Raw genomic sequence first — 70,442 nt, 5'->3', positions numbered from 1 at the left:
GCTTGGGCTGATTATTGGAAAAGTAGCAATGCTGTACCAGCCAGTTTTGGCTTGGTACATTGGGATCAAATCTTCAAAATATGTTTGTAAAAGGCAGAGGCATACTGTCTAGTATCTTTACAATGGTTTCAAGGTATTTCAATTCTTCCTTTCAAACTCAAAACTCTGGTTAACACACTAAAAAACATGTTTCCTTCGAGAACAGAATTTTCAAGTTGTCATTGTTGCTCACAAATTAGTCATCCAACCTTTAAACAAGCTTTTGTCAACATGGATCTCCGAGTCCTCTATTTTCTTTGTATTTGGTTTTTGTTGTCCTGCAAGGGTTCCATAAATCTGTTCAAACGGAAACTAGAAAGGTGGCCGTATTCTGTTCTGTAATGGCCTTGCAATCAACCCATCAGTGACCCAGCCACTTTGCAGGCCATCAGATTTTACATGTCCATACTCCCTTTGAACGTAATCTAAGGATATATGCAACCTTCCTCCTGGCCTGCAATCATCAGCAATACTTCTTGATTCGATGTCCACATTTTTTTCCAGCCAGTACAAGTAATTAACATGAAAAATTGACTTCAGCATGTCGTCTGGCGAACAACTTTCCTTGAGAATTATCTGCAGTGGTTAAAATTATTGCTTAACCTGATGGATCAATGCATCAAATAAAAATACTCTTGTTTTACTCACATAAAATTTTCCTTTGTTTTCTGTAAGCAGATAGCCTTCGTTTCTGAATAGATCAAAAAGCGCAAAGGCATCTTCTTTACTGTTTACCAATTCACTAAGTTTAAATCCCATCTGCAACCTGTGGCCAATCTCAGCTGCTGCATCTTTAGCCTCCGACGATAGTACCTGCCAACATTTTGGAATACTTGAGCTCCAAATGGAACATGAAATCATAAGGGTAGATTTATTGTAAAAAAAGAGCGTATTGACAACTTCATAGACGATATTTCATATAAATAACTTCCAGTCCAACTATCTGAAATTAGGTATTTCATTTACAATGAGTCGGATGATTGGAAAAATGTACACTTCTTTGGTTGTAGAGAGGTTAGGGAAATGCGGAAGTTGGTTTGGTTACACCTAATTAGAAATTTCAGTTTTACCAGGACTAATTTAATGCTGTGTTATTGCTCATTGGCTGAATGAAGATATATAAGAAAGGAAGTTGCTGCTTGTACTTGTAATTGTTGTGTTTAAGTAATGCCTCTGAAAGTAAAGAAACAATATTGTTTAACATTGGTCTTTAGAGATGAAGCAAGTGGTTTTTTTAGAAGCATCCTTTAGAGGAAAAAATGGTTGGCTGTGAGTCAATGTGTCTATAAAGCCCCTCAATCATAGAGTTAACTGGAGCTGGCTTTGCAGCTTTTTGGTCCCAGGGGAAGTAATAGTAGCAATTGCATGCTTGGAGACATCTAAAGTCTGTGAAGGTATTAGATATGCCGTAGAAAACAGATTTGACAACTTCAAACTGTTTTTGATTCACTACTTCCCATTTACTTCTTTGATTGCATTTCCCTCTGTTTTTATATAATCTAGCAAACGATGTTGTTGGAATATGGGCTGATGATAATGCATCTTTAAAATAAAATAAACTTACTCTTTGAATTTTTCTGTCAGGAAATTGCATGCTTGGGAAAAATGGTTCTACATCATTAACCTCTTTTACAGGAGGAATTTGCCCACTTAATAGATATTCGCTAAAAACCAGACCTGTTGAAAGTTCAAATGAAATTTGAAGGAGTTGCAATATAAGGTAACTTAATCAAAAGAACTAAAGGAAGAATGTGGATAAGTTACCAAATAAGTCACTAGAACAAGAAAACTCCAGCCAACATGAAATAACACTAAAAGTTTAAAAAGGACAAAACAAAATTCATAAATAATAACTTTAGCAGCTAATTTATGTTCAAGAAAGAAAAAGTTGCAGAAATGAAACATTAACTGAGGTGTGTTTGCTTATGAAAACTGGGAACAACTTGCTATAGTATTTTTTTTTCTAGTAGATCAAGCATCTTTTGTGTGAGTGAGAAAAAAATACTACCTGGAGAAGTCAAAAAAATTGATGACAAACGAGTTTCTTTATTGTACTTTTCAATTACAAATACAAAACCAAACAAACTAGAGAATGGGAATACAAATACAAACCCTTTAATGTGATTTGACAATGAGCTTCTGATCAACACATTATCTCACAACAACAACAATAATAATAATAATAAATGTATCAAAATAGAAGCCTTGAAGCCAAATGTGCACTTTCAATGTTTGAGATGCTTCGTTTAGTTTAAGTACACTAAAAACTATTACAATGGAAAAGTTAGACAAGCAAAAAAAAATGAAAATTCTACAATATGCCACAAATGGAAAATGAATCACATTGACCGTCAAGAACTTACATGCCCGATAAGGATTAAAAGTTCTTATCTGAATTGATTGATAAGACTTGATGTTGCAGTACATATGGAGTCCCGTCACTGCAGTGAAAGAAGCAAGAGCTAATGGAGTTGATGAACCAATATAGTTACCCAGGGCTATTCCAAGCATTATCCCAATAAATTTGCTCACCATTCCTTGAGCTTCTCCTTTTGCAATAACCTAAAATCAAGATTAAAAGTACCAAGTGAATATGCATACGCACAGATGATAATGCACACATCAAATTTTAAAATCTCAAACACACATGTGATATGATATTCTCACCTATGGATAAACATATCCTCCTTATTGTAACCTAGTTACAATTTACATTTTTTGTATAGATCATAGGAGCTTAAACAATATAAAAAATCCATAAAAGTATGTTTGCAAATACTATAATGATAAACAACAAAATCCAAAACAAGATAGATTTTTTTCACTGGAATTATGAGAAAGTAGAATGTAGAGCCCATGCATAAAAGCCTAAGCTTTAAATATTTAATATTCTTTAGGAATGGATTTTTCAAAGTAATGCCATCTAGTCATCAAATTCTTACTCTCTCCATATATGAAAAGTTGTGGTTCATTAATCTCTACTATAAGTGTTGATTTACAAATCTAGATCTTCAGAAAAAAAAAAAAAAGTGTGATTTTTACCACTAAATCTATGCTCAGCTGAATCCAAGCATAACTTCTTGGTGTTACAAACCATTAGTCAACGTTGTTAAAGACAGTAGGTGAGTTAAGATGCCTGCATATTGATTACAGGTGCTTCCCCAAGCAAAGCAATGCGTCTACATTTGAAGAATTAGGAAAATTTTCCTAAGCTCATAAAAAAATCAACTAAAAATTATCAAATATGTACTTGTACTAAACAATTATAATTATTCATGAAAATAAAACTGCACAAGGCCTCTGAAATGATATAAGCATATTATTAAAAAAAACATTACTAATTCTGATTAATAAAACATTTGTGTGAACTGATTAGTGATTAGCCAAATGACTAATATTGAGCTAAATAAAAAGAAATCATTTTAGTTAATGCATGTTCTTGAAAAATGACCTTAGTTTTACTATATATATATATATATATTGGGATAATGTAAAAATAGATGATTCATATGCTCCATGTGTAGAACACATGGACAATATTTCCAAAGAAGTGTTGCATTAGTACATACACTTATAAGGAAAGCATTTCCATATTGTACATGAAAAACATGATTCTTATGATAGCGACAAAAAGGTCAGTTATTACAATTAATTTATCACCCACAAAGAGGAAAGTGAATGATAATTGTGTACCACTCACAAACTTACGTAATTTAATCAATTTAAGTTCACAGCAATGATGTGAAAATTTTAAGCTGGTTTTTTCTAGTTTTAGTCTACTGTCTTAGAAAGTGCAGACCCGGAATAGTTGTGACTCAGCTTACTGATACAATTTATGTATCATAAATTATACTAGGGCTAACCATAGATTAGATTCGCTAATCATAAACATGAAGAAAGAACTAAGTCGTTGTACTAGTGTTAGTATTATATACTAACTATTCTAAGCAATATGGAGACAATCGAAAAAATGATGAATCCTACACAATATCTTGTGGAATGCGTCAAGTGATAAAGTGATACAAGATAGATGACACTAACAAACTAGACATTCTGATAATGTATGCCTTGTTCGGTCCCTGCCTACCAAAATGTGAACCCCCATGCTTAAACTAAATTTTGAATCAAGTGGCAGCTACTTTAAGTTGGATGCAAAATCTGCTATCCAAAATTTGCTTAATAAACTTGATAAAAAGGAATAGAGAAAAAATTCTTGTGAAGAAAAAATTGATGTTCATTTCAATACAAGTATCAACAAGCATGACTTGTATAAGGATGGAGTGGAGTATAGAACATCGAGATCCATCATACCTCAGCAAAATTTCTTTGCACAGCAAAACCAGCATAGAAACAGCTTCTGGTAGCAGCCTGTCAATCGCAACCACTGCTTCAGTGAGAAGATAAATTACAAAAATGCAATGTAAACCTAGACTAACATTATCTATTTAAATGGAAATCTCCAGCACATTGATACTACGTAGGAAACTGAATTTAATGAAATGCATTTCAAGAGTATAGAAAGGGATCATTATTACATGAATAAATTTTAAACAATTAATGGCGGTTGATTGGAGACATCTGAGGTGTAGATACTTGATCAGAGGAGGAAAAATTAAAAAAGATGGTTTCTACAATGCAAGGATTAGGTTATGGAGCTTGCAATCAAACCCCTAGGCATTCTTGCACACAATACAGTGATGAACAACAAACATGATCCCTTCATTTTGATTACCATGGTTAGAACAACAAACATTATGTCCCTTCATTTTGGCATAAGCTATACATACACGACTTCACAGATTATTTTGTGGTAACAACCAAAATTAATCACTCCCTCCCCTCTCTTCTCCAGTTTTGTGACGTAGATGCATGATCAAACATAGTATTGTTTAATAATTCATCTTGATTGCATCAATGATCAATCCTACCTGATAAGAAATATAATTATGAATTGTTTATTTTCCTTGGTTCATCTTGAGTACTATGCAAGAGTGGATCTAGAATACAACATTTAATTGTAGAATAGCATAACCAGATGCATAGCCAAATGGAATAGTCAACAGATACACAGTTTAGAACATTAGGAAAAAAAAACAAAATTGGATGTGCAGAAGTACCTGGATCAGAGAAGCTGCAGAACGGCCAGCCCCAGCTGTGGCACCTATCAAAACGAAAAATTGAGGAAATGCAGGAGTAATGATTTCCAACCCATATGCTAGATTTTCCAAAAGATCAGCAAACAGCCTCCATCCCTTTGGATTAACATCAAAGTGGCGACCAAATTTCGACAATAATATTTTGCTAAGATAGCCTATTCCATCCTTGAGCACCCAATTTACAGCAGCTGCAGTTGGAATTGCACCTTTTCCCAATCCAATTGCATAAAGTAAAGCCTTAACGGATAAAGATGTAGTAAGTATTAATCTACAATATGAATTTTAAGCGAAGTGTAAATGCAAGATCACCAAATCAAAAAAAAAATGCATCTGATTCAAAAAAAAAAAAAAAAAGGGAAATATAAGTTATATAAGTCATGGAGTATGATGTTTTTTTTACACTGAATTGTGCTTTGAGACAAATAGGACAAATATGGAAAAACTTATGCAAGATGGAATATGGAAATACTGTTAAAACTAGATATGCATAGTCTATAAGCTGGACTGCTGGACAATTTGCAGGGCAAAGGACTATGGTTAATCTAACCAAATTTATAATAGGAGATAATGGAATATGCAAATTATTAGCAACATCGCTAAATTGTGCACATTCAAAACACAGTACCGTGGTGCATGTTGTTTACAGATGATATTATTTTGGTAGATGAGACACGTGAAGGAGTAAATGCTAAGCTAGAATCTTGGAGGGAAACACTAGAAGGGAAAGGTTTTAAACTTAGTAGATTAAAGACAGAATATATGGAATTTAAGTTTAGCAATATTAGAAGTAATGAAACAATTGTTAAGATAGGAGAGGACGAGTTGCCCAGAACCGAGAGATTTAAATATTTAGAATCATTTTTCAAAATGATAAAGGAATTGAGAGAGATGTCTTACATAGAATACAAGCAGGATGGGTGAAATGGAGGGGAGCGTCGGGTGTTTTATGTGACCGTAAAGTACCTCTTAAACTTAAAGGTAAGTTCTATAAAACCACAGTTAGACCTACTATGTTATATGGAGCTGAATCTTGGGCTATGACTCGAGCACATGAGCATAAGATGAGAGTTGCAGAGATGAGGATGTTAAGGTGGATTGTGGACATACGAAGATGGACAAAATAAGGAATGAGAGCATTAGAGAGAAAGTCGGAGTTGCATCTATTGAGGACAAACTCCGAGAGACACGTTTAAGATGGTACGGACATGTACTTAGACGACCAATAAATGCTCCAATTAGGCGATGTGAAATTATGATAAACGTGCATATCAAACGAGGAAGAGGACGACCAAAAAAGACTTGGTTAGCAACAATAAAACAAGATAAAATTTGTTTAAATATAGATGATGATATAATAGGAGATAGGGCTCAATGGCGTAAAAGGATTCATACAGCCGACCCCACCTAATGAGAAAAGGCTTGGTTGTTGTTGTTGTTGTTGTTGTAGGTCTTATCTTTGAACAATGATCTTAAAATAGAAGATAAGCTAATCCATTGCTAGTATTTACCAGTTTGAATTTACAAGCAAAAGGAAAACAAAAGTATGAATAAGAGAATCCATGATTCCTAACTATTTGGAGTTAGAAAAATAAATTTTATCTTGTCAATGAATTCTAAGGCTATTGAAATACAAACATCTTCTATTACCAACTTTAACTTTCATTGACCTCTATCTAGCCCTCATAACATGATTGTTTCATTCAACGTGTCTAATTGACTAATCTTTAAGTCATCCTTTAGAAGTTCATAAACACCAAATCAGGAAGGCAAGAGTTCCTAGAATGATCATCATCAATCTATGTGAGTTTCAACCATTTTAAATCAGCTGAATGAAACACATCTTTCTATTAAACTCTATGCAAGACTATTATTAATAATATCTAGATTCCTTAACTCACTTTTGATTATGTTAACTAGAATTTTCTTTGAACTCCTTGTAACCTTGCATCTTCAAATCTAATAGATTCAACTTGTCTAACTATAAACCTATTCATTGTCTGTGAACATGTTCATACCATTTGTTCAATTGATATACACTATAAACTAAAACATTTCATGTTGTTGGATTGTGAAGAATTAACCAAAAGCGAGACAAGTGGAAACCTGAGTTGAAAGGACCCCGCTGATCTGGCTAGCAACACCCTGGACCCCTCTCCAGAGAGAGTATTCAAGGTAATCGCCGCTGACGCTGTGGGGATAACCTTCAGGCAGCAAAAGCCTCAGGATGAGATCTCTAAACACATGCCAAGAGGAATCAAGACCCAGGTGAAAAGAGTGCTGGCCGTCTCCATAGCGGTGCTTCGCATCTCGCTCGGTCACTAAAGAATCACTGTATGGTTCAAACAAGAGCTTCTTACGCCGGCCACCGGTCACTTCCCACACGAAAGAAATAGCACCTCCAGCAGTGGCAGCTATGCCCCGTGCAAGAGATGGGAAGAGGGCAAATGGGAGCAAGGACAGAAGCAAAACGCCAATAACCCTAACGGAGTACGAAAAAGAATCGAAGTCGTTGGGTGCGCTCCCAAGAAAGAAGAGTTGCAACTGAGACCACCAGTCATCTGGGCCAAAAGAAAAGTTTCGGTCATCCGACCACCACCACCCATGATTGTTCCCATTGTTGTTGTTATTGCTCCCATTGTTTCCATTGCTGTTGCTTCCGTCAACGAGCGGTGAAGCCGAAGGATCTGAGGAGCGAAGCAGAGATGGTCGGCGCAGATAACAGGAATTAGGACTGAAGAAAGACAACTGCAGACGGCTACGACCGAGATGAAGAGAAGAGGGGCGAGAGAGATGGCAGTGGCCGACTCTTCCAGAGAGATCCGAGCCGGAAGCTGGAGGAAGAACGAGGGCAAGAGAGTTGCAAGACGAGAATTGGGGCTGAAGCCCCGCGCATACGCCGCCGGTCATGGAAGAAGTGCGCCCCCTCGACGCCTTTGCCGCCGCCGCCGGAGTGGAAGAGCAGGAGCCAAAGCGAAGAGGAGCATAGGGTTTAAACAGAAGCCTCTCGGAGAGAGAGAGAGAGAGAGAGAGAGAGATTGGATCGGGACGCAATAAGAAGACTGCAAACACCGGGCTACTGACGGCTCTTCATTTTGACCGAACTTCTATTTAAGGGAAATTTTGATTTATTTTTCTTCAAGTCTTCGGCGATAACCTAATCCTCCCAACGGCCCATCGGTAGTTAGGAGTTGCATCAGTGGAAATAGAAATGTTTCACGTCCCAATTTGCAAAAAAACGAAAAAATTGTTTCAAAATATTTTAAATGGAATTATAAAATTTAAAAAGTTTTTACGAAAAAGCTAGAAAATATCAAAACAAAGGGTAGCTTTCAAGAAGAATTTAGTATATCACAACAGTGAATCAAAGAGACCAATTACAGGACTTCAGCCGCAATAGGATACATGCAATATCAAATATCAATACAATACTATCAGCCAACTCTATGCAAACTGACACAAAGTATCATCGATTCTTTTATTGTAGAAGCAGTGAAGCAAAGAATCAGAGACTCCAGATGCAGTGAAAGTGACCAAAAGGTTGGTTTGTTTATGGAGTTTCACAAATCTTTACTGCAGAAATGTATCGAGCTTTTCCTGTACATTGTTGGGTAAGTTCTCAGGCTTGGATTTTCTCTACCTTGGCTTTGATCTTCTGCTCCAAGATTGCTTTCTCCGTGTCCAGACTGAACATCCTGTTGAGAGCATGCATATTTTCGAGGGTCTCGTCGAGAGTCCTGCTATCACTGCCATCACATCTCAGGTGCTGTAATGGACCATGAAGAAGCTTGTTAACTATACCTGTGCTAAGATCATCAATGGCCTTTCTCGTTTTTTTTGTCAGTGCATCTTCACCGACCTTTTGTAGGCATTTATCAAGCTCCAAGGACCTAATTCTATCGGCATAAGTTCTTAGCTTCTTGATCGTAGGGACGGTCTCCAGAGAATCTCTCCATGCTTCAAATCTCTTGAGCTCCTGAGTGATTATTGTCTGGGCTTCCATTGCCTTCCTCAACCTGTCTTCCTTGTTAGCTTCAACAACCTCCTTAAGGTCATCAACATTGTAGACTCTTGTATTCTTAATGTTTGAAACACAAGAACCGACATTCCTAGGGACCGAAATGTCAACAAAAAGCCTTATGCCCCCCACATCCTCACTCGCAGGAGGAAGGACTTCAACATCTTCTTTCAGGAATAATGGCACGTCTGATGCTGTGCTTGTAAACACCACATCAGCTTCAGCAACAGATGAGTGCATTTCACTGAAAGGTCTGTAAATTATTTCGATATCGTTGAGCTCCTCACGAATGGCTTCCACTCGTTCCGCTGACCGGTTCACAACCACAGCCTTTTTGCACCCTTTAGCAGCCAAATGTTTGATGACAAGCTTCCCCATCTTGCCAGCCCCTACTACCAGCATTCGTGCTGATTCCCCATGGGGTTTCGGGAGCTTCATGAGGGCCAATTCTACAGCCGCTGAGCTTACTGATACTGCTCCAGACGCTATGTTTGTCTCACAGCGTACCCTCTTTCCGGCTGTTATGGCATCCTTAAACATTCTGTCAATGTTTTTCCCTAGTCCTCCGCTGACTTGACCGACCCTCACAACTTGTTTAACTTGTGCAAGGATTTGTCCTTCTCCTAGTACTAGAGAATCGAGTCCAGCTGATACCTCAAACAAATGCCTACTGGCATCGCTATCATGAAGCAAAAAAAGATGTTCTCTTAGCTCTGAAACTGGAATTCCACTTGTCTACAAACAAAATTTGAAGACATATAAGAAGTGCAAAGTTGTTTTTTTCAGGTTATGCAAAAAAAAACCTGAATTCATTCTATAGTGAACTCTTATATTCAAATTACAAGGCAAGAAAATATACCTTGGACATCCATTCTGTTACTTCTCTTATTCCACGGTGCCAAGAAAGAGCAACCACATAGATTTCCATTCTGTTACAGGTGCTGAGAACTGCAGCTTCTTCTATATGATTCAACTTGCAGAGCTCACCAACAGCATGAGACCATTGTGCCTCTGGAATGGCAAGTTTTTCTCGCATCTCCACAGGAGCAGTATGAACGCTTAGACCAATAACAGCTATGCTGCTTCTTTCCTTCATATAACCTGAAAAGAGCCAGAACAAAACATAGTAATCCAGCAAAATTTACCACTTCGTGCAGATGATGATAGTCTGGTTTCAGAAGGGCAAGCAAACATGAAACTAAAATCTTAATTACTCATCACACGCATAAACATTTATTTATTTTCAGCTTCTTTATCTATATGTTGTAATAGACTCGAAGTAGGGCAAAATGATGTATAATCATCACAGTCATCACAACTAGTTTGGATAATTATATTGGTGGAACGTGGTCAATATCCTGCCGTTATAATGTTTCCTGGAAAAGAAAATTTTCAAATTGCCAATACAAAGCTGGATAACTAATGGCTGAAAGCTTGTGTGGACAACTATATGGAATTCAATTGACCATCTAAGGATGTCTACTTATGAAATTTAATCTAACAACTTGCTCTATCTCACACTAATCTGGTCTGAGAAAACTCATAAATGCACATCTAATGCATCATGTGTTGCTATCTGTAAGATCATATACTTCTGTATTATTTTGTTATTTCTTCTGTTCCCTTTGTGCTTTACTTTTTTGTTTGACACCAAAGCCCGATAACTAGAGATTGATTGGCAATCATGTGGGCTAATACATATATAATTTATGTCTTCTCTCCACAGCTTAAGCTTTATAACTCCTTGAGACAGTGAAAGAATTAATGAAAGTTGAATGAGATGCATTTCACATCATGGCTTCATTGAGAATAATAGTTTAAATAAGAGACATTGTCTTGATTTGCTGCACAATAATTATTATTCATCAGTAAGCTAATCATATTTACTTCTCAATCAAAGGTAGGAAGTTAAACAAATAAAGGCGGTCACCAGTATTATTTTCAAAAAATAGATAGATAGAGACAAACACAAATGTAAAGAAAATCTGCGGCGAGAGTAATTTTTGCAAGATCAGGACTTGGTTCTTGAGATCTCAGAAAATCATTTTCCAATAAAAAGTTGCTCTTTTTTGCCCTAAAACTTACGGTCGGTAGACAATTTCAACTGCTCAAGGGCAGAGATACTGGCCGCTGCCTTCTCTTCGTGATCCACCAGAGCCTCGCAACGCGGACTAGGGCGGCGCACAGAGCCTTTCCGACCGACCTTAAACCTAAGCAATGAGGTTCCAGCAGCGACAGGCGAAGAAGTGGAATTGGGTATCCTGTTTCCATGGAAAGTCTCCGCCTTTGTGGCCGCGGTTCCTGGTAAGGCTATGGCGAGGCCCCTTGCAGCTGCCATTGTCTCTTGTGAAACAATTGATGAATGTGGATTCCAACAAGGTGGAGAAGGCAAAGGGAAGCGTCTGTTCGCAGTAGCTGCCTCCGTGTCCACTGTATCGATAGACCCTTCTCCTGTGGTGGATAAGCGAGAGGCAGAGATAAATTGGGAGATCTGGGGCGGCGAGCAGTGGGACCTGGACGATCGCGTGGGCACCCGGTGGATGTGGCAGGGAAGGAAGCTGGAGATAGGAGATATCGTGATTTGGGCTCCTTTGTCTTCCGATTGGCTGGCCACTACATGATCTATCCACCCGTTCCTTGTCTTCTCTGTCTGATCTTCAATTTTTTTTTTTTTTCAAATATACACGACTAATAAAATAAATCTAGTTAGTTTGACTAATCTGAATTATCGATTTGATTTTATAAAAAAATTTTATTGATTATAAGTATGAATTAGAAAAAGTTCGTGCAGTCAAAAAATCTAATAATCCAATTTAGAAAAAAATTTCTATAAATTTATTATAACTAAAAATTAAATTATAAATATTTTGATAACAATCTAAATACCTTAATTGCTTGATAGCCAAGGACACAAATATAGGCGACGGGGATAACAAGGTGTGGATCAGTGGATGTCCTCCTATAGTCCATTAATTCACTTTGAATCATGAAAAACGTCTCATTTTTTATTTTTTATTAAAAGTGTCCACCTTTCTCCATTATATTATTCAAAATTATTATTTCTTATTATTCAATCTATCAATTTGTTATAGGATCAGGATAAGTTCATATTATAGTTATTGTGATTTTATAATTGTCATGGTTATTATAGTAATTATAATTTTATTATTGCAATATAAATATTATTAAATAATATAAGTCTATATTGTATCTATTATTCATTATTTTAAAGTAAGGATGTAAGTATTTAGTTAATTCGATCAACAATTAAACTGAATTAATCAAATATCGATTTAACTAATATAATTTTCGCTAATACTAAAATTTTATTAAAATTGATGTAATTAAATCAAATTAAAAATTTATTATTTTGATTAATACCGAATTTTAATATATATAATAATTATAATTTGATATTTTTTAAACATAATTCAACCTTAAAATAACAAAAATTACAAATAATATTAAATATAAAACATTAAACAAATATTATAAATTATATATAAAACCTAATAAATAAAATTCAATTTTTTATTGTTTAAATAATTCGGTTAACCAAATTTTTAAATCCGAAATCGAAATCAAGCTTAATTAAGCGATATTTTTAAAAATAAAAATTAAATATTTCTAAATTGATCAAACCAAATTTTTAAAATAAATCGATTCCATCGATTTAATCGAATAATTGCACACCCCTATTTTAAGGGCAACTTGGGGTGATGGATATGAGTGAGTAAGACGTTTAATTTTTGTTTTTTAAAAAATATCATTGATTAAAAAAACATTCCTTTGTTTTTTCTTGTAATTAAAGTAAATACTCAATTAAAGTATTTAACAAGTATTATAAAGCTGCACAACTAAGAAATTATAATACTTAGTATTTAACTCAATTAAAATATCACATAATACTTAGTATTTAACAAGTAATTATATAGTTTTTTTCATGTGGGCTTAAAGATTTGTTTTTTCTCTCGTAATTAAAGTAAAACGTTTATATTTTTTTTCTTGAATCAAATAGTTGCACAACTAAGATTATAAAAAATAGAATATAACCTAATATTATTTGATTCAATACGTTTAGGAGGTTATAATGTATAACCAAATTTCTAATTTACTATATTATCCTTATTCAAGAAGTCCACACCTTGAATATCCGTCTTCTCACCCTGACCTCGCTGTAGAAGTGCTCCATCGCCCTCTCATCCTAACCCTACGTCTGCCACTCCACCTTCTCTACGAACGTTAGCATCTTCTCCTTCTGCTCTACTGTGAACTTGATCCAGAACCTCTTCCTCGACATCATGAACTATCGATGCGCCGCTAAATCTTCACCCGACGACTCCATTTTGGTGTTCTTCTTCATTGTCTTCCAAAAATTGTTGCGCCAATTTCTTGTCATTGAAGGCAGGTGCCTTCTCTAGAACATTCCCCTTCCACTCTTTCATCATCGCCGACCTTTGCCATAGTAGTTTCTCCTTTTGTCATTGTTCTCCGCCACGCAAATTGTATCTTCTATATCAAGCCACCACTTGTTCTTCCGCGTTGTCTTGACCACTATTTGCATCGATCGTCTTTCGAACACTATGGTCTCCCCTAATCATGCACTAGCTAGTGGGATGCAGTTCATCCCCTGCTCTAATTGGAATGTAATTTTGAGATTTTTTTTATTAACTCCGGAATCGTGAAAAAAACGTACACTTTCAATATATTCCGATTCAGCATTAAATCATAAAAATATAAAAATATAAAATTGTTTTATAGAAATTTAAAATTGAAATATATAAATACATTTTAGAAAGTCATTAAATATTAAAAAAAAAATGATGCAAATGATTTCATTGTCTTAATTAGATACGAATGAAGAGGTTAATTAGGCGAATCGGATGTCTTGTATTAATCAAATTGGTTCGATCGAAACATGACATATCGATCGTAGCTAATTATCGGTCGAGCCTAAGCAAGCATAACTCGTCAGATCCAAATCTTTCAATCGATCTAAAGCGTAACCCCACCAATCAAATAAGGCCTATCTGCTAATTTGACTTGTCAACCTATGGCTTGACAGATCCAGTCAAACTAATTATTTCTCACTGGAACCATTCAATCACGCCAAGTTGACCAGTTGATTTTCTTTTATTATTATTCGTATACTTATAAAAGGGCCAGCACATAAAAAGAAATTGTATGTCTTCTATCATTTAAAATGTGTTAATATAGAAGGATTGTTCACGAGAATGGATTGCAATCCACGTCATCATGATGCCTTCTTTGCCTGGCTGGCAATCCATGGAAGGCAAGTTCTGCGGACGCCCTTAAACTGGAACACAAGATGCATTTATCTCTTTGATGCCCACAATTACATATAAAATTACTGTTTATATTTTAGTACAAATTTAAATTTTTTATGTATGCGCCAAACTATTGATTGGATATATGAATAAAAAATATATGATATATAAAAATATAATGTAAATAATTAAAGTAGATAATATAAAATATGGAGATATTATAATGCATAGTCAATTTCTATAAAGGTCAACTTGGAGTGTCTGATATAGCCGGCCCTACAAGTGATAAAAGGGGAAGCACACCCGGCCCACGTCCCATGAAGGAGATAAATGATGATAACTAAAAAGATAAGTAGATGAAAATTGAATTATACGTGTGCCCAATAACATAAAGGTAAATTAGAAAACTGAGTTAAACTATTATATTCGTCTTAATTATGTCTTTTATTTAAATAATTTTTTCTTTGCCAAATTGTTTGACCTTCTTTTCATTTTTCTGTTAGTGTTTGTTTGGCAAGCTTGTAAGTTTTAGATAAAAATTTTAATACTTTACCAAATACATTTTGTCAAATCCAAATTGATTCATATTTATTCCATAATAAAATTCTAGAAATGAATAAAAACAACTAAGTATTATATTATTATAAATTCTTGATTCAAATTTTTTAATTATTATATATTAATATTAAATAACATAAATTTAAACCAGCTTATTTATTGGTTTTCCCAAAAAAAAAAAAAAATCTTATCACATACAATAAAAAAAATATGGATGTTTCATCATCTTCATAGAAAATTAATCCATATAATGACCAATTTAACTGTATCATATATCATATAATGTATAATTCATAGTAAACAAAATCTTCTGGTTCATAAATTATGGACCAAAAGATGTTCCATTGATTATGTGGTGGATTATGATGGATTCTATATATTTACATGATATGATCCATCAAAATGAACTAATTTATAAAGTGGATCATTTTTTGATTCGTACATTACGAATTAGAGGATTCGTGCTCAATGCATAGTGAATGGTAATATATGATAGTGTTTGATATTAATAATTTAATATGCAAAGTATAGAAAATAAATTTTCTAAGTCATGTGAAATATTAATTTTAGTCCCATGTCGATTTAAATTGGCTGAAAAATAAAAGGGAAATTTAAATGATCATTTTCGTTAAAAAAGTGTCTTTTTTTAAACTAAGTTAAAATTATTTTAATTTATTTAAAATTAATGTATAAAAGTATATATTAAATTAATTTATTATAGTAAACATCATGTCATCAAATTACAAGAAAAGAGATAATATGGGTCCATTTATAACGACCCTCCAACGACAGGGGTGGGAATATTAGATTAATTTATATTACTAAACTGTAATAATATGTGATTTACAGTAACGTGTATTGCGGCAAGTCACAACTAACTTATATATTAAATTAATTTACATTATAGTAGCTAGGCGATTTACATTAACATATTGTGCCAACAAACTGTTTAGCTGATATAATAATATTAAATTAATATTACAAGTAACAAGATGCTTATTTAAATTTATACAAGTTGTTAAAATCAAAACGAACCAATAAAATTTTATAATATACAATATTTTTCCAATTTATAATTCTAAAAAGGTAAATTAAAATCAAATGAGAAATCTCTTCTACTCTACAAATGGAAGCTACATGGAGGTGGGTAAAAAGTAGGTTAATCAAATTAATTAAAGTCTGAATTAATTCCAAGTTAAAATTTTAATTAAGTTAATTTAGAAATTTAATTTATTTAATTAAAATAATTAGTATTTTAAATAAAAAATTAAATTTCGATTTTCAAATTTAGAATTCAACTATAGATGATTTTTAACAAGATTGATTAAAATCAAAATGGAATAAAAATATAGGTCGATTTAGTTTTCTATCAAATTAACTGATAAAAAGTTCGAAATTTTAATTGAATTGGTTGGGTCAATTTGATTAATTAATTGTTCAGACCTAACCACATGTGCGACACGTACGGACTAGCTTAACGGCATATGCGGCATCTATTATTTAAACACGAGAAACAGCGGAATGGCGCAGTCCGTTCCAACGGAGGTGATTCCCGTAAACGATGCCGTCCGTTGGATCACGGGCGCTCGCGCTGCTCTGCCTCGCAGTGCTCGCCTCCGCGCGACGACTTGATCCCCGTCGCCCGCTGTCCGGCTACGATCGGACGGCGCCCGAGGCGCTCATCTTCGTGCTCGCGGGACAGAGCAACATGGCCGGGAATGGCGGCGTCAACGGCGGCCCTTGGGACGGCGTTGTCCCGCCGCAGTGCCGCCCGAGCAGCTCCATCCTGCGCCTCGACGCGCGCCTCCACTGGGAGGTGGCGCGGGAGCCGCTCCACGCCGACATCGACGTCAACATGAGCTGCGGCGTCGGCCCCGGCATGCCCTTCGCCCACGCGCTACTCACCTCCTCCCTCTTCCCGCGCCATCCGCCGCCGACGATCGGCCTGGTGCCCTGCGCTATCGGCGGGACCAGCATCCAGGAGTGGGCGCGCGGGACGCCACTGTACGGCAGCTTAGTGAGGCGAGCGACGGCGGCGGCGGCGGCGGCGGCGGCGGCGGCGGGGAGGCTGGCAGCGGTGCTGTGGTACCAGGGCGAGAGCGACACAGTGGTGCGCGCGGACGCGGAAGCCTACAGGGGACGCATGAAGAGGCTGATACGGGACCTGCGGGCGGATCTCTTCTCGCCGGAGCTGCCCCTGATCCAGGTGGCTCTTGCGTCAGGAGAAGGCAATTTCACAGAAGTGGTAAGGCATGCGCAGAAGGGCATCAAGGTCCCTAATGTCGCTTGTGTTGACGGCAAAGGTTTGCCACTCGAGGCAGATCATGTCCACCTGACGACCGAAGCCCAAGTGAAGCTTGGGAAGATGCTAGCAAAAGCCTATTTGAAATTAACTGCAACGGCGGATTAACGTACGTGTCCGTTCATCACTCAACATCGAGCTCACTGCTAAGCTCGATCAGCCTCAGTTCCTCAGGTTGCATGTGTTCTAGCAATTGCTTCAATAATGTTTTTCATTTTGCTCCAACTTCACAATTTCATTGTGTGGGAATTAAGTAAACGAAAGATATAGAAATTGCAAATGCAGGGTAAAGAAAACACTGCTTATCTTCTAAAATCACACAAACCACGGTTAAAATGATGGCAAAATTTATTTTCAGCTTCTTTATCTATATGTTCTAATAGACTGGAAGTAGGGCAAAATGATGTATAATAATGATATCACAGCCATCACAACTAGTTTGGATAATTATATTGGTGAAACGTGGTTATCCCGCTAGTTATAATGCTTCTGGGAAAAGAAAAACTTCAAAGTAACTAATGGCTGAAAGCTTGTGTGGACAACTATATGTGGAGCTCAATTGACCATATCTAAGAGCATCTGTAATGTTAATGTGTTATAACATTCACCATCTCATCAAAAGATATGGGGTCCACTACCACATATTCATTATAACAACATATTTCTTTTACTCACATCTCTTTTAACATTAATATGGGCCCCACCATCCACTTATTCATCCTTTTATTAGTTTTTTAAATAATATTAAAAATTTTATAATTTAAAAAAGAAAAAAAATATTAAAAAATTAAGAGAGAGTGTTCAAAGGTGTTCAAACCTTTGAAGACCCTCTCTCCTCTCTCTTGTGAGTGGGCATTATAATGCCCACTCACAATGGAGAGGGGGTGTTAATTAAATAAGTATTATAACACCCATTTAACACCCCATTATGGGTGCCCTAAGGATGTCTAATGAAATTTAATCTAGTCAATCTCGATCACACTAATCTGGTCTGAGAAAACTAATAAATATATGCACATTTAATGTGCCATATACTGTTGCTATAAGATTATATAAGTAAATATCTCAAAATCTTCCCTAACAGTTAGCTGCATAAGTTTCAACTTATGTAGTTCTTCCATCAGATCTTAAACATAATAAATAGTTGACGGTATAATCCAAAACCCCTTAACATAATATATTGATGAGGAGATTGATTTGCAATCATGTGGGCTATAATACATATATAAGTTATGTCTTCTCCCGATGTACTTAAGTGTTATAACTCCTTGAGACAGTGAAAGAATTAATGTGGTAAAAGGTGAAGCACTCGTCCACAGTGTACCTGTCAGTCCGTTCTAGGATCAATACAAAGGAAGTAAATTATAGTGATCCCGTCCGGAAGCTGAGTCAGACGGACCGTCGGGTGAGGTGGATGAAATGTTGACGAAGTTACGACATCCTGGAGGGGTGTGTGCTGAGATGTCCTCTATGTTGACCGAGTTTTCGAAAGTCCTCTGGTCAACGCTACCTGCAGCCAGCGACCAGATTGACCCGGCCCCCGGTACCCCGATGCTCGAGGTAGCTCCAACGAATATATGAGTACAAGACTAAGCCATAAAATAATGAAATATGCATAGAATATGAACGGAGAATGTACCCTGGCCCAGGGGGGCGCCCTCGGATGGGACGCGGCTCGAGTTATCGCGACCCGGAAGAATAGACGACTCCCGATCAGGATGAAGAGCTGGATCTAACGACGCGAAGCAAGACGTGGCACGGGGCCAGAAGGTAAGCTGCAGGTCGGGGGATAATGGTGGCATGCAGGCCGGGAACTAATATCGGTACGCAGACCAGGCACTGATATCGGCATGCAGACCGGGAACTAATATCGGCACGTAGGCCGGGACACAAGATCGGCACGCAGGCCGGGACACAAGCTCGGCACGTAGGCCGGGACACAAGATCGACACGCAGGCCGGGAACTAACGACAGGAGCGGAATACGGTCAAATCAGTGGCGCTCAACAATAAACAAGGCACAAAGGCTGAAACACCACAACACACGAAGCTGGGACAAGATAACAGCACGAAGGTCGGCACACAGCAAGACGAAATCGGAGCCGAGGCGAAATCGACGTAAGGACGGCCGACACGTGGACTGTTGGGTGCGTGGGGGTTGCTGGTCAGGGAGGGCACAGCACACGGAGGCGTGAGGAGTCGGAAGCTGCGTCAGCGAGCAGGCCCGCAGTGCCCGAGGACTGCCGGCGGGAGAAGCTGCTGCGTATGGACCGGGAGAGAGGGGATGGTTCTGTCCCGGCCTCGGCAGCGGCGTACATGAGCGCTGGAAAGGTGGTGGCTCGGCTGCAGCTCCGGCGAGAGGAGGAGGAGGATGAGAAGTTATTGGCGCCAGTCCCACAGCAGTGCCGCAAGGAGTAGAAGGAGAGTAATGGAGCGCCGACGAAGAGGAGGGAGAAGAAGAGTGGGAAGCCGGCGGCGTCGGCTGGAGCAGCAGTGTCCTGGGGAAGAAAAGGAGGGAAGCAGTAGTGTCGGCTCCGGCGAAGGGAGAGAGGAGGAAGAAGAGGAGGTGCGGCCGGAGGCGAGGGAGAGTAGAGGAGGAGAAGAGGGGGTGGCCGGCATCGGCTCCGGCGACAGCGTCGGAGAGGGAGGAAGAAGCTGTTTCTGTTGGCGGCGGCGGAGAGAAAACGAAGCCCCTCCTCTCTTGCATGCTACAGTGGAAGCCGAAGGCCGGCGGCCGACACCGGCGCCGACGAGAAGCAAGAGAGGGCGAGGGAGCATCTGCTGTTGGCGGCGCTCGAGCAGAAGCCATGAACCCCCTTTGTACAGTAACCCTTCTCCCCTTAAAACCCTACTAGTAAAAAGATAAAAATGCCCCTCCTTCACCCTTTAATTCATTCTCTGCCCTCTCTCCCTATCCGTATCATATAGTAACTGAGGATGTTAGTGGATGGGGAATGAATTATCCCGGAGTGCAGGATTTATACCCTGCCAACCCTGGGACTTGACCCCTTGATCTCATATGGTAAACTACAAACTATTGACCATCTCAGCTAAGCCTGTCAGGACGACAATGAAAGAATTAATGAACATTGAATGAGATGCATTACATCATGGCTTTATTGAAAATAATAGTTTAAATAAGAGACATTATCTTGATTTGTTGCACAATAATTATTATTCATCAGCAAGCAAATCATATTTACTTCTCAATCACCCCCATGGGTTGGCATAGTTGGTACCTTCATGGATGATTGTTTTAATATTTCTCGGGATCAATTTTCAGTGGGTGTAAAATGTCTCGCTTTGTGCAACCTCTCCCATCCAAAGGATCATTGTGCTAGGGCAAATGCCCCTATGATTTATCCTATTCCAGATAGTATGGAGCTAACTTGGAAAGGTTATTAAGGTGATGGCTTCACCTTTTTGCCTACTTCTCAATCAAAGGTAGAAGGTTAAAAATGCCCCCAGTGGATATCACATTTATTACTTATATGTGATGTTATTGTAATAGGTAATAAGGTAATAGGGAAACGTGCTCGCGTTTCCTCGGGGTCCTATATAAGGACCCCCAGATGTCGACGAAGGGATGCGCAACTCTTTACTGTAGCCACACTACGCTGCCTCTCTAGTGTCCTGACTTGAGCGTCGGAGGACCGTCGCCGGGAAACCCCTCCCGGCTCGGCTTCTTTACAGGTCCGTTGGAGAGCTACACCACCAGTCGAAGACAGTGGAGCGTGCCACGTCCCCAGCGTCCATCGACTCAGCGCTTGGACAGGATCAACTTCAATTGCTCAAGGGCAGAGATACCTGCCACTGCCTTCTCATGGGCAGAACATAGTGCCCTTTTAGCCGACCTTAAACCTAAGCAATGAGGTTCTTGTTGGTTGCTACTCGGAATATTGTACCGGTTCCCCTATACAAAAAATTTGTACAAGTCCTGAACCATTCCTAACAACCGCGAGTGATGGTCGCGACCTCACAGTAGTCATGCGTTGCAACAGTCGGCGGTGGCCATCCGTGGTCGCAATCTTACGGGGTTCGCGTGTGGTCGCTACGTCACGACGGTTGAGTATCACAGAGGAGCCATGACCTCATGGTGACCGCGACCTTATGAAGTTGAGTGCTCATAATTTTTTTTTTTATTATTATTATCTTTATTTTCTCTCCTCTATGTAATTTTTCCATGTATATTTTTCTTTCTCTCTCCCTATACGTTTTTTTTTTTGTTTTTATTTATTCATGTAGTCTTGTTATTTCCTTTCTCGTATCTTTTTCAACCCATTTTTTCCACCATTAATTTCTTTCTTTCCCCTTTGCATCTTTCAAGGTAATCCGTAAACATAACATTAGAAAAATTATGGACGCTCGTTATTAATTTAAAATAGTATAATGCTTAGAAAAAAAAAAACAAAATTACACCAATGCAAACGCTGATGCCTTTATATGCTTGACACGCATTTTGTCCCGCATAGAAGATAAATTCTACGAACACTCATATACGGGATGCATTTATTTCTTCGTTTCCCAAAATTACATAAAAAATTACTGTATTTATAATTTAAATTAGATTTTATTTCAATGTTTATTGTACAAATTTAAAATTTTATATATCAATAAGAAGCCTAGCTATTGATGGGATATATGAATAAAAATATCTAATATATAAAAATGCAAATAATTATAGAAGATAATATAAAATATGGATATATTATAATGCATACTATATGATAATATATGATAGTGTTGATATTAATAATTCATTATATAAATTATTCGAAATAAAATTTCAACTAGTAAGTTAGTAAAATTTTTAATTTTAATCCCATGTCAATTCAAATTGAATAAACATTAAAAAGAGAATCTAAATTATCATTTCTTTAAAACATGTTTTTTTTAAAAAAAGTTAACTTTAATTTATTTAAAATTAATACATAAAAGCATGAATTAAAATTAAAGGAAAATATTAAATTAATCTATATTACTATACTGTAGTGGCAAGGCGATCAGCCACTAACTGACATTAAATTAATATTTTTAAAAATAACTAAAAAGATAATAAGTCCACTTAATTTTTGCATATTTAAATTTCTACAAATTGTTAAAATCAAAACAAATCAAATCACTGAAATTTTATAATATATAATATTTTTTTCAATTGATAATTCTAAAACAAAGTAAATTGAAATCAAATGGGAAATCTCCACAGGTTTGAATAGGGAACTGGAGCGGAGGCTGCAGGCCTGCAACTTCCATCTCTGTCTTGAATGATTTCAGAGTCTTCGTCTGCAACGGCCGCATCGTATTATTTATATTATTTAAATACGAGAAACAGCGTCAATTAATTAATGGTGCAGTCCGCTCCAACAGAGGCAATTCCAGTAAATGATGGCGTCCATTGTATCACGGGCGCTCGCGCTGCTCTGCCTCGTAGTGCTCGCCTCCGCGCTGTCCGGCCACGACCAGACGTCGGCCGGGGCGCTCATCTTCGTGCTCGCTGGACAGAGCAACATGGCCGGGCGTGGCGGCGTCTGCGTCGACCGTTGGGACGGCGTCGTACCGCCGCAGTGCCGCCCGAGCCGCTCCATCCTGCGCCTCGACGCGCGCCTCCGCTGGGAGGTGGCGCGGGAGCCGCTCCACGCCGACATCGACGTCAACAAGTCCTGCGGCGTCGGCCCCGGCATGCCCTTCGCCCACGCGCTACTTACCTCCTCCCTCCTCCCTCGCCAGCCGCCGCCGGAGATCGGCCTGGTTCCCTGCGCCGTCGGCGGGACCAGCATCCAGGAGTGGGCGCGCGGGACGGCACTGTACGGCAGCTTAGTGCTGCGAGCGAGGTCGGCGACGGCGGCGGGGAGGCTGGCGGCGGTGCTCTGGTATCAGGGCGAGAGCGACACAGTGGCGCGCGAGGACGCGGAGGCCTACGGGGGACGCATGGAGAGGCTGATACAGGACCTGCGGGCGGATCTCTTCTCGCCGGAGCTGCGCCTGATCCAGGTGGCTCTTGCGTCAGGAGAAGGCAATTTCACAGAAGTGGTAAGGCAGGCGCAGAAGGGCATCAAGCTCCCTAATGTCGCCTGTGTTGACGGCAGAGGATTGCCACTCGAGGCAGATCATGTTCACCTGACGACCAAAGCCCAAGTGAAGCTTGGGAAGATGCTCGCAGAAGCCTACTTGAGCTTAACTGTAATGGCGGATTAACGTTTCCATTCATTACTCGACATCGAGCTCACTGCTAAACTCACCCTCAGTTCCTCAGATCTCAAGTTGGGTTTCATGTGTTCTAGCAATTACTTCAATAATGGTTTTCATTTGCTCCAATGTCAGGGAATTAAGTAAACGAAGCTATGAAGATAGGAAAACTATAGAAATTGCAAATGCAGAGTAAAGACTGCTTATTTTCTAAAATCACACAGACCACGGTTAATTTTTTTTATTTATAAAAAAAGTATTTTTTTTTTGTTTAAAATCTTTGCCAGACACTTCTGAGCGAATGAGTTCCCCATCTTCTTCTTTCCTTTCGCCCCCGAACGAGGGCCGGCCGATTCGACTGCTTGGAAAGGAAGGCTTCGGGTTCCAGATCGACTGCCCGAAGCCGATCTGGTGTTCCAGATGCGTCCATCGTGTCATAGATTGCTCGGATCAGAGGCGGAGGTCCGCTTCGGGTCGAGGGTAAGGGGGAGGACGTTAACCTAGCAAAATGGGGGGTTGCGGACAACGGCGGACTTCGGAAACTTTGCGGATCAGGTCAAATCGCCCGACTCACGATCTCTCATCTCCGTCCTCTGCGGAAACTTCGGCGGACTCTTTAAGGTTACTTTCGTTACCATGTTTGGATCTTTTGTTTTGGTGGTAAATTTATATTCCTGGGGCTCTCACTTCCGGGTCGTTAGTTATTATGGATGCCATAGGTCGCGGGTGTTCAAGCTTTAGCACCCCTCAAAGTACGATTTTTTCCAAGATTACTGTGCTAACTAAGCCAAATTTGGCCTAGTTGTCCTTTTTGTTGTACGTTGGATGAGGGGTAGCAAGTAGTGCTGACCACAACAATAGCGTTGTAGCTTTGCGATTTACCTTGGTGATAATGATAAAAGCTATGTATGTCTTTAGTTAACTAATTAAGTGTATATCATATTCGTGGTGTCAAGTTTGTGATTCAGACATTAGGGTTTCACCATTTTATGATGCAAACAGACCTAAACGATCTTATGTTGAATCCCGATTTCGACAACCATAACTAGATAATTTATCATTACCAACCATCATATAATTGTCATTCATTTATTTTATAGAAATTATTTGCTATGTGAACATGTAACATATATTTGTTTGCATTTTATCAGATTTGAATGACTGTCAAAAATGTAATGGTATAATATTGAAAGTGAATGCATATGATAAATTATCAATGTTATAGCAGTAAAAAACCTTAATTGAATTGTAAGATCATAGAATCTTATCATCCAAATATGATACGGGAAGAAATCAAACGGTGCCGCATGGCCCGAGAGGTCAGTAGTCTTGCCAAGATAATGGTCAAAAGTTGAAAGCAATTGTGCTCTGATCATTACCGACTTGAGGCCCGACTCATATTCTCAACTCCCGACTCCCAACTTCCAACTCTCAACTCCCGACTTCCTCCTCGGATGGTCGAATCAGATGCTCGGATCCAATCCAGACTCAACTCCCTACTCCCGACTGACCCAAAACGGTCCCAGTTGCCGGATATTAAAGCGAGTAACCATTATTTATTAAAGACATGTACAACGTAATCGTTACTGTGAGAAAAGCAGGAAACATAGATATTTACCCCGAAATAAATGCACATAAATAATCATTTATATCAAAAGACGTGGGAACGATCACGAGAAACTGGGGACAAGGAGAGAACGTGGAGGAGGGGCATGATCCTATAAAGATAGTCTGTCCTCATGAGAAAAGGTACGCGCACATGTCAACATCAAACCCTAATCCCCCTACACATCTTCTACTTCTCCTTCTTTAAAGACTTACTTGAGCGTCGGAGTGGCTGCGTCGGGGAACCCCTTGGTCATCGTGATTTCGCGAAACTTTTCCAAGGAGCTTAGGATGGGAAATACATTCAAAAAATCGGGTTAGAATAAAGATCAGGGAGTTCCCTAGCGCAACCACTCCGACGCTCAAGTAAATCTTCGAAGAAGGAGAAGTAGAAGATGCGTAGGGGGATTAGGGTTTGATGTTGTCATGTGCGCGTATCTTTTCTGATGAGGATAGACTACCTTTTATAGGATCATGTCTGTCCTCCATGTTCTCTCCTTGTCCCTAGTTTCTCGCAATCGTTCCCACATTTTTTGGTATAAATGATTATTTATGCACTTTTATTTCGGGGTGAATGCCTGTCTGCTTTTCTCACAGTAACGGTTACGTTGTCCATGCCTTTAATAAATGACGGTTTCTCGCTTTAATTTCTGACAGCTGGGGCCGCTTTAGGTTAGTCGGGAGTAGGGAGTGGAGTTTGATTGGATTCGAGCATCCGAAGAGAAAGTTAGGAGTATGGATTCGAGTTTGGATTGGATCCGTGCATCCGAGGAGGAAGTCGTGAGTGGGAGTCGGGCCTCGAGTCGGCAATGATTAGAACACAATTGCTTTTGAATTTTGACCGCTATCTTGGCAAGACTACTAACCCCTTAGGTCATGTGGTACCACTTGATTTCCTCCTGTATCACTAATTTCCCATTTAAGTCTAGTCGAAAGAGACGAAAGTTCAACTAACTGAACCAGTATGATGTGGCAAGATATCCTTATTCTAACCTACTCTTCTGGACGTATTTCTCATCACAGGTTCCTTGGAAAAGTTTCACGAAATCACGCCCAGATTAGGGTTGTAAACAAGCCAAGTCGAGCTCAAGCCAGCCTAGGCTGGAGCTCGGCTCGACTCGATTTATACTGGCTAAACTCAAGCTTGAGCTCGCTCGAGCCTGTAGAGTTGAGCTGCAGCTCGAGCTCGATATTTAATTATGGACTTGAGCTCAAGCTCGATTTTTTTTTTTAATTATTTTTCAATAAATAAATTAATATATTATATATTATAAAAAATATATATTATTATGAGTTTGTTTGGCTCGACGAGCCATTAAGCCAGTAATAATTAGGCTCGACCTTAGTCAACTTCGAGGTCAAGTCGAGTTTTGACCGAGCCGCTCACGAGCGACTCATGAGTTGACCATCCACGTTCTTAGACAGGATCAAATTAACGCCATTTGTGAGAAATTCGAGTTAAAAATTGAACCGAGACGTTGTAAGATGGACAACACCGGAAGACCCAACACTGAGGATATTGAAAAACCAAACGTCATCACTATGGTTATAGACTAGTTGCGACTATGGTACAATCTGTGTTGCAAGGACAATCCCAACCATTGGCACCGCCTGTGCCCAACCCCTTGAATGAGCTATCACCCTAACTCGTCGAGGCATCACTGACACTATAACAAAAATCAACTCAGACCATAGGAATGCCTAGGGAGGCATTCCCTACCCAGGCCAGTACTTCTGTTATGAAAGAAGAAGCTTTAGGGTCTTCTAGGAAAACCCTCAGTCGGAGTCCTCCAAAGGAGAAAGTATGCGTGTTGTTGAAAAATAAAGGACTCTAGGGGCCCTCCCTTCTTGCAAAATATCCTTCAAGCTAAATTACAAAACATTTTCGAACACCGCATATTAGAGAGTATGATGGCATAACTAACCCCGAAGACCATATGCAAATTCGAAAATGCCTCTCTACTGCATTAAAATACAGATAGGGTTAAATGTCATATTTTTGTGACAACTCTATCGAGCTCGGCGCAAAGATAGTTTAATCGCCTTCCATCCGGTCTTTCAAAGATTTTAAAACGACGTTCATGTGACATTTTACCACTAGTCGGAGATATCATGCATGCTTTGTTCGCCCTCAAACAGAAGCCCAAAGAACCTTGAAAAGAGTACCTGCAAAGTTCAATCGAGTAGTCATGGATGCACCTTTGGTTATTACAGAGGTGTAAGTTAGTGCAAGTATCCCGGGATAATTTTGATGTGGTCAACCGAGTTAAGTTAGGTCCTGTTCTATTTGATCTTTGTGTTTAAGTGTATAAGAACTTAGGAACACAAGAAGTCGAGCGGAAGACGTAGCTAGCGAAAAGGATGACACGGGAAGTAAGTCGACGAGCTCGGTGCATCCAAGAGACGAGGTGATGTGGAAAAGTACACCGACGGACGAGAACGATGGGTGCGACACTTCTGAGGGACGAGAAGCCGGAGTGGAAAACTACTCGAGTAGAAGGCCGAAGTTGGGTTCAGGTGAGCTCAACTCTGGATGGCCGGAAAATCACCTAAGCGACCACAACAGCAACCAAACAAGTCAACATGAAGTTGACTTGTCTTGATGCTTGGACTAAGTCCAGGTGCCCGGACCAGTTTGGGCTAGCACAGGTACCCTTTCGGAGGCGTTGTAGTGGGGATAGAGTTTAAGTCCATGTTAGCAACATTCTAGGCACTCGGACCGGTCCAAACACCCGGATGAGGATAAAAATTTATTTTCATGTCGTTGAAGAGCTATTGCGAAGCAGATCAGGTGTACTAGGGGCACTCGGACCTGCTCTAGGCGCTTAGAGGTGCCACGTCAGCCAATGGACGAATTCGACCATTAGGCTATAAATAGAGCCTTGGCCCTAGGAGTTTAGCACAACACTAGTTTACAACACTCGTTTCTATTGTTTACTGCTTTCTAGTTTTCTATACTTAATTGTTGTAAGAGGCTACTCCACTTGAAGGAAATTTTTAGTGAAGCTTTTTAAAGTCTTGGACTAATAATCTCCCCGGTTGTAACCAAGTAAATCGTTATTGTCTCTTACTATTATTTCATGCTTTTATTTCTGTTTAATTAATGTGCGTTGTCTTTGCTTAAAAGAAAGCAAAAGATAGTTAAGTCTAACTTGCAGGACGTTATTCACCCCCCGCCCCCCCCCCCCGTCGGCCTCTTTGAGACCAACAGTTAATGCATTCTCACATGACTTAATTGACGGAGATTCCTTTCTATCCCTGGCGAAAAATCCCCATTCGACTTCAATGGGTTATAGGCTTGAGCATTGAAATACGTTCAAGTGGAAGAAGCCCAGTTGGCAAAAAGGCAAGACGTGTCAACCCCGCCCTCTGTGTCTGTTCAACCGGATCAGAAGAGTCCCCTTCCCCCTTTTTGGAATCGGAATTTCACGAATCGGAGAGGGAAAAAAGCGATGCAAACAGTGGAAGTTGCCCCGACTCCTACTACTTCGGGGTCAAGTTGGGGATTTATGGTAGAGCCCTATTATGACTTTCATCAGTCGAATACTCACTCCACCCGAAAATGCTAACAAATGCCAGGGAACTACGACTAGAAGCCAACCAAAGAAAAGTTGGCAATAGTCAATTAACCAAGAGATCTTCCGAGCCTTACCATCGTCATTGTAACATCTCTCGACCTCAGAAGGAATCAAGTCAAGAGAAGGGCAAGGATTCGGGAGGTCCAACAGATGACGGTTCCACCAGAGCTCGGAAGACTCATGGTCTGCGGTTAGAGAGCTACGGGTTCGAGTCGTGGTACAACTAATGACCCTATGATAAGTTTCGGGCCTAGTGATTTGGAAGGAGTGGAGATTCTCCATGAGGATGCCTTGGTGATTCAAACACTTATTGCCAACTATATAGTAAAGAGGATGTTCATAGACACCGATAGTTCTGTTAACATCATTTTTAAAGAGGCCTTTGACTAATTACAATTGGACGAGGAAGAACTGCACCTCATGAACACCTCTTTGTTCGGATTCACAGGACATTATGTACAACAAAATTCACCTCTCTCTCTCTCCCTATGAGAGGAACCCGTTAGAAGGACAAGACACACACCTTTCCTCGTAGTAAATACGGAGTCCACTTACAATGCTATATTAGGGAGACCAACATTAAGCACCTTCTAGGCGGCATTTTTTACTTTCCACAAAAAAATCAAATTCCCGATGGATAACCAAATTGGGAAAGTGAAGAGAAATCAACTGGCAGCCAGGAAATGTTATGTCAATGTAATTCGGATTGATTCTCGAAAGGCTCGCTGAACTCACAACATTTTTTTCGAAGTTACCAAGGAGACACCAATAACTCGGCCCGAGGACGGTCATCAAGAGGTGCAAATCCATCCTAACCAACCAGGAGGGGTCACCCGAATCACCATAGATCTTATCTCAGAACTCAAGGAAGCATTGATTACTTGTCTCTTGAGCAACCATGATGTCTTCGCCTGGTCGGCTAAAGAAGTTATAGATGTCTCTCCCTCAATGATGGTTCATCGGCTGAATACGCTTTCGGAAGCTCGACCTGTTTGGCAAAGGAAGCAGAAATTCTCACTTAAGCAAAACCAGGTGATTCGGGCAGAAATGGATAAACTATTAGAAGTCGGATACATGCCTACAGGATTACTATCTGCTTCCTGTATCAACCAGTTCGTAAACTCAACTTCTGGTTGTAAGCTCATATGCATGTTGGAGGCTTACCAAGGTTACCAGCAAATTCCCTTAGTTGAGGATCAGAAAAAGGTTAATTTTATCACCCCTAGTAGTCATTCGGTTTAAAGAATCCAGGGGCGACTTACCAATGGATTATGGATCAGGGTTTCAAGCACAATATCAGTGAGAATGTGGAAATATATGTGGATGATATCTTAATCAAGTCTGTATGAGTCGAAACCCTTATCTCGAACATTAAGGAAACATGTTGCACTCTAAGACAATACGGGCTCAAGCTAAAGATCCACAAATCTCTTCAGGGTCAAAAGTTGGAAGTTTCTAGGATACATCGTTACTGAACGAAGAATTAAAGCTAATCTCAAGAAAGTTCAAGCTTTCCAAAATATGTTACTGCCTCATAATCTCAGAGAGGCACAATGACTAGTCAGCCACATCACAACATTGTCTCGATTCATTTCTCATTCGACCACTTGGAGTCTACCTTTCTTCAGGGTATTGAGTAAAGCTGCTAAATTCGATTGGGTTGAAAAATGTGATCAAGTATTTGTGGAGTTGAAGGAATATTTGTCTCGACTCCCACTCCTCTCCAAGCCAGTAGTGGGCAAAATGTTGTGTGTATACTTGTCGGCCTCTGATGGAGCAGTCGTTGTAGTCTTGTTACGGCAGGAAGATAAGGTACAACACCCAATATATTTTTTAGTCACTTGCTAAATGATACTGAAAATAGGTACACCAACTTGGAGAAGCTAGCATTCAGGTTGAGCTTGGATGCTCGCTGATTGAGATTATATTTTCTTGCTCACCTAATCACAGTCCTCATAAATAACAGTCTTGGTCGGGTGCCGACCAACCCAAAGGCCTCTGGGAGGCTGATCAAATGTACCACCAAATTGAGCGAATATGATATTCAATATCAGTCAAGAACCGCTATCAAAGCTCAAGCCTTAGTCGATTTCCTCACTGAAATACCTGACAGGATGATCGAGGAGACGTGAAAGATTTATGTGGAACGCTCATCTACTCGGCAAGGTAGCGAAGTGAGGATTCTATTAATATCCCCCCAAGAGGATGTACTCCCTCTTTCCATCCGACTCAACTTTCGAGCGTCCAATAATAAAACAGAGTATGAAGTTTTGTTGGCAGGGCTTCAAGCAGCCAAACAAGTGGGAGCTTCTCGAGTCATAGTCTACCCAGATTCCCAGCTAGTGGCTCAACAAATAGTGGGAAATTTTGAGATTAGAAACGAACGATTACAATGATATACAAATGCTTTTGAAAGACTCCGGTCTTACTTTTGAGAAGTTAATCTCTAAAAAATCCCCCAGGCATAGAATCAAAAAGTAAATGAGTTGGCTAAACTGGCTAGCACACTATCAAATTGGAGGACTGAAAATTATTTTTCCAAGTTCTATTGATCTCTCAAATTAACCAAACCACGAACCAAAGTACACCTGCCGATTGAAGGGTACCTATCACCACCTACCTAGAGGAGAGCTCCCCGATTTACTCTGATCGGGGATGTATTATATCGACGGTCATTTTCCCAACCCATCCTCAAATGCCTTGGCCTAGATGATGATGACTATGTTATGCGAGAAATTCACGAAGACATTTGTGGGAATCATATAGGAGGAAGAACATTAGCTCGGAAGATTCTACTAGTTGAGTACTTCTAGTCGACTTTATTGGCGAACACGACTCAATTTATCGCTATTTGTCTTCATTGTTAGAAACATCAGAACCTCTCTCATCACCCAATCAAGTTCTTAAGAACTTCCATCATGGCTTGCCCCTTTGATCAATGGGTCATGGATATTGTCGGTCTATTTCCTATTGAGCGACAACAAAAGAAGTTCCTTTTGGTAGCAGTGTACTATTTTTCCAAATAGGTGGAGGTTGTACTTGTTAGTGTCATTAGCACTAATGGTCAAATTCAGGCTTTGATAAATGACAAATAAATTAAAGTTAGATGTTGTATTTTCTAACATATTTACCAAGTGTGCAGGACTAAAAGACTTGATGGGACTTGACACCAGGCTGAAGTCCAGTTAAGTTGATAACTAACATGGGAAGACCAGATAGGTTGATATTTGGAAAGAAGTCTAGTTGGGTCTGCGATACCTAACAACTGGCTGAAGTCCGAATGGGGCATCTGGCATGAAGTCCTAGTGAATTAAGAGTCAAGTAAGTCTGTAATGGTAAGTAAGGTAAGCACTGAAGGAGAGTGATCCAGTGAGGATGAGTTACAGTGGGACTGTAGGTGCTAGTCTAGCTTAGATCCATTTTAGAAGTTTAAGCTGAGAGCATGATTGGATTATGTTCTTGATAGACAAGATCTAATTAATAATGTTATTTTATCTTATTATGTTAACCCTGTATTGTAGGTTATTTATTGTTAGATTAACATATATTTGCAGGAGCTAAGTGCAAAAAATAGTCTCGGATGAACAGTGCCCAAGGTGCCTTGGAGCTGCGGGAAGGCGCATCGGAGCTTAATGGAGGCACCTTGGATAGGGCGAAGGTGCCCTCGCGGGGATAAAGTTTGAAGATAAGGTTTCACTACGGGAGGGCGCCTTCAAGGCGATTGAAGGCACCTCAGAGCGCATTGTAGGTGCCTCGGAGTTAATGGAGGCGTCCTCACACGGATAAAGACCGTAGTCTTCAGATCAGATAAGCGCTATTGGAAGCTCCCTGGAGCTTTGGAGGCACCTCCAACAGTGTTTAAAAGGAGGTTGGCGGCAGTTTTCAAAATACAACAATTACATGAACTTCCTCAACTGTTCTATTGCAACGTCCTTGTGTTGTGCTACTCTACTACGCCCGATTGTTGTAGGCAGACCGACACCAACACACGAGCGCATCTATTTTGACATCTTCGTGTTGATAACTAATTACTATTGTGCATACTTTACATACTTGCAAAAGGAAAGTGTAGGGTGTTACACTTCCTACTTGTTCATTCGTGTATTTGATTACGATTGATTAGTGGATTACCCATCGGAAAGGTCCAAAGGACCTGAGTCTTGGAGTAGGAGTCATCGAAGACTCCGAACCAAATAAAACCGTTCATTTTTTATTTTTATTCTTTCTTACTTAATTGTATTCCGTTGTGCACTTTATTTTAAAAAGCTGAAAAAAGCGAGTTTTAAAAATCACGTGATTTACCTCCCTCTCTCACATGCTCACGATCCTACAGTACCATTAGCCCTGATAAAAAAAAAAATGAGGTCATGAAGTTCCTATGGCAAAATATCATTTGTCGATTCGGTTGGCTTAACAAACTTGTCTCGGACAATGACCTACAATTCCATGGTTGCCGACTAAAGGAGTGGTGTGAAGGATTTGGTATTCAGCTAGCCTTCACCTCAGTTGCATATCCACATAGCGATGGGTAGGTTGAGGCAGTCAACAGGGAGCTAGTAAGGGGGCTGAAAAATTAAATTGGATCATGTTCAAGACAGGTGGGTAGATGAATTACCCAATATCCTCCGGGCCTATCGAACGACTACTCGAGAAAGTACTGGAATGACTCCATTTCATCTCATCTATGGTGAGGAAGCAGCCATTTCATTAGAGATTGGTGACGAATCTATCAGAAGAAGTATTTATGGATAAGACAATGATAAACTACGTCTTCTCGACTTATACCTGATTACGGAAACAAGGGGAAAAGTTGTCACACGACTCGTTGCATATCGCCAGTGGATGAGCCTCAACTAAAATAAACAGGTCATTCCTCGCTCTTTCCAAGTCGGAGACTTAATCTGGAACAAAGTTAAGCCAGTAGGGGACATGGGAAAGCTGGAACCCTAATGGGAGGGGCCATTTTGGGTAATCGAAAAGTTTGACTCGGGAGAGTACTATCTTGCAAATTCAAGCAACAAGAGATTGGATCTCTTCTCAAAACTCTCCCGACTCGGACATAGTCGAGGTTGCGATCTTTCCGGCTGCGATATCAATCTCTCCCTTTGCATAAGGGCAGAGCGCATATCGTATCGCCTATGTCCTTTTTAGGGTCGAAGCTCCCCTAACTCGAACATAGTTAGGGTCAAGATCTTCTCGGCTACGATATCAACCTCCCCTTCGTATAAGGGCTGACGTTATATTGTATCGCCCGTATTCTTTTTAGGGCCAAGCTCCCCCGACTTAGACATAATCGAGGTCGAGATCTTCCCGGTTGCGATATCAACCTCCCCCTTTGCATAAGGGCCGAGCACATATATTATCGCCCGTATTCTTTTCAAGGCCCAAACTCCCTCGACTTGGACATAGTTCAGGTCAAGATCTTCTCGGCTATAATATCAACCTCCCCCTTCGTATAAGGGTTGAGCGCATATCGTATCATCCGTGTTCTTTTCAGGGCCCAAACTCCTAGGATCGGACATAATCGGAGTTAAGATATTTCCGGTTACGATATCAACCTCCCCTTTGAATAAGGGTCGAGCGCATATCGTATCATCTGTGTCCTTTTTAGAGCCAAACTCTCCCGACTTGAACATAGTCGGAGTCGAGATCTTTCCGGTTGCGATATCAACCTTCCCTTTCGCATAAGGGTCGAGCTTATATCATATTGCGTGTGTCCTTTTCAGGGCTCAAATCCCTTCATTCGGCCATAGTCGGGGTCGAGACTCTAGCCTTGGCTACATTGGTTTAGTTGAACCGCCCGATATAAAACTAAAAGGAAGCGTCAAAGAAACCAAAAGATCTTTTTACAAAGTCAAGGACATTAGTTACAACAGTTGACCTAACCTAAAAGGAAAGAAACATTAAGTAAAATCTGCCACATCTTCCTCAGGGATGCTGTCTATGATCTTTGATAATTTAAGGACTGGACGAGGCCTGTTGACGGGCAGGTGGCCAAACTCTTGCAGCTACTTCAAAGCGTCGTGCACACCACATCACACCATTAGGGCAAAACGTGTGTCAACTGTGCCATAAAATTCCTTAAAGTGAAGGAATTCTTTCTTTTTCAGTGGCTCAAGCGTCTTCCCCAATACAATTTCCCGATAGCTCGGCTGTTGTGCCTGCTAGCTAGTCTCTTTGGGCTTTGAGAGTTGTTTGCACTTCGACCTTCTAGACTTATAGTGCCTCAACCTCAGACTCAGCCTCAGCTTGAATGGTCTCGTCTTCTAAATGGGTAATCTCGAGCTAACGGAGTCGGGCCTCAGCTGATGCTCGGGCCTCAGCTGATGCTTGGGAAGATTCCATTTCTTGGTGCATAACCTCTGATGCTGCCCGAAGCTCATTCTTGACTCCTACAAGAGTGGCCTCTGCCTCGCCACGAGAAGACTCCAACTCGCACAACCATCCTCCGCTAAAGCTTTGCTAGACTCAGTCTCCTCCCGAGTAGCTCCCAACTTCACCTCCAAAAGATTAAGCTTTTTTTTTTTGGGCAGACATCCAACTCGCCTTTAGCGGTATTTATCCCTACTTCAGCTACCCCGAGCTTCACCTCTTGCTCCTCTGCTACGGTTTTTAACTTCTTAATCTCCTTCCAATGCTTTTTTCTCCCCGACTCCAACTTCTTATTCTAAGCTTTTAGGGAATCTATCTCCCTTTTCAACTGGTCAATCTCATACTTCGCTTGGAGACTGTCTAACTTCCCCTCTGATATAATCTTCCTTAAACGAAGAATTTCCGATTTCTCTGTAGTCGGATCATCCCTTAGGTTCTTCAGACAGGTTAGCTCTACTTGTGCAAGGGAAGCTTTAGTTTTCAAAGAAGCCAACTAGGTTTCTCCAGTTCAGTTATACGAGCATGCATTTCATGACGACCCTACCATACTTCCTGGAATCATCTGCCAAAGACCATCATCTTCGACATATGATCGGCTCCGAATCCCATCAGCTCCTCTACTAGAGCTCTAAGAGAAAGACTTGTAGCCGCTTCACCATTCTTCTACCTCGTCGCCACCGTGCCAAGGAGAGTGAGATCTAAGTGGAACTCTCCTGTGTCGTGGTAATCGTCCCGGCTTGAGGAGCCAGGAGATCGAACTCCAACGGGGGACATAAGGAGCTGGCCCCTAGGTCTCTTTGCAAGAAGGAAGTGGGGGTTGTGACCTCGAGAGGAGTTGAAACAAGCGGATGCAGGGAATGACATCCATTGGATCACCGACCGTTTCTAAGGGAGAGTCGGGGGACGAACAGGTAAAGGTGAAGGACCATCAGGGATAAGATTCTCGCACAATAATGCTGTGAGTGGGGAGGGGAAACCAAGTCCCGAGCCCGTGGTGGAGAGGGTTGCACTCAAACAATCAGCGCCTTTTCTGGGTCATCCGTAAAGGGACCCTAGAGTTCCTCGAGAGTGTGGGCTCTGCACTCGCTGATGCTGGAGGTGCTGTTTCCACCAAGACGGGTGCTGGATCGGGTGGAGCTTCCTTATTTATGGTTGCCTCCGTGGTTGGGTCAGCAATTTCAGTACCATAGGCCTCTAACTCGGCGTCTGACAACCTCGTCGCTTGACTCAGAAAGTCTTTCAACATAGTGACAATTGCAAAAATAAAGATAAACCTTCAGTTAGAAATCAAATTCAGAAAAGAGGAAGAAGAACTTACCAAAAGGGAGTTGAAGAGGAGCTAGAACTGGGCTTTACCTAAACATCTGAAGCAACCCTTCGTCCAGTAAGGAATTGCCATCAAACTTCAAGTCTTGCAGTCGCTCTGAGGCATGAAAATAACCCCGTTTCAGGTGATGATCTTTCAAATGAGGAGGTGGGGGTAATTCGCGTTGCCAGTAAGTTGGCCAAGACATGAGACTCGTGGGTCAGACGAAAAAGAACTGTGGTTTCCATCTCTTATGTGATGAGGGAAGACCCTTGAGTAGGTCGTGGCCAACTCGAGAGGAGAAGAAGAATACTCCATCCTCTATTTTCTTTGGCTAGAAGAAGCAATGGAATAGTCGAGCAGATATAGGAATTTGGTACAGACAAAAATGATAACAACTCTGATTAAAATTTTGAATGAGTTTGGCCCCAATTGAGACAAGGGAATGTCTTGGGACACCTCAGTGAAGAAAACAAGAATAGAAAAGCGTAATCTACTTAGCAGGTAACTTCGGAAGAAGGTCACGTATATTGGAGGATGGTCAGGGCAATCATTCCCGTTGGGAAGTATTAGGCCATGATCAGTCGGAATCCCGTAGGTGGTCCTTAGTTGATCTAACACACCACTGCTAAATCTTAACTCCACGAACCTATACCAAGGAGTAGACGGAGACCCCACATCCATCACCAAACCAATTCTCGGTTCGACACTGACAGAGAAAGGGAAGGGCCAAAGGTAGGTTGGTAAATGTCAAAAGTAAGAAAGGAAGCAACTTACTCAAGGACGGAAACACAGAAAAGCTCGAAGTGGAGACGACGAAGAGCGACGTATACACGAACGAGGGTTGCACAATCAGACAACAACCCTCGTAACCTAATTTATATTTGCATGCGTCTGGTCTGGACCGTCAGATCCAGATCATCTAGAAAGTAGAGAGGATCATTGGTTGCCCGATCAAGCACATGGGTCACAACAGCTCCAAATCATCATTGTGCTAAGGTAGACGTTTAATCTTCCCTGCTAGGGGTCACCTCACATTAATGTGATATAACCTCGGAGATAATGACGCCTTCTGGTTCATAAACCAAAGCTGATAAAAGCATGCCCCACATTTAAGAGGCGTGGCCGTAATTAAGGCGCAGATCTTGTTTAAAAGTCGTGCCGAGATTTACCCATAGCCACATGTCTAGCTAATCAGGACGAAGAAGGATGTCTTGCCACATCATATTAGTCAGTCAGTCGGACTTCCACTTCCTTCAACTAAACTTAAATGGGAGATTAGTGATACGAGAGGAAATTAGAAGGTACCACATGGCCTGAGGGGTTAGTAGTCTTGCCAAAATGACGATCAAAAGTCAAAAGAAATTGTTCTCTGATCATTGCTGACTCGAGGCCGGACTCTTACTCTCGACTTCCTCCTCAGATGCTCGGATCCAATCCAGACTTGACTCCCTACTCCTGACTCCTAACTTCCTCCTCGGATACTCAAATCCAATCCAAACTCGACTCCCGACTTCCTCCTTGGATGCTCAAATCCAATCCAGCCTCAAGTCCTACTTCCGACTGACATAAAACGGTCCCAATTATGAGAAATTAAAGCGAGGAGCCGTCATTTATTAAAGATGTGGACAATGTAGTCATTACCATGAGAAAAATGGGAAACACAGACATTCACCCCGAAATAAAAGTGCATAAATAATCATTTATACCAAAAGACGTGGGAACGGTCGCGAGAAACTAAGGACAGGGGAAGAGCATGGAGGAGGGACATGATGGCAAAAAGGTGAATACGCTCGCCTCCAACGCCTTCGCCAACCCGTCCCAGGGTCAACAGGGAGGAGGTAAATCATGGGCGGCTACTAGCCTTTGGAATAGTGACTAGCACATAAAGGAGGCATTTACCTCGGCTTTGCATTGAATTAATATATAGCATGGAGGAGGGACATGATCCTATAAAAGGTATCATGTCCTTATGAGAAAAGGTATGCACACATAACACATCAAACCTTAATTTCCCTACGCATCTTCTACTTCTCCTTCTTTGAAGACCTACTTGAGTGTCGGAGTGGTTGCCTAGGGAACTCGCTATCATCATTCTAACCTGCTCTGGACGTATTTCTCATCCTAGGCTTCTAACCTCCTCGGATGCTCGGATCCAATCCAGACTCGACTCTCGACTTCCTCCACAGATGCTCAGATCCAATCCAGACTCGACTCCCTACTCCTGACTCCTGACTTCCTCCTCCGATGCTTGGATCCAATCCAAACTCGACCCTCTACTCCCGACTCCCGACTCCTGACTCTCGACTTCCTCCTCGGATGCTCATATCCAATCCAGCCTCAACTCCTACTCCCGACCGACCTAAAACGGTCCCAATTATGAGAAATTAAAGCGAGGAACCATCATTTATTAAAGACGTGGACAACGTAGTCATTACCGTGAGAAAAGCGGGGAACACATACATTCACCTCGAAATAAAAGTGCATAAATAATCATTTATACCAAATGACGTGGGAACGACCGTGAGAAACTAGGGGCAGGGGAAGAGCATGGAGGAGGGACACGATCCTATAAAAGGTATCATGTCCTTATGAGAAAAGGTATGCACACATAACACATTAAACCCTAATTCCCCTACACATCTTCTACTTCTCCTTCTTCGAAGACTTAATTGAGCGTTGGAGCGGCTGCCTAAGGAACCCCCAACCACCATTCTAACCTGCTCTAGACGTATTTCTCATCCTAGGCTTCTTGGTAAAGCTTCGCAAAATCACGTGGCCAGGGTAACCCAGATAAGCAACCTCAGTGTACAATCACCGGCGAGTTGACCATCGACGTTCATAGGATCAATAAGTAATGAACGAAATGCTCATCCACAATCAAGTCAAACATTGAAAGAAGAATCAAAAGACGTAATTGAGCACCAGATTGTTTAAGAAAAGGGAGGTAGTCATTAGAACTATTTATCAAATGGAAGACACAACCCCTTTTTGAGTATACATGGACTAATGATGATAAATTTAACAGAAGAGTTACTCATGAAAGATTCCTTGTTTTAGCTTTGAGGTAAATAGAAAGCGAGGGCAAATGAAAGGCGACATTTTTTTTTTTTAAAAAATCTTCCCACTTATGAGAAGCCTAGTTCAGAATGCCAAGACATTAACACTTGGGTTGGGGATCCTATAAAATATAAGCATGCTTAAGAAGCCTCACTTAGCAAAGGGACTAGAAATGAAGTTTCTTCCTCTTCTCACCTTCTCTTTAACTTCCTTAACATGTTTTTCAAAACAAGAATAGTCATTTGAGAGTCCAAGAAAGGCTGAGGTGTCAAGCCAGAATATCATTTGTGAAGCAATGCTTGGGAAATGCCATAAATTGGTAGTTAAGCAAGTTTTCCAGTTCCAGGCCATTGGGAGGGCACTATTTCATAGGATTATGGCACAAAAGAATAATATGCAGCGATTTGTTGCTCTAAGCGAGAAAAAGGAATAAAGGAATGCAAATTAAGCTCAACAATTGTTGTTCTAGTTTCTTAATTTGATTAGTTATAAAAACAGTATTTCATGCTTAATTCATTGAATCTCATCGTCTGTAACTGACAAACAAGTTTGTCTAGGCTAATTTTTAAATACGTGCATGCTTAGCTCATAAGTTCAAAGTTCAACTCTCACTAGAATATGCTGCTGACTTGGTGATCTGTCTACTTAAATCCACGTTGCAATATTTGTTTTACTCATATATCTAGTGCCTTAAAATAAGGTTATTCATGTCTCACAATTAGATCATACAATCTAGTTTCATGCTTTTCAGTATGATGAAAAGTATATGTGCCATATTTATTTTGTTGATTTATTTGGGTGTAAGCATTTAAAGTATAACAAGTTTAAAAGCATAATACTGCATAGCATCTCTAACCTTCCTTCCAGGTATGCTTTTGCCTTCGAACTTTTTCTAGTCGCTTCATGAGAACCATCTGCCCCAACCACGTAATTCCAGCCATCATTGCTATCACACCAATTGTTGTCCAAGCACTCCTTCCATTACTTGTGCTTTCTCCTTTATCTCTTCCTTGGCTTTTTACCTCCTTGTTTGTGTGTCCTGCATCTTCATCTATTGACTTTGACTCAGCAGTAGAAAATGGTTTATTTCCTTCATCTTCCCCATCCCTCATCGTTGGTGCCAAGATAGAGGATGGGGAATATGTTCCAGAGATATTTGCATCACTTGCCTCTCTTTTGTCATTATTCTCCATATTCATTCTGTTTCTTTCATTGATAATCTTTTCATTTTCTTCTGTAATAACCATTCCTCTCAGCCTTTTCCTGTCAATCTGAATCTCTTCCTTTGATAAGGCAGGCAGACGAGAGATGGAAGCTATATTGTCCATTCCTGAATTGCTCCCGTGGCTATCTTTTACTGGTTTGTCTAAAGCTTTCAGCTCCTTGTTACTTTCTGAATTGATTTTCAATATAGATGCCCTCTCCAACTCCATTTTAGTCATTGAGTGTTCTTCTCTTGTAATGGAAGAGTTAGGATCCTTGCTATTTCTTTCTCCTGCCAAACTCTTTGAACTTGTTGGTGTTAACATTGATGAAGAAGATTGAACAATCTTTTCTGCACTTGCCTTGCAACTTATGTCTGCCTCTCCTACTTGCTCACTTTCAAAAAGCATGGCGTCACCACTCACTGTCTTCTCTCCTTTTTCTACAGATGAAATCGAGGAGGAGACTTCAGTCTTGTGCGACAAACCTGTATTTTCTGGTATCGGCATCAAACGAGAGGGCATTAATGTTTTCTTTTTTTCACAATTGCTCAGTTCAGCACTTTTTCCTTGTTCTTCCCTTGTCATGGATTCCTCAATTTTGCTTTGGGTTTTCTGCAGCTGTGGCATCAGCAAAGGGGACTTCTTCTCCAAACTTGTCGTTTCATTTGAACTCTCTTCATTTGTTGGCACTGACATTGTTGATGTAGAAGGAAGAGTTCCTCTGATATTGCCACTAGGAGCAACTCCTGCTCTTATTGCAGCATTTGCTGAGGTTGGATCTGAACGAGCAGAGATTCTTGTAGCAATCAATAGCTGTTCTCGTTCCTGAATATCTTCTTTTTTCTCTCGCACCAGATTATCATTTTCCAAATTGCTTCTGTCGATTCCTGGTACTTGCATTTTGGTCTCCATCGTCTCGACCTCTTCCTTTTCTGTTTCATATACTCCATGTTCTTTTTGGTTGCTCTCCGTCTGACGTTTTTCAGTCTCTGGCATCAGTGGAGGAATCAGCTCAACTGTTCTCTTACTAGTGTATTTTTCTTCTTCGTGCATTGCCTCCATGTTTGTAGGTTCCTCTTTATTAGTTTCTACAAGCTCACTTTCTTTATTTTCCATCATTGGAATGGGCAAATCAGGTGTGATCTTTGCTCTCTTATGACCACTGATTTCTTGTTCCTGTTGTTTTTGTCTTCTCTCCGTCTGACTTTCTGCAATCTGTGGCATTGAAGGAGAAAGTATCTTCTCCTCCTTTATCGTGCCACTTTCTTGCCCTTCTGTTACTTCCATCATTGGAGTTTTCTTTTTGCTCATTCCTCCTAGATCACTTTCTTCCTCTGCTAAGTTCGGAACTAGCAGATGATGAGAGGATGTGATCTTTGAACTATCACTGTCACTCACCTTTTGTACTTTTTCTCTGCTCTCCATTTGGCCTTGTTTAGTCTCTGGAAGTGAATCTGGCTTCCTCTCCAACACTTCCCTTGTCTCTTGCATTGTCGGTTCAACTTTGCCAATTCCTCCAAGCCTACTTTCTTCATTTGCTTGCTTTGTGACTGGTAGAGGTGAGGATGTGGTTTTTGCACTCTCATGATCACTGACCTCTCGTTTTTCTTCTTCCTCCTCCTTTATACTTTCCTCTTGTGCATGCCTAACCTCTGGCATTGGCATAGGAGGTATTATCTTCACTTTTTCCTTTTTTTGCCCTTCTCTAACCAACATTGTCGTAGGTTCTTCTTTAACATTTTCTCCTAGTTCCTTATTTGCCAACTCTGGAACTAGTAGAGGAGGAAAGGATGTGATCCTTGCACTTTTGCCATCACTAATCTCTTGTCCTTGTTCTTTTTGCATCTCCTTCTTTCTGTCAATGCCCGTGTATGTTCTTTCTCCTTCTCTTGCCTCCCTCAAAGTAGGTCCTCCTTTGTCAATTCCTTGTAGTTCTTCATTTTCCAGCTTTGGAACTACAGAAGAAGAGGGTGTGGTCTTTGTCCCACTCCCATCGATATTCTCTTGCTCTTCAGCTTCTTCTGGACTACTCTTTCTCTCATTTTTTCTGGCCCTGGTACTCGGCGATCTGGCGAAGGAGCGCTCTCTCATGGATGATGCCTTCTTGGTTGAAGAACGACGGAGCCATGGAAATCTCAGTATAGAATGAATTCTAGTGTGTGTTGGTGGTGGGTTGATGGAAGCGTCCATTGGCTTTGTCTTTGTTTTTTAATCAATTTGCTATGGATGCATGCATGCCTGGGCACATTGACTGGGGAACCATAAACAAACACCTAACAAATGGTTTTGAGTGTTCCTGTAGCATTGGGTTGCCTATTGCTGTTAAAAGTAGGGTAGAGAAGTTTATGTAGGGAGGAACATAGTCTTCCATACATGGAAACTGCCTTTCCATATGCAATACTTTTCTTGCACTCCAAATACCTCATTATTCTGTTAAATTGGTTCGAAAAGAGGGTACCAAAAGATTGCTTACAGGAGGTACACTTAGAATCTGTTCTTGTGTCAATAAGTAGCCCGTTCATAAGAATGCCATTTAGTTTTCTTGCACCTGCGGTTTACATCTTCTGATAAATGCCTAGGATTAGGTCCTCAATTCATCCATAATAAGTAGGGTTGTAAATGAACAAGCGTTCGTGAACAAGCTTGGTGTTCGGTTTGATAAGAACTTGTTTATGTTCGTTCAATATACATAACATTAATTAAACAAATAAACTTAAACAACTCGTTAAGCTAAACAAACAAGCTTAAACACATATGTGTTCAACTCGTTAACGTTCGTGAACAATGTTTACGAACCATATTTATTAATAAAACTCTTTTCAATACGCTAAATAAATAATAAAATAAAATAAAAAAATAAATAAATTTAAATTATTAATCTTAATAATCAATCAAACAATCAAACAAGCTTGATAGCATCTAAACGAATCAAGCTCAAGCTAAGCTCGAACCAAACTCAAGCCAAGCTTGAATTGAGAGCTTGATAACATTAAACGAACCAAGCTCAAGCCAAGATTCAAACAAACTCAAGCTCATAAAAAATAAACCAAGCCAAGTTTGAACACTCATTTCAAAAGCTTGGTTCATTTTAAGCTCGGCTCGGCCCGGCTCGGTTATCTTATCAAACAAGCTTGAACACCCCAAAGCTCGGCTCGGTTCGGCTCGGCTTGTTTACAGTCCTAATAATAAGGCCCTAGAGCTCGTCGAGAAGAAAAGATAATATGTAAATTAGAATGAAAAGGAAAAATTGCAAACATTCTAGCACTCACACGTAAGCAAAATGTGTGATTACAAGACACAAGTTTCTCGTGAACATTTGCAAAAACAAGGGATAGTAAAAGTCATCCAAAGATTGGAGAGACCTACTCAATTGCTTCCAATGACATAACAAGAAATATGTCATTTAAGTTCCTTTGTATTTATTACTTGGTGGTGCTAGTCAGAGAGTTGTCAGCAACTGCTGGAAGTCCATGCAATTTTTTGATATCATTGTTGTTTTTATCATGATTTTTGATCGGCAAAAAGTGGCGCTGTCTCCTTTGCCATCTGCAATGACCACATATCATCACTTTTCATAACAACACTCAAAACATAGACTTGAAAGACAGATCACGGTAACATCCAGAATATGAGGACTATCGAACCTGTGAAATGAGTAAAGTATCATTTGCTGATTTCTTTTTGCTCTCTTGCACAGAGAAGTATGAATAGAGAGCCATCCCAAAGATGGCAACAAGGATTCCTGCAATGTTTCTGCTCGTGAAGGGATCATGCAGCATAATGTAGCCGATCGAGAGAATGAGGCATGTCTTGAGGTGGCCGAGAACTTGATATGTCACCGGCGATGTTACCCCAATTACCAAAAAGGTGCTGAAGTTAACCGACACAGCAATCAAGCAAGACAGCACGATGAATGCCTGTTAATATACAACGAACATGAAATCGCAAGTCAAACAAGGTAGAAAGAAAATGTATCCTCTCGGCTGTTCCAGTGCAGGGAATATTCATCAGCAAGCATACCAGAACCAGAGGTTTGTAGTCGTAGGCGAACACGTTTTGTCCGGTGAGCATCCGGTCCACAAATGGGCCAGTCGCAACTAGAATAGATGCTTGGTATGGAGATGATTGATACAAAAGTTGCGTGGAGGAAACTTTCAACCTCTTCTGAATCGTGTTCGTCATCTGCCATGCAGATTTATGGTCAAGAAAACATGACGAGTACTGATCCTTTTTATGTTTTCTTCTTTCAGGAAAATCTGAAACAGAAAGGATACAATTTGGCTAATGCATGTAGTGGCAATCGCAAGAACGGAGACGATGGAGCCAAGAAGATTGAGGTTGAGATCGGTGACCGATGCAATGCCGACTCCGAGCAGGAGGAGAAGCAAAGCCAGCTTGATACTATGGCTGCAAACAAATTCTTATTTCGGTAAATTTCAAACACCAACATATCAACTCAGATAAAAGTCTTTCCAGTGAACCTGAAAGTTTTCTTCAAGAACAGAGTCTCCAGCAGGACAGTAAAAGGTATGATGGCAAGTTTAGTCATCTGATACATCAGTAAAGACAATGAGCCCCTGTTCCATATTATAAATGTGATGTAGTTGACATAACACTACTTGCCTGGTAGAATCCAATGGAGTTGAAGCCGAGGCTGAGGTTCAGGAAGCCAACGGAGGTGCCGTTAAGGAGGCCAAAGAGAACCACCGTCTTCGTGTCGATTGATTTGGACTCAAAGAAGCGGAGGCGCTGCGCGACATGGAGCGTGCAGAAGGTCACCAATAGATGCCAGCTCGTTAGCGTTGTAGCTGTGAGATTCATAATATCGACATGCTTTTAGTCTTCTTCACTCGTTCAAAGTTGTATGATACCTTATCAATTTAACACAGGAGCTGAAGCTACTGACCGAAAGGGAAGCCAAGAGTGCTCATGAGAACTTTGTTACATATGACAATCGAAACCGAGGAGGCAACCGAAAGAGCCAGCGATCCGACCACACCTAGCTGGAACCCAGAACTCTCAACCATCCTTCCCTGCTTCCTTCCGGCGATCGCTTATTGACTTTTGAGATGCGACTTGGATACTCGCATCGATGCGGGCGGCGGCGTTAATATTCGCGTGATTGACACGGTTCGTCAACGTGTCGGTCAACGTTAATTTTGTAGTCCATTCGACGGCGATGCGCCGATGGCAGTTGGCAGGTGGAAACTTGCAGCCGTTATTGTTATGGTAGGTCTGGAACGTGGAAGGCAAATTTTTACTTCGCCAGCCTGCCGATAGATTTCGAATTGATCCTTTCTCTAATTTTCCATTCAGTAAGATTTCTAATTTATTATTTTCTAATTTTACATGTAAGCAAACTATATTTTAATACAAATAAAAATAAATGTTTTATAATTCGACCTTTGTGCATAATAGAGTTACTCGATATATAAACATATTGCATTTGAAGAGAATTTTTAAATGAAAGCAAGAAAGTGAAGATATTAATTGGCTTACTTATTTTATCTTTCTTGCTTCTTTAGATAAATGAAAAGGGAAAGAAATGATATTTATACTCGTTGGTTTATTGATAATAATCCATGACACATTGTGCTCACCCTTATTCGCACACACACATAGACACGTACTAGAGAATGGAAAGTAAGAACCAAGGAAGATTTTATACAATGAAGGTAAAAACTCAGAGATGAGGAGATATTGTGACAATAATTAATCCTTTTCAGGCTTACAGGAGTTTTACACGACACCGATCGACCAGCAAAAAAGCAAGCTCATCGGCAGCCCGATGGAGTTCCTGAAATAGGTAGTCCCTCCTGAAGCTGCTAAAGCAAGGCACAAAAATGTCAAATGCAAAATCATGCATGTTTCATGAGTGTTCTTTTGTTACTTTGCCATTTTATTTTCTTTTCTGTTTGAAGACTTTCACAATCAAAGAAGTCGAGTGTCTCATGCAGCTGTTCATTGGTCGAAGAGAGAGACATACACAAGGGAAGAAAATTATCAAATTTTCTCTTTTCCTTGAATAAAGTGGTACAATTCTATGCAAGCTCAGTTAGTGACACCATACTTTCGAACTTAAGGTAAACTATACGTCAAGACTTTGAACCATACACCGAAGTAGAAGATTGTAATATGTTGCAATCTTGCAAATGGGTTGATTCGGCAAAAAACATTAAAGCTGCCGTGAGAGTAAAGAAGGTCAAAACGGCATGTTAAGTTGGGTCAAAATTAAGAGACGCCAATACCTATCTCAAACCGACTGGTAGTATTTCAGGACCGATTCAAACCAGAGCCGACCTGTTGGAAATCGCTACGTTACAATGTTACAAATGATTTGCAACGTTTAACGTTGAGGAGATGATTGCTTCATCTTCCTCAAACGTATACTGCGATTAATAGTGCCTTCAAAGTATCGGTTGCGAGCCGATGTTTTTCATCTTATAAATAGGCGTCCAAGCAATCTCGAGAGGTATCGATCAAGGTGATCTTGAGTAAAGAGAAGAACGTTTGAGCAGCAGAGGTTTTGGTTCGTGGAACTTGAGAAGAGTTTTTCGAATCAGTTTTCGTGATCGCTCTTCGTGGCAAGCGGTGGCAAGCGGTGACCAGTGACCAAGTTCGTCTCGAGAGATCACTGTGAGTTGTTACTGTTTTATTTCGTGCTTGTTTCATGCCATCAAAAATGCTACACGACCGAACTATTCTAGAGTCGATCGACAATTTACAAGGCCGACCCAGTCCAGAGCCGATCGACAGTATTCTAGAGCCAACCGGCAGTATTCCATGGCCAAGTTGATCGAACAGTGTTCCTGACAGAATAGTGCATCCGACCTACCAATCTTCCTAGCCGGGTCGAGTCAACCAAATTTTCTAGCATAGCAAAGCATCCGACCCATCAGTTTTCTCAGTCAAGTAGAGCCAACCAATCTTCCTGACATAGTAGTGCATCTGACTCACCGGTCTTCCTGGCCGGATCGAGCCAACCAGTCTTCCAAGCAAAGAAGAGCATCCGACCCACCGGTCTTCCTGGCCGAATCGAGCCAACCAGTCTTCTTAACAGAACAGAGTATCCGACCCATCAGTCCTCCTAACAGAGCAGAACACCTAACACGCCAGTCTTCCTGGTACAATTCTATGCAAGCTTAATTACTGACACCATACTAATTCGTTTGAACCTAGTGTAACTACACATCAAGACTTTGAACCATACACCGAAGTAGAAGATTGTGATAGGTTGCGATCTTGAAAATGGGTTGATAGGTGAACATTAAAGTGGTCGTGAGGATAAATTAAGAAGATTAAAACGTCATATATTGAGTTGGGTCAAAGTTAAGATTTAAATCAGAGTCGACCAAAGTATTCCAAAGTTGACTGGTAGTATTTCAGGGTCAAGTTAATCAGTCAGTTTTTTTGACAGAGCACAAAATTTGACCTACCAATCTTTCTGGCCAAGTCGAGCCAACTAATCTTTCTGGTATAGCAGAACATCCGATCTATCAGTCTTTCCGGCCTAGTTAAGTCAACCAATCTTCTTGGTAGAACAGTGCATCCAACTTATCGGTCTTCCTAGTTAGATTGAGCCAACTAATCTTTCTAGTAGAGTAGAGCATCTGATCTGTCAGTCTTCTTGGCCAAATTTAGCTAACCAGTCTTCCTGACAAAGTAAAGCATCTGACCCACCAGTCCTCCTGATAGAGCAGAGCATCTGATCCACCAGTCTTCCTAGTTAGGTCGAGCCCACCGATTTTCTTGGCAGAGTAGATCATTTGGTCCGCCAGTCTTCTTGGTTGGGTCGAGCCAACCGATCTTCCTAGCAGAGCATTCGATCTGCTAGTCTTCCTGGCCGGGTTGAGCCAACCGATCTTCCTAGTGTAGCAGAGCATCCGACCTACCATTCTTCTTAGCAGGGTCAACCGCCCCCAGGGCGTAGCACAGACGATGGGCGGATGGTATCTCTGGCGTAATGGTCAGAGGTCGATTCTCAGGAACTGACGACCTGGGGTTTACCCCGCCATGCGCCTATGGCCTGTGTACCTGCATGAACCTCCCTCCATATCCGTGGGGCCGACACTAGGGGGGCCGCTAAGGTAGCGGATCTACCTTTTTTTTTTTTTTCTTAGCAGGGTCAACCTAACTAGTCTTCCTGGCAGAGCAGAGCATCTGACCCGCCAGTCTTCCTGGTTAGGTCGAGCCAACTAGTCTTCTTGGCAGAGCAGAGCATTTAGCCCGCCAATCTTCTTGGTGGGATCGAGCCAACCAGTCTTCCTAGCAAAGCATCTGACCCGCTAGTCTTCTTGGTCGGGTTGAGCCAACCGATCTTCCTAGCATAGTAGAGGATCCGACCCACCATTCTTCTTGGCAGGGTCAAGCCAACCAATCTTCCTAGTAGAGCAGAGCATTCGACCTGCCAGTCTTCCTGGCTAGGTCGAGCTAATCTATCTTGGCATAGCAGAGCATCCAACCCATCATTCTTCCTAGCAAGGTCGAGCCAACCAGTCTTCCTAGTTGGGTCGAGTCAACCAGTCTTCCTGATAAAGCAGAGCATCCGACCGATCAATTTTCTTGACCGGATCGAGCCAATCAATCTTCCTGACAAAAACAAAATATCCGACCCGTCAGTCTTCCTGACCGGATCGAGCCAACGAATTTTTCTAACAGAATAGAACCAAGCTGATCCACCAATTCGCTTAGTAAAGTAGAGTAGAGCAGACCACTGGGCCCATCAACCCTTTAATCTCAATTACTGACTCCTAGATAGGGATCACATAACCCTCTAACTGTTGGATCGATACGCACGTGAGAGGGAGTGAATTACGTGGTTTTCAAAAACTTGTTTTCTTATTTTTTTTTTAAATCACGAGTGCTAACGCAGTGGAAAGTAAATAAGAAATCGAAAACAAAAATCACAAGAAAATACAGTTGGTTTACGTGGTTCGAAGCCTTCGACGACTCCTACTCGAAGACCTAGGTCCCGTAGATCTACCGATAGGTAATCCACTAAAAACCTCTTCCGATATCTCCGGAAGAAAGAATTGAGACAAAAAGGATTAGAACAAGTGCAACACACTACTCTTGTCCTTTTGCAGAAATTAAGTACACAAACAAAATTCGTTACTGACACCTAAGGATCGAAATGAGAGCGCTCGTGTGTCATTGTCGGTCTATTGGCCGCGATCGGAAGTCCTCGGAACAATCGTCGGGCACAGTAGCTTTGCAGCAGAGTCATAGCAAAAGCCTGGAGCAGTCGGAAGCTCAAACGGATGCGCAGTATCTCGTATATCAGTGTTCTTTCAAAGCCTTCTCGAGACTGCCTTAAATAGGGCTTGGAAGGCGCCTTCCATAGCTGTTAAAGGTGCCTTCAACCTGGTAAATTTGATCCTGAGCAGCCCGACACTTATCCGAGACCGCGTCCAAAATTTATCCTGTGGAAGGCGCCTTCTATGAACAATATAAAGGCGCATTCACTGCTTGAAAACACCTTCGGACACTGTTAAAGATAAATTTTCTCCTTTATCCTACAAAATAATGTTAGTCCAAATAACCTACAACACAAGGACAATAATAATTAATAATAAAGAGTAGTAATTAGTTCCTATTCTCCCAGAACCAAGAACTAGTCAAGGTCTCAGTTTAGGGATCCCAAATGGACCTAAACTGGATCGACGCCTACTGCCCCTCAATCGAGACGCATCCTCACAAGGTTACTCTCCTCTAGTGACTTACCTTAACTTACCAATTTAACAGACATCCGGTTAGCCTATCAACCTGTCTGGACTTCTCGTCAGATATCTGGTCAGTCCGTCAACCTATCTGGATTTTGTACCATCTATCTGGTCAGCCCATTGACCTAGCTAGATTTCTTGCTAGATATCTGGTTAGTCCATCGACCTATTTGGATTTCTCTTGCACACTTAATCAAGTGGTTAGATCACAACAAAACATAAATCAACTTACTTGTCATTCATCAAAACCTGAGTTAGACCGTTAGTGAAAACTGCACCAACACTAACATATTTGTCTGGACATAACCCTCTGACACCTAGACAAGGGTATCATGACCCTCTAACATTTTTTATCTTGACATGACCCTCCTATAAAAAGCACTGCCCCCGCAAGCCAAAGGAGGGGATTGAAGACTCCTTGCTAGTTGCTACATACACTTATCTTCATTATGTTCTGCACCGTTCATCTTCTTTATTTTGGCATCATTGGAAACTGATTTGAGCATCGGAGTGGACAATCGGGGCAGCCCGGTCTCCGTTATAGCCCCTCCTTCGCTCTTTCATGCTGGTACAATTTCCCTATGTCAAGGTTGACTAGGTTTACTAAACTTGAATTGGCTCAAGCTTGAGTCGTAATGTGCGAGTTTCGATGTTTGACAACATATGAAAATTATTTTGACAATGTATGAAGATTGCAGGAGTAATCGTCCGTTTAAAAAGATTGGTCAAGGTTGACCAGTTTAATGTGAAGAAGAGTTAAATAGGTCAAGGTTGACCGGATACTTGACTGGGAAGTTCAACGGGAAGGTTGGCAGAAGATGAAAATCCAAGTGAGTCAGTCTTGACCGGACACTTAGTGGAAAAGTCTTAGTGAGTGAAGTCAGACAGAAGGAAAATCCTGGTGAGTGAAGTCAGGTGAAAGACCTAGTGAGTGAAGCTAGGCAAATGGGAAATCTTGGTGAGTGAAGTCAGGTGAAAGCCCTACTGAGTAAAGATAGGCAGATGAAAAATCCTTGTGAGTGAAGTCAGGTGAAAGTCCTAGTGAGTAAAGTTAGGTAAATGAAAATCTTGATGAGTGAAGCAAGATGAAAGCCCTAGTAAGTGAAGCAAGGTGAAAGCCCTAGTGTAAGGAAGTCCTGGTGAGTGAAGCTAGGCACATGGAAATCCAGATGGGTCCAGGAGGCCCTGACACTTGACATTGAGAGAAAAGTCCAAGTGGGTCAAAGGATTGACCGGACACTTGGTGATGAAGTCCCAACAGGTCAAGGTTGACCGGATGTTGGGTTTGAGAACCCTAGACATGAGTTAAGCAAGTTAGGGTTGGACAAGTTGATCAGAAGATCAATTGAACCAGAGCTTAATCAATCATCTGATCGATTGGGAGAGTGTTGCGAGAAAAGAGGCTCAATCGATTGGGTGATCGATTGGGAGATATTCTCGCAAGCACAGAGAGGTTACCAATCGATCAGCCGATCGATTATGCACCGCCAATCGATTAGCCGATCGATTGGTGTGGGATTTCTCTCGAGGTTACGAGGAAGCCTGAATCGATCGGTCAATCGATTTCGGGTATTTCCAACGAAGAGCACAGAGGCGCTCTGAATCGATCGGTCGATCGATTCAAGCCTCCCCAATCGATCAGCCAATCAATTGGGATATAATCGTTGCGCAGGCAACGAGTTTTGGACGGCTGGGATTGCGCTGATTTAACGTGGCAATCGATTGGGAGCCCGCCCAATCGATTGGGAGCCCTAGGAGCGCAGAGTATAAAGTCGTTGGCAAACTTTCTTCTCTATAGACTTCTCCCGATATTCTTCAACGAGCTCACATCTCTTCACGCCAGTTCTTGGAGGCTCTTAGGGACAAGTGTTGCTGCACTTCCAGGGTTTAAAAGACAATCTACATCAACAAGATCAAGCAAAAAGAAGGTTTTATTTGTATTCTTGTGCATTTTCTTCTTGCGTGTGTTGTATCTTGTTGTGAGAGTCTTGTATGAGGTTTCTCCACCTCCGGTTGTATCCGAGGAGTTTATTTCTTAGTGGAGAGTGCTCGTGTGTGTGGATCCTTGGATTAGTCACCTCTTCTTGAGGTGGATACCAAGTAAATCTACTTATTAGCATTGGAGAGTTTGGCTTCGAATTTATTCCACTGCACATCATCATCTACGAAGCAAGCGAACGAGCACAACGAGCTATTTACCCCCCTCTAGCTCCGAAGTGACCCAACATTTCACTCTCCGTAAACTCTTCTGGCGACGGGAGCAATTCACCCGCCTCCTCCTGATTTCCAGCTCAAAGTCCTTCCGCCGTCAACTTCCGTGCCCTCTCATCGACTCGTTTGTCTATTCGGTTCCCCTGGCTCCGCGCTATCCTCTGACTTCGTGCCACCCTCCCACTCCATACCATTGCCTCCGGCTCCGTATTGCTTCTGGTCCATTCTTGCAGGCCTGGTATGCTTTACATTCAGTCATTTCATTACAATACTGTTTATTTTCTTCATATCACTGGAGGCTGACTTGAGCGTCGGAGGATTAGCCCCCGGTCTATTTTCTAACAACCTAGTAGGTACCATTGACCGAAGACTTTTGTACACCTTTGGTTCTTCTTTTTTTTGGGGGTTCAACGACTCAGTCAACATAGAAGGCAGTTCATCATCCCTCCTCCCTCTGAGTCATAGTAACTCAGTCAATATTCCAACCACATCACCGACAATTTATCTATCTCAGCTTCTGGACGGAATCATGGGTCATTTAAATTTATTCGATGATCTCATTAGGAATGCATGATACTAATAGGTTGCCAAGCACATCATCCCCTAACTGCTTGGCACATGCTACACAGAAATATTGTTGGATGTACGGCGTATGGTGTAGAATTCACAGTAAACTATATCGATACTTCAGTGTAGACACAATTTTGAATGCTTTGCTTCTTACACGTTGAACATGATGCTAAGAGTTTCCTAGATTCCTAATAGAAATGGCTTAATTTTGGGAGGTCCCATGGATATTTTTTGCTACCTTTTCGAAGTTGTTCTCATACAAGTGCAATTATTGCATAACGAATGCGCAATACACGAGATCACTAGGAAGATTTGGTCTATCAAAATTTTCTTTGGCATTGGCATGGCCTAAGTTCACACTGTTTATTGGAGAATTACATATGGAAACAAAAACTATTAGTTTGGAATAGATTCTGCTCTCTATTACTCTCTCTTTTCTATAGGACTAAATCACCACCTAAACTAAGTCTCCAAGGAGAATTTTAGTTTATAATTCAAGTATCGAACTATAAACAAGATACAAAACTTGGCTACACCATTAGCTGAATAACGAAAAAACCTTCAAAATCTTTGCCAAAGATAGGGCTCAATATTTGGTTAAAATCGAATCAACCAAATTAAACAAATCAAAAAATTGAACAAATCGAAAATTTTTTAAACCAAATAAATCGATCGAATTTTTCTACGAAAACTAAACAAACTGAACCGATTAAATATCGGTTAATTCAGTTTGTAACCGAATTAACCAAAATTTTAAAACTAAATTAATTAAATTTAGATTTTGTCTAATTAATTACATATTTTATTTAATTTATTATATTTTAAAATAAAATAATTAAATTAATATCCTATTTAGTTTATTCGGTTTAATTAAATTACAAATTAAAATCGAAATTGAAACAAATTAACTGAAAATCAAACTAAATTTTATTAAAAAAAAAATTAAATTAACCAAACCAAATTTTAAAATTTAACTGATTTAATTAATTATATTTTACCGAATTTTTACTCATCCTAACCACCCTAACCAAAGTCACAAGACCCACGTGATCTTTTCTGTCTTGTGTTGGAATCACAAGTGCATTTGATACCCCTGGTTGGGTGGAGCTGAAGACTGCTTTAAAAATGTCTGCTAGATATTGCAGCCTAAGATCACATAGTTGTAGATCAAAGTAACTCTCACTCAAAAAGAATTTCATGTTGAAAAAAAAATGACTAGAGCGGACCTAGCTGTTTGAATTGTCAATAAACAAAAAAAGACAGGTCAACTATTACTATGTTCATCAATCTTTTAACTATCCAAGGGCTCCACAGACAGGTCAACTATATCATCATGTTCACTAATTTATGAGCTTGTTTGATCAAGTCAAAGATGTGCGCCATCAATAATTTCAGTTCCACGAATTCGACTGATGATTACAACCTCCCAAATTTGACCAATTATATGTTGTCTCTTTCTCGTCCTTATTAGTGAGCAGTGTGAAGAAGAAGCTGAAAAGAGAGTTATTGATAATGGTGCTAAATCGAGAAAAAGTACCTGAAGGAGCGAGTGGTAATGGCGCTGGAGGAGGCATCGGACCTGCTTGTTCAACCCCCAAAGGAACAAGCGTTCATGGCAGGAAGAACACGGCAGAAAGAACATGTTGTGGCAGAAAGGTTACTAACCGGAAGAGGCGCAAATGCTCGGGTTGGTGACGCCGCAGTCGCTGGCGAACTGGAAGGCCCTGGTGCTGTTCATGTGGAAGGATTTCAATATGGCAGAGTTGTTAAGGATGGCGCAGAGGCAAGACAGTTCGTTTTCCACCTCGTTGCGGAACACCCTGCAGCAAGACTCCGGCGGCTTGCCGGTGGCGTTGAGGTACTGCGAGCAAGGCAGCAGATTCGCCGCGCACTGCTGGTCTTTCACTCCTGATGCCGTCGCCCCCATCGCTACCGCCAGCAGCACTAGCACCGCCGCTGCTTTCTCCATATCGATGCGATTTCCCGACTCCTGGGAAGAGGAAGAGAGTGAGCCGCTCTGAAATTGAATTGTATTTGTGGTCATCGGTCGCGACGAGATTTATTAAAGTCGAGTGGATTTCGGATCGGGTTGGTTGGATCGGGTCAGCGTATTATTTATTACGCGACGACGACTGCGAATGGACAATCCAATAAAATTATGCAGCGGATTTGACAAATAAAATATAAAAATAAGTGAATTAAAATATTTTTTAAAAAAATAATCACGTAATATTAAAATTCCTAGGAATTAAAAATATTTTAATAACTAAATTTAAAATTTTCATTTCAATTGTTTTATGGAGCAGTTCAGATAAATTTTTAATTACCTTAAGAATTAATCGGTATAAATGCCAACTTAATAAAAAAAAATTCAAATCTAGAGAGAGACTAAAGGGATTAATTAAGAAGTTCTAGATTAACTAAACTTTTGGAGTTCAAATCTCCTGTAGTATCATCTGTTTCTGTATTTCATATGTCGTCTTAGTCCATCGTCGGTGGTCTCTGGTCGCTGCCTCAATTAATATTATAACCCTTAGGAAAGGTGAAACCAAAAGAATCGTCATCGGTACGATCAGCGTCAGAATCCGACCGGATCTAAGTAGACTTTCCTCTACCGTCGATCTGAGCTCATCTTAAATCTAGTCGAATTCCGATGTCGATCGTGTCGATGGCGACCCCCTTGAGTTTACCTTCCCCAAAGATTATAATGTTGATCAGGACGACAATTGAAGGTCGTCGATGATGAATTAGGACGACGTATGAGATACGGGGACATAGAAGGGAGAGAAAATTTAAATTAAAACTTTTGAGTGTATGGTAAATAGTTGATATTAAACATTTAATAATTTTATTCAATACTAACATCCCAAACCAATGGAGTATATTTAAATAAATAAATAGACTTCTATATGCTATAACATAAAGATATTTCTATTATTATGTTCATTTGATATTAAAAGTTAAAAATTTTACACATCCCTTCACTTAAAAAAAAAAAAAATCTAACTTTTTTATGATTCTATATTTTTAATTATATATATTTTTCATATCTCCTATGTATTTTATATTATATATATTTAAATTTTTATAAAATTTAAATTCTAAATCTCAAATACCATTAATAATTCTCTCCTCTCTCCTCTCTCCTCTTTCCTCTCTCAGTAGCAGTTGGAATCTTCTGATCCGTAAATTACGGATCAAAGGATAATCTACTATATGAAAACGCTTGATTTAGATGAACCACACCTTTAAATAGGTGGGGTCTATCTAAATCAACGGTGTAAAAAAGTGGACAATCCTCTGGTCCGCAATTTACGGACTAGAAGATCCGTACTCTCTCAGTAGGGATACTCTGATCCATAATTTACGGACCAGAGGATGGTCTACTGTATGAGAATCATTGATTTGGATGGAACCCACCTTTAAGTTGATAGGATCCATCCAAATCAAAGGTCTATAATAGTATATTATCCTCTGATCTGTAAATTACGGACCAGATGATCAGTCTTACTCCTCTTTCCTCTCTCCTCTTGAATATTTTATTATATTTATTTTTTAAAATAGAAATGAAAAAATATTTAACAATTGGGACAGTTAGACTGTCGTGTCAGAGTCATTGTACTTTTGAATTGACCCGTAAGAAGGCCAACCACGGGCCGAAGCTCTGGATTAAAAAAAGAACAAAAAAATAAGTACGCCTTTCCACTTATTAAAAAAGAGGCTTACAAAATAATAGATGTCCATGAGTGCGGCTCCATGATTAAATATTAAAGAAATAACAAAAAAAAAATAGAATTCAAACTTTAAATATAATGAATCTCATAAGATCATTTAAATAAGTTGTATTTTAAATTTATTCGGAAATAATCAAGGTAAATTACAAATATCTAAATTACCAAAAATAATATTTACTAATTTTCTAATATTTCCTTTTACGTTTTAAAAAATATTAATTTGTTAGGGTGTTTTAATGACTAAGTGTTTAGTAGGCCTTTTGGTTTAGGGTAGACACTTGTGTTTAGTTTACCCGGACGGATGAATCAGTGAGGAAAAGGAATGAACGAAGGGAAAGAAATCCGGGAAGGGAAAAGGATAAGGAAGAAAATGAAGAGCAAAGAAGCCTGAGGAAAGGAAGAGAGAAGAGAAAAGAGAAGGCAAGAATGGAAGAACTAAAGTGGAAAAGGAAAAAAAAACAAGAGTGTCGGCCATGGGAACCATCGGCGTCATGCGATGTGTACCCGAAACCCTTGAAGGATGCGCACTCAAGCTCCTCGATAGAGCACTCGTATGAGCCGATAAGGAGGAGGATGAGCTTGTCGACTGTGAAGCCCTTAGAGATGGGTTGTGTCTTTTTCTTCTTTTTGTGTCTTTTTTTGTGAAGGTCTTAGTGGAAGTGATAGAGGGAGGGGAACTCCTACAGTGGTTGTTGTGGCAAGGATATTTCAGTGTCATCGTCTTTGCCCTTGGAAACTAAAAGAGATAAAAAAAGGATTATCAAATTGACTAGATTAAATCATCAAATTAACTTAGTATTAAGATTATTTTAATAATTATGTTATAATTATTAAAATAATTCTCATAATTATTCTTAGAATAATTTTGTTATTTACTAATTGATCAATTATCAAGTACTTTTTGAATATTATACATTGTATTATCTTGAAGCAAACATTAATAAATAATAAGATTTATTATTGCTCTCATATTATTTATTTCTATTCTTTCTCTTTAACATGGTATCAGAGTCTTTATCCTTCTTTTGATTGCGCCGCCGCCACCACCTCTTATTTCCTCTTATTATTATCCTTTTCCCTTTCTTAAGACAAAGTTTTTATTAATCTGATTTTTTTTCTTTTTCTATCTCCACTTTCCCTTCTTCTTCATCTTCTGTCATCGCTGTCACCGCCACCACCAAGGAATTTCCCAATAGCAGTCGAGAAGTGATTTTTCTCCTTTTTTTTGCTATCGACACCAACTTACTATGGGTGCATCTTCTTTTGTCGTCGAGCCACTGCCTCCCCTATGCTCCGGTGGTGAGGGAGGCGGCTGTGAAGGCTACGCATTAGGTGCAGTGACGGTGGCAACAGCAGTACGCGTTCGTTGTGCGGACAGGAAGAAGGAGAGAATCGACGCCGACAAGTGGGAGAGGTTGGCCTCGACACGAGCATCCGCTACTTGCCTGAAAGGTGGAGCGGCGTCGGTGATCAGCGCGGGCGACACCGATCGCTCACGGTGCTGAATAGTTTGGCGTCAAGTGCAGAGGGGAAAACAACGGAGAGGAGAAAGAAAATAAAAACCTAGGGTTTAATTTAACCGAAACTAAGTTTATTTCAATTAACACCCATCTTATAGGTATTCTCAAACTGTCTTTTCTTTTATCCCATAAAATATAAAATGATTTCTTTAAAATCCATAAAAATTTCAATAAATTTTAAAAATTCATATAAACTTATTTTCTGATAAATTATCCACTAAATATATTTATTTTCTTAAAATTTTTGATTATGTCAAATTTTAATTATTTATATCTTTATTTATATTTTTGATATATTACATTAGTAGCACGAAGTGACTCACCTGTAATGTGGGGCCAAAAGCTAATCAAGTACAATTGAATTCTAGACTACAAACAACAAATATTTTTAAAGTGTATGATACACAACTAATAACATAAAGTGAGAGGCAGGCCTCGACATCGACATAGATAAACATTTTATGAAGACAATGTTGTCCATGAAAATAGGCAAATAACTATGTTTGATTATTTTTTTTAAATAATAACTTTAAAAGACAACACCGTAGTCTTAGACCCAAAAATATGCACATAGACAATAATTTAATAAAACTATTGTTTATTAATAGTGATCATGTCCGAATGCTGAATCAACGGACGCTGGGCACGTGGCGCTCTCCGGGTTACTGATGTAGATCTCCGGCTAGTCTCACGAAACTCCGGCGAACCTGCACAGAAGTCGGGCCGGGAAGGGGTTCCCGGCGACGACCCTCCGACGCTCAAGTCAGGTAAGCAAGTGGTGGAAAAAGTAGCTCCAAAGCTTGTAGAACGCGTACCTCCGGCGAAGTCTGCGGCTTTTTATATAGAGCGGTGAAAGAGCTTCTACACGCCCACCGAGGCGCGTACGTGTCCGCAGCCCATACCTCGGTATGGATTTGTCAGAAAGCTTACCTGACGCCATACTGCAACAGTCCCATCGCGCCTTCGATGGGACAACAGGACACCCCGTTGTCAGACTAGGAGTATGGCCTAGCCATACGATTTGACGGCTGTCAGCAGATGTTCCTGTCCCTATTTACCCACCGCCGGCCAGGACGTCCGTCCGGCCGGCTAGACGAAGAGCGCCGTCCGGACGGCCCTAATTCCCAGCGCCGGCCGGGCGGCGCACCCATTACGTCCTGCCTTCTCTTAGGCCTTCCGCTCGGTCATTATTGACTGTTTCATTGAGCGTCGGAACCCCGATCCCTGTCAGGGCACCTTTTACTATTAGATGTTTACTGGCAGACCGATCGGCCTGCCCTTTTCTCATGAGTCCGGTCGGCTCACCCTTCTTCGACGGACCACCTGGCCCTTTGACCTCCACGGGGCGTTGACCCCTCCTTTGACCTCCACGGGGCGTTGACCCCTCGTTAGGGGGTCCCGGGCTCTTACCACCGGATCAAATAGTAAGCAACACTAATAGACAACGGTTGATTAAAATTGTTGTCATATGCAAAAAAGAGAATCTCATAGACAATATTTTTAAAAAATCGTTGTCTTTGATGTAAAATCGCAACGTCATCAGGTATGCATTAAATGTATTTCCTAGGAACACCTTGTGGGCATCAATGGTAGATACTTACAAGATCTCTAAGGACCTTCCTCCATTAGATTAGATGAATTATTCTCAGAGTTTGAATTACATGAACAGACTAATACACCTATGGCCAAGAAAGGTATTACTTTGATGAAATACTTGCGAAGAAAGGTATGGAAAAGCTTGCTCCATCTTCATCTTGTTGGTGACTTTCAATTAACGTAAGTTCGACGATGGCTTCGATCTCTGACTCGGAGGACGTTTCGTCCCACATCACCTTTAGATTTCGATGCATTGTCTGGACTGGTCTTTTATCCTTGCTCTTGTCCTTGTCCTTGCTCTTTAATTTAGAGTAGTTATATTTAACGTGTCATTCTTTATTGCAGTGGTAGCATCTTACCTTTCTTCTTCTTCTTTTATCCTACACTTGATTAAATTTATTAGTTTTAAATAACTTTTTAAATTTCCTTACCATGAACGTCGTTTCGTCATCATCGAGAGAAATTTCGGATTCCGTTTCATCCATTTTTACCTTTAAGGCAATGTTGTGTTTGGGCTCCTTCAGATTTGTACATATAGTTTCATGAACTTCAAATATAGAAAATAACTCTTCTAAAGTACTTACCTCTAGATCCTTAGATATGTAATATACATCTACTAAGGATACCTATTCAGAAGTCCTAGAAAAGGCGTTAAGTGCATACCTTAGCGAATCTCAGTTGATTATCTATTGTTTGAGAATCGTGAGTCCAGTGATGAGTTCCTTGATCCTTGAGTGAAGGTGTGCAACGGTTTCACCTTCTTCTAATTGAAGATTGTTGATCTCGTTCCGGAGCAGATCCCGTCTTGCTAGTTTTGCCTCCAAGGTCCCTTCGTATAATTCTAGGAATTTCTCCCAGAGCTCCTTGGCTGACTCATAGGCTCTAATTCGGTTGACTTCTTGAGATGGTAAAACACTAAGCAGATGAAACTCTGCTTTACCATTTGCTATGAAGTCGGCTTGCTCATTTTTCATCCATTGGTATTCTTTTTTGCCCTTTGGTGCTACAAAACCAAATTTCATAATTAGTAATAAATCAAAATATATCTTAAAGAAAACTTCCATCTTTTTCTTCTAATTCATAAATTCCCTTTCGAATTTCGGTGGGTAGATACTCGGTCCAGCCATCTCTTGTGCTTCGGTCTGCTGTTAGTCTTTCTGAAGTATGCTCGCTCTGATACTACTTGTTGGTCCCTTAGCTGCCAGCTAGAGGGGGGTGAATAGCCTTGCATAAAAATAAATAAATAAACACCTTTCTTCGAACTTTAGAAATAAAGCATTTATACAAAAAGAAACTAATTAATAGACAAGAAAAAGAGGCACAACAATATACTTAGTTTGCAATCAGGGGATTGCTAATCCAAGATATTTAAAAGCTCACTAATGTCTCTTTCAGGTGGAGAAGCCTCTTACAACAGTCAAAGCTCACAATTACAAAGCTAAACTCAATTAGGATCGATTACAAGTGTTGTTTTCAGCTTCTGGGATCAGGACTGTATTTATAGCCCTAATCGAGGTGCCTAGAAGGGTTCCAGGTACCTTAAGGGGGGATAAAATTTTATCCCCATTGCAACGGATCATGACAACTGACATTTCGATAAAGTTTTTGTTACAGGCGCCTGGATCAGGTCCGGGCACCCGGACCAAGCTATTCCAGCTCGACCAAGGTGCGTGCATAGGGTGCCCTCGGTTCGGGCACCCGGACCAAGCTATTCCAGCTCGACCAGGGTGTGTGCCTAGGGTGCCCTGGGTCCGGGCGCCCGGAGCACAATCAACCTCCGGTTGACTTTTCCTCCTGGTCTTCCGCTCTAGCTCCGCTCGCTTGAGTGATTTTGACCATGCGGAATAGGACTCACCAGAACCTATTTTTCGGCCTTCTCGAGCGTCCTTCCGCTCTAGCTTCTTGTCTCTCGGAACTGCCACGTGCTTCCTTCTCATCTGCTAGCATACTTTTCTACAACGCCTCATCCCTCAGACACACTAAGCCAGTCAACTCTCTCCCGTGTCGTCCTTCTCGCTAGCTGCGTCTTTCGCTCAACTTCCTATGCTCCTAAGTTCCTGCACACTTAGACACAAGGACATCAAAATATAATAGGACCTAACTTGACTTAGTTGATCACATCAAAACTATCACGGGGTACTAATAGAAGGCATCTTAAATACCATGGAAGGCGCCTTCAACGCTCAATAAAAGATTATCTTGACTAGCCCTCAAGATACACTTCAATTACAAGCTTCTACATGTTCGTTTGACATTCTGACTGCTCCAGCTTCATGTTGTTGCTCTGCTGCGACACTACTATGTCTGACTACTGTTGAGGAGTCATCCAACACCGAGCCTGATCCAACCATCTACAAAGGTGTTGGATAATGAACATTTAATTTTGTACTTATTTGTTACATAAAAGAAAGTATAACATGTTACATTTCTCCTATTCTTTTTATACTCGATCCTCTCTTCTGGCGGTTTCAGAATAGGCCTTTTAGTAGATTACTTATCAATATGTCCACGAGACCTGGGTCTTGGAGTAGAAGTCATCGAAGGCTTCGAACCAAATAAAACTCATCGAGTTCTTGTGCTTTCTCATTTCTATGTTTAGTTTTTCCACTGCGTACTTATTTTATAAAAGCAAAGAGATAAAGTTTTTTGAAAACCACGTGATTCACACCCCCCTCTCACATGCGTATCGATCCAACAAGTGGCATCAGAGCCCTGTTAACTATAAATTAGTGCAACCACCAATCAAACAGGGGGTTATTTTTTTGCTTTAATCCTTCAATTTTAAGTTTTTTCAAATCAATCTAAATGGTACGATTACCTTTTCAGATAATTTTTTTGATGTAAATTTTTTGAATTGCTCAAAGTTGGTGCAACACCACTCGAGATATTTTTTCAATTTCTCTCTCTCCCACACTAGTAATCCTAAGATAAAGTCTTAGAAATTATTTCTTGTCTATATCTATCTTACAAGATCTTCTAACATCAATTACTCAAAGTGAAGGACAAAGCATTCACAAACCTCCACCATACAAAACTGATTGCTTCAGAATATGGAAGCATCAGATGGAGTGCTTCATCATGATGGGTGACTTCGACTGTAGAATAGCATTGAATCGATCCATCCAAAATTCAGAAGCAAACCAAAAGGTAATAAACTTTATTTTAGAATTATTGTCTAATACAATTGTATGCAGAATCGTGGAATTCAAATACGCCTACGACTTTTAGACCTGGCTAAACGAACTTCACGAAGATCTATCTCAACTGGAAGATCAAGTCAAACTCGATCTCGAATCTGAGTTTGAATCCCCAGAGTCAGCCTCAAAATTAGACTTAGAAGAATCTTGTTAGGGTCGATTTGTAGCTAGAGGGGGGTGAATAGCTCGTCATGCTCGTTGTCTTGCTTCGTAATGATGATATGCAGTGAAATGAAACATGAAACACTTACAACGCTAACATGAAGGATTTACTTGGTATCCACCTTAAGATGAGGTGACTAATCCAAGGATTCACACACATGAGCACTCTCCACTAAGAAAGAAACTCCTTCTCGGTACTACCGGAGGTAGAGAAACCTCTTACAACACCGACACAAGCATAAACTCAATGCAAGAAGAAAAATACAAAGAATATAAATGAAAAACCTTCTTCTTGCTCTCTTGTTTCTTGTAGATACCTCTTAAACATTGGAAGTGCAACAGCAATTGTCTCCAAAGCTTCTAAGAACTGGCGGAAAGTAGTCAGAGAAGTCATGTGAAGATCGGGAGAATACTTGCGAAGAAGAAAGCGTGCAACGACTTTATACTTGGCACTTCTAGGGCTCCCAATCGATTGAGTTTGCTCCCAATCGATTGCCACGTGAGATCCGCCTCATCGCAGCCGTCCATTGCTCGCTACCTTCGCAACGGTCATATCCCAATCAATTGGTCAATCAATTGGGGAGGCTTGAATTGATCGGACGATCTATTCAGAGTGCCTCTATGCTCTAGCTGGAAAACACTGAATCGATCGACTGATCGATTCAGCTTTCTCGCGTCCGTGCGAGAAATCCAGCCCCAATCGATTGCCCGATCGATTGGAGGTGCCCAATTGATCAGCTGATCAATCAGACTGCATTATGTGCTCACGATTCAGGCTCCCAATCGATTGGCCGATCGATTGTGTTACTGTTTATCGTAGCACTCTCCCAATCAATCGACTGATCGATTGGCCTTCGGTCCAATAGATCGGCTGATCGATTGACCACCCTTGACTTGCATAACTCAAGCTCAAGGGTCCCCAAATCCAACATCCAGTCAACTGTGACCTATTGGAACTCCTCATCACCAAATGTCCGATCGATCCTTTGACCCACTTGGACTTTTCTCCTCATGCCAAGTGATCGGTCAACATTGACCCACTTGGACTTACCGTCTCGTGCCAAGTCTCTAGTCCTCCATGCCCACTTGGATTTTCTTCCACCAGACATCTGGTCACCCTTAGCCCATCTGGATTTCTTTGTGCTAAGTATCCAGTCATTCCTTTGACTTACTTGGACTTCCCAACACCCGATGTCCGGTCAACTTTGATCCACCTAGATTTCCATGTGCCTGGCTTCACTCACCAGATCTTTTCATTTGCCTAGCTTCACTCATTAGGACTTTCCATCTGCCTAGCTTCACTCACTAGGACTTTCCACATGACTGGCTTCACTCACCAAGACTTTCCATCTGCCTAGCTTCACTCACTAGGACTTTCCATTTGCTTGATTTCACTCACCAGGACTTTCTATCTGTTTGGCTTCACTCATCAGGATTTTTCATCTGTCTAGCTTCACTCACCAAGACTTTCCATCTGCATAGCTTCACTCACTACGATTTTCACCTGGCTTCACTCGCCAAGATTTTCCCATTGCTTGACTTCACTCACCAGGACTTTTACTTGCCTGACTTCACTCACCATGACTTTCACCTAACTTCACTCACTAGGATTTTCACCTAGCTTCACTTACCAGGACTTTCACACTGCCCGACTTCACTCATCGGGGCTTTCACCACTAAGTATTCGGTCAACACTGACCCACTTGCATTTTCCTTTCTACAAACCTTCCTGTTGGACTTGCCTTTGCCTAACCTCCAGTTAGAACTTTTCCAGTCAAGTAACCGGTCAGTCTTGACCTACTTGACTCTTCTTCACATCAAATTGGTCAAATCTTGACTAGAGGAAAATTACACCAACAATCTCCCCAATCAAACGATTTTACCTGCAATCTTCATATATTGTCAAACATCAAAACTCACACATCAAGACTTAAGCTTGAGCTTGTTAGGACCAAAAGTAGCTAGAGGGGGGGGGGGTGAATAGCTCGTCGCGTGCCCGGTGTTCGGCGTTGTTTGTTTCTTCAAAGATATGGTAGCGGAAAATACAGAAACAAATCACACAACGCTAACACGGTTGGTTTACTTGGTATCCACCTCACAAGAGATGACTAGTCCAAGGATCCACACCAACACACACACCCTCCACTAATAAAACTCTCCTTTATGGTAACTACCAAAGGCGGAGAAGCCCTATAAGACTCAATACAAGAAGAGAGGAAAGGGATACAAGAAATACAAGCTTACAATGAGTGCAAAACCCTAACCCTAGTTTCTTTTCTTGCTTTGATCCGCCTCTTGACTTGGAAAACTTCCAAGATCCTTCAAGAACTGGCGATCTAAACTTTGAGAGCGCTGTGGAGAAGCTGGTAAGAGATTGGAGATGAATCTGCGAAGAAGAAGACACATAAACTAGCTGTTGTGTCGCAACGGCTAGGGCCTGGACCGATCAGGCACACTCCTGATCGGTCCAGTAGTGTTCTGATCGGTCTTGGGGACTGATCAGCCAACTCTGTGTGAGAGTTGGACTCGTCTATGATCGGTCTCCAGACCGATCAGTAACTCTCACAGAAAGCTACTGATCGGTTACTGATCGGTCACCAGATCGATCAGATAACTCAGTGTATCACTGGATCGATCCACTGATCGATCCAGCTCTTAGTTTTTACCCAAACCAAGTCCCAAGCCTTCCAAACCAACATCCCGTCAACCTTGACCTATTGGTACATCATGCTTAGCATCCGGTCACTCCCTTGACCTGCTAGGACTTCCCAACACCAGATGTCTGATCATCCTTGATCCATCTGGATTTTCCCTTGCCCGGCTTCACTCACCAGGACTTTCACCTAGCTTCACTTACTATGATTTTTACCTGGCTTCCCTCACCAGGATTTCCAATCTGCCTGCCTGGCTTCACTCACCAGGACTTCCAAACTGCCTATCTTCACTCACTAGGGCTTTTACCTGGCTTCACTCACCAGGACTTTTACCTGGCTTCACTCACCAGGATTTTCCATCTGCCTGGCTTCACTCACCAGGACTTCCCGAATCAAGTCGACTCACCTCGGGTCAACCAGGTCAACCTTGACCAAAGATTGCACCAACAATCTTCCAAGTTTGTATTCTTGTCAAACATCAAGATACAACTTTTCTATCCTCGTCAAACATCAGAATAGAACTTTTCTATTCTCGTTAAACATCAAAATACAACTCGAGTCAGATCAACCAGGTCAACCTTGACCTAAGGTTGCACCAACAATCTCCCCCTTTTTGATGTTTGACAAAAACCATAATCAAGTTAGGTTAACCCGATAACCTAACTTAGGTTTTCCAATGTTCTTCCTTGAACATTCTCCCCAAACTCTAATGTTCTTCCTTGAACATTCTTTGGACATTCTCCCATTCTCCCCCTTTTTGACACACATCAAAAAGAGCGAATCAAGGTTAAGAGTTTCTTCCTAATGAAAGTCTCATACCTTTCATTGAAACCCTTAAATTCCCCCTTGATACTAAAGTCAACAATCAACTTAGTGATAATCCCATATCACTCAAGTCTTTAGAGTAAAAACTCCCCCTAAAAGTCAACTCCCCCTTGACTAATAGGTAAAACTCCCCCTAAAGGTCAACTCCCCCTTGACCATTGCACCAACAATGTCTTGGAGAGTTTCAACCCTTTAGAAATCCAAAACACAAACTGTGTTTTAACTTTCAGCTGAAATTTCAGACAACACAGTCGAAAATCAGCATTTTGGCACGCTCTGATCGGTCATCAGACCGGTCAGACCTCACTGGATCGGTCACCAGACCGATCCACACTTCCCTGGATCGGTCCAGTGACCGATCCATACCTCCCTGGACCGATCAGCATCCCCTCTGATCGGTCCACAAATCTCTGATAGGGATTTCTGATTTTTCTCCCGAAATTCAGAAACCCCTAAAAAATCACAGAAAATTCCAAAAATTGTAAAATTTTGAGGATGCATTCCTCATAACATATATTATCATGGAAAAATAGTTTTCTATGAAAATACTTCATATTTTCAAAGATTGACACAAACTTAAAAACTTGCTAAAACTTTAGTGTTTTCTTCACGTTTATGTCTAACTATTCAATGGTGAGTACTATCAAAAGATAGCCTTCACCAAGGTTTTCCAAAATCATTTTGAAAACATTTTCAAAACCAATTTCCCACCATGTTCCTTGGGCTTAATGCACATGACTTGTACATTAGCTTTCCCAATGATGAGAAAACACATAACTATGTGTTTTGATAAACTTAAAACTCAAAAGAATGCACTAAATCAACATATTGAGTTTTGTTCATCATCCTAACATCTCACTTGTATCTAATGTGCACTAAAACACATACAAGTCATCTTATAGGTCTTTGTGAGATGTGAGATTTTGGTTTTGCCCTATTCTAGGGATCATGCATGTCTATCTACGCATTTTGAGTGGTAAACATCCACCAAGGATGTTACTTGTTGATTCACTTGTTAAACAAATGCCACTTGTTTATTTCACTTGTTGTAAACAAATGCCACTTGTTGAACTAATGTCATTTGTCCTTAAATTTAGGAAATAAAACATAGTGCATGATTGATGTTATGGCATACATCAAAATGCAATAGCTTTCAAAAGAAAGTTCCTATACCACATGATGTATGTATGACATGGCATGGTATTTTTGTATTTTTCATGATAAGTCATGAATGCAAAATACAAATAAAATATGATGTCATGGCATATTATGGGCAAACAATCATGACAAGGTTTAGCATAAATAAAATATACCTAGATTACCTACCTAAGTATCCTTAACCACTTAGCTAAACTCTAAATATACTACTTGTTTTAACTTTAAAAAGTTAACCTAGATTGCCCTAAATGCTTCACAGAAATGCCAAAACCTAAATTGACATTTCTATTTCTCTTGATTTGTTTATGCCACTTAAAAATTAAGCATGCCCTCAAATGTTGGCATATTCCATTTTTCATCAAGAGTAATCACATAAACCAAGGCCCGGATTGCCTTAAATTTCCAAGAGAATACCAAAATCCCAACTTGATATTTCTCAAGGTTTTCCCAATTTGTGCCATTTTAGATAGAATCAATCTTTCCACCATTAGGCACATTTTACTCTTTCAAGGAGTAAATAATCATTTCAATTCATTTTCAAAGGTTAACAAAAACCTTGAAAATGCTCCTTGAGTGTCAATTTCCTCAAAGTTGGGTTAACTACCCTTCTAATCGGAGTTGACACTCTCTAACTCATCTATGGGGTAGAGAAGATGCTCCTAGGAACCCAAAACCTATTGGTGCTCCTTGGATGCTCTAGGTATTCACTAGGGATAACTTCCCTAGATACCTTCCTAGTGACCTTGTTTGGCTTCTTAGAAGTCTTGGTCACTTTTTCTAGGTCAACTCTAGGGATTGCTTCCCTTGTAACCTTCTTTGTGACTTTCTTAGACTTCTTAGAAGTCTTAGTCACATTTGTTGCAAAAATACTCTTAGGGATAACTTCCCTTATATTTTTGGCTTGACCACTAGACCTAGGGTTGGTTCCATAACTATATGGAACCCTATGATAAGAGATTACATCCTTCTTAGCCTTTGGTTTGTATCTCAAACCCCTATGGCCATTAGATGACCTTTGTGCTCCTAGACCTAGGCTATGCTCATTTTGCCCTTTTAGGATATTTTCCATCCTTTTTAGGGTCTTTTCCATTTTATCAAGCCTTGACCTCAAGACTTGATTTTCTATCACTAAATCCTTAGTTTTTGGTTTTTCATTAAATTTATGAGCATTTTTATTTCTAGGCTTGTAGCTAAGGTCCTTAGTGTGATTGCCTAGATTTTTATCTACCTTCCTAATCCTAGGTGTGGTAATTTTAGCATGGTAAGCTACATTATTTTCCTTAATTTTACCATGCTCTTTATTCTTATGGTAAATAGCATTAAAATGATATAAGTTAGAACTAGCATGCTTTTTACCATAATGTAAAGGGGTAGGCTCAATAAAAGTTACCTTCCTTTTTACCTTAGAGGCTCCCTCTTGACTTGAGCTTCCTCCTTGAGCCTTGATCATCTTCTTCCCCTTAGGGCATTGACTCCGGTAATGCCCCTTTTGATTGCAAGAGAAGCACACAATGTGCTCCTTGCTCTTCTTTGTTCCGGGGATGGTCTCCTTTGGCTTCTCCTTGCCCTTTGGTGCCACTTGGCCCTTCTTCTTGGCCAATTTAGGGCACTTGCTTTTGTAGTGCCCATGTTCCCTACATTCAAAACATATAATATGATTCTTATTATTAATTGAACTATTTATACCTTCTTGTGTAGGGGTGACACTTGCTCCTCCATTTGATATGAATGTAGAGGCTTCCTCTTGATCCGAAATCGATTTCCCTCCAATTGATTTATCTTGACTTGTGGAGGTGGAAGCTTCTTCATCCTCTTCTTCTCTTGACCCGGATGTGGAGGATTCTCCTTCTTCTTGATCCGGTGTCACCAAGAGTTGCTCCCCCTCAATCCTAGAGGTGGAGGCTTCACCTTCTTCTTCATCCTCTTGTACATGAAACAAGGAATATGCTCCTTCCTTGCTCTTTTGATTACACTCCCTTGAGAATGAAGCTTCTTGGATTTCCTCTTCTTCGGAAGTTGAGCATCTCTCAACTTCGGAGTCCTCCTCTTGATCTTGCTCCAATGAGTCACCCTCTTTGGATTCTTCTTGGTTAGGTACAGTGGAGGGGATCTCATGAGCCTTTTCCAATTTGCTCCATAGCTCTTTGGCATCTTCAACTTCTCCAATTTTCTCCAAGATGTTGCTCGGCAATAGATTGACCAAAAGCTTGGTCACTTTGTCATTGGCCTCACATCTTTGGATTTGTTCTTGGCTCCATTTGCTCCTTTTGAGAACTTTGCCCTTTGAATTCCTTGGAGCCTTAAAACCTTCCATTAGAGCAAACCATTGCTCTATCTCCATCATCAAGAAATTTTCAATTCTTGATCTCCAAGAATCGAAGTTTGTGGATAAGTATGGTGGAGCCACCCTTGTATCAAATCCAA

General features: G+C 40.6%; 6 protein-coding genes and 1 long non-coding RNA gene across 11 annotated transcripts; 3 read left to right on the top strand and 4 right to left on the bottom strand.

The window, feature by feature from the left end:
* Positions 1-14: 14 nt before the first annotated feature.
* On the bottom strand, positions 15-8,286 carry LOC122023976 (protein root UVB sensitive 1, chloroplastic-like). The gene is made up of 7 exons (XM_042582444.1): positions 7,299-8,286; positions 5,157-5,432; positions 4,351-4,407; positions 2,403-2,601; positions 1,604-1,716; positions 688-852; positions 15-615 (listed from the first exon to the last, which is right to left on the bottom strand). The coding sequence occupies exons 1-7, from the start codon at positions 8,100-8,102 to the stop codon at positions 352-354; spliced, it is 1,878 nt and encodes a 625-aa protein (XP_042438378.1). The 5' UTR covers positions 8,103-8,286; the 3' UTR covers positions 15-351.
* Positions 8,287-8,518: 232 nt separating this feature from the next.
* LOC122024935 (glutamyl-tRNA reductase 2-like) lies at positions 8,519-11,726 on the bottom strand. The gene is made up of 3 exons (XM_042583676.1): positions 11,296-11,726; positions 10,070-10,311; positions 8,519-9,945 (listed from the first exon to the last, which is right to left on the bottom strand). Exons 1-3 carry the CDS (start codon positions 11,546-11,548, stop codon positions 8,812-8,814), a joined length of 1,629 nt encoding a protein of 542 aa, XP_042439610.1. The 5' UTR covers positions 11,549-11,726; the 3' UTR covers positions 8,519-8,811.
* Positions 11,727-16,595: 4,869 nt separating this feature from the next.
* LOC122024869 (probable carbohydrate esterase At4g34215) lies at positions 16,596-17,682 on the top strand. Its single transcript, XM_042583591.1, has one exon. The coding sequence runs from the start codon at positions 16,618-16,620 to the stop codon at positions 17,464-17,466; it is 849 nt and encodes a 282-aa protein (XP_042439525.1). The 5' UTR covers positions 16,596-16,617; the 3' UTR covers positions 17,467-17,682.
* A 5,026-nt stretch (positions 17,683-22,708) lies between these two features.
* LOC122024444 (probable carbohydrate esterase At4g34215) lies at positions 22,709-23,759 on the top strand. Its single transcript, XM_042583075.1, has one exon. It carries the CDS (start codon positions 22,740-22,742, stop codon positions 23,550-23,552), a length of 813 nt encoding a protein of 270 aa, XP_042439009.1. The 5' UTR covers positions 22,709-22,739; the 3' UTR covers positions 23,553-23,759.
* An 89-nt stretch (positions 23,760-23,848) lies between these two features.
* Positions 23,849-45,701, top strand: LOC122024446. 2 transcript variants are annotated; one of them, XR_006123433.1, is made up of 4 exons: positions 23,849-24,164; positions 44,367-45,196; positions 45,300-45,479; positions 45,559-45,701. It is a non-coding gene; the product is annotated as an uncharacterized LOC122024446 (long non-coding RNA). The 2 variants fall into 2 exon arrangements; XR_006123434.1 differs by lacking the exon at positions 23,849-24,164 and having other exon boundaries at positions 44,518-44,842; positions 44,920-45,196.
* Positions 44,076-45,710, bottom strand: LOC122024445 (UDP-xylose transporter 1-like). The gene is made up of 7 exons (XM_042583077.1): positions 45,576-45,710; positions 45,293-45,477; positions 45,151-45,218; positions 44,944-45,076; positions 44,690-44,851; positions 44,314-44,586; positions 44,076-44,215 (listed from the first exon to the last, which is right to left on the bottom strand). The coding sequence occupies exons 1-7, from the start codon at positions 45,694-45,696 to the stop codon at positions 44,171-44,173; spliced, it is 987 nt and encodes a 328-aa protein (XP_042439011.1). The 5' UTR covers positions 45,697-45,710; the 3' UTR covers positions 44,076-44,170.
* Positions 45,711-46,215: 505 nt separating this feature from the next.
* On the bottom strand, positions 46,216-55,200 carry LOC122022359 (non-specific lipid transfer protein GPI-anchored 7-like). 4 transcript variants are annotated; one of them, XM_042580327.1, is made up of 4 exons: positions 54,977-55,200; positions 54,838-54,902; positions 54,710-54,751; positions 46,216-46,494 (listed from the first exon to the last, which is right to left on the bottom strand). In XM_042580327.1, exons 1-4 carry the CDS (start codon positions 55,139-55,141, stop codon positions 46,398-46,400), a joined length of 369 nt encoding a protein of 122 aa, XP_042436261.1. In that variant the 5' UTR covers positions 55,142-55,200; the 3' UTR covers positions 46,216-46,397. The 4 variants fall into 4 exon arrangements, with proteins under 4 accessions (XP_042436261.1, XP_042436262.1, XP_042436257.1 ...); XM_042580328.1 differs by having other exon boundaries at positions 46,216-46,491; XM_042580323.1 differs by having other exon boundaries at positions 54,838-55,200.
* Positions 55,201-70,442: the final 15,242 nt, after the last annotated feature.

Source organism: Zingiber officinale, chromosome 9B (assembly GCF_018446385.1).
Source record: "Zingiber officinale cultivar Zhangliang chromosome 9B, Zo_v1.1, whole genome shotgun sequence".
Lineage (NCBI taxonomy): Eukaryota > Viridiplantae > Streptophyta > Magnoliopsida > Zingiberales > Zingiberaceae > Zingiber > Zingiber officinale.
Note: the sequence above shows the minus strand (reverse complement) of the source record. Positions and strands in the feature narration are given on the sequence as shown.

What these genes read in the sequence shown, in the direction of transcription:
- LOC122023976 (XM_042582444.1), bottom strand. Translation starts at nt 8,102, where the DNA reads ATGACCGGCGGCGTATGCGCGGGGCTTCAGCCCCAATTCTCGTCTTGC. An exon ending in CTGCAGCTTCTCTGATCCAG is followed by an intron (nt 4,408 to 5,156) that starts GTACTTCTGCAC and finishes TGCGATTGACAG; the next exon opens with GCTGCTACCAGAAGCTGTTT. An exon ending in AAAACAAAGGAAAATTTTAT is followed by an intron (nt 616 to 687) that starts GTGAGTAAAACA and finishes TAACCACTGCAG; the next exon opens with ATAATTCTCAAGGAAAGTTG.
- LOC122024935 (XM_042583676.1), bottom strand. Translation starts at nt 11,548, where the DNA reads ATGGCAGCTGCAAGGGGCCTCGCCATAGCCTTACCAGGAACCGCGGCC. An exon ending in GTTGAAATTGTCTACCGACC is followed by an intron (nt 10,312 to 11,295) that starts GTAAGTTTTAGG and finishes GGCTCTTTTCAG; the next exon opens with GTTATATGAAGGAAAGAAGC. An exon ending in TAACAGAATGGATGTCCAAG is followed by an intron (nt 9,946 to 10,069) that starts GTATATTTTCTT and finishes TTTTGTTTGTAG; the next exon opens with ACAAGTGGAATTCCAGTTTC.
- LOC122024869 (XM_042583591.1), top strand. Translation starts at nt 16,618, where the DNA reads ATGCCGTCCGTTGGATCACGGGCGCTCGCGCTGCTCTGCCTCGCAGTG.
- LOC122024444 (XM_042583075.1), top strand. Translation starts at nt 22,740, where the DNA reads ATGATGGCGTCCATTGTATCACGGGCGCTCGCGCTGCTCTGCCTCGTA.
- LOC122024445 (XM_042583077.1), bottom strand. Translation starts at nt 45,696, where the DNA reads ATGGTTGAGAGTTCTGGGTTCCAGCTAGGTGTGGTCGGATCGCTGGCT. An exon ending in TTCTTGAAGAAAACTTTCAG is followed by an intron (nt 45,077 to 45,150) that starts GTTCACTGGAAA and finishes ATTTGTTTGCAG; the next exon opens with CCATAGTATCAAGCTGGCTT. An exon ending in ACTACAAACCTCTGGTTCTG is followed by an intron (nt 44,587 to 44,689) that starts GTATGCTTGCTG and finishes GTATATTAACAG; the next exon opens with GCATTCATCGTGCTGTCTTG.
- LOC122022359 (XM_042580323.1), bottom strand. Translation starts at nt 55,141, where the DNA reads ATGGAGAAAGCAGCGGCGGTGCTAGTGCTGCTGGCGGTAGCGATGGGG. An exon ending in GAGCATTTGCGCCTCTTCCG is followed by an intron (nt 54,752 to 54,837) that starts GTTAGTAACCTT and finishes TTGAACAAGCAG; the next exon opens with GTCCGATGCCTCCTCCAGCG. An exon ending in ATTACCACTCGCTCCTTCAG is followed by an intron (nt 46,495 to 54,709) that starts GTACTTTTTCTC and finishes GCCTTGCTTTAG; the next exon opens with CAGCTTCAGGAGGGACTACC.